General features: G+C 38.4%; 1 protein-coding gene across 1 annotated transcript; it reads right to left on the bottom strand.

The window, feature by feature from the left end:
• Window positions 1–469: 469 nt before the first annotated feature.
• Window positions 470–37,397, bottom strand: PGR (progesterone receptor). The gene is made up of 8 exons (XM_086481750.1): window positions 36,199–37,397; window positions 34,769–34,920; window positions 20,447–20,563; window positions 12,288–12,590; window positions 10,747–10,891; window positions 7,282–7,412; window positions 3,205–3,362; window positions 470–625 (listed from the first exon to the last, which is right to left on the bottom strand). The coding sequence occupies exons 1-8, from the start codon at window positions 37,395–37,397 to the stop codon at window positions 470–472; spliced, it is 2,361 nt and encodes a 786-aa protein (XP_086337876.1).
• Window positions 37,398–72,089: the final 34,692 nt, after the last annotated feature.

Genomic DNA, 72,089 nt, shown 5'->3' on the forward strand with positions numbered 1-72,089 from the left:
GTGAAATATCCATGAGAAAATGTGGGCACTATTTATTTTAATTCCTCCAAAATCTTGTATTATGTACATGCTCACATGTACCCTTGCACATAATGCACTGAAGTAAAAAGTTTACACCATGTCATATCAGAAATTTTAGAGCATGTAATATGTAAGAAAAAATGTGTAACATAACTGTTCTTGGAAATCTGAAAACTCTATTCATTGTCATTCTTAAGCATATCTAAAAAAGCAACCTAGCCGAGTTTACAAAACATTTCTTATGACTGTTGTGATTTTTGCAGTTAAGGAATCAGAAACTCACAATATGTACATCAAGCTGAAACGGCCTGTGTATGTTACAAGTATAAAGCAGTAGGCAGGGTAAGTATGACAAGTATACTGAAGTCCTGACATTTCAAAATCTTGACCAAGATAAACAAACAAAAAATGACCCAGAAATGATCTCTATGATAAGAGAAAAGACATTTCACTTTTTGTGAAAGAGAAGAGGTTTCACCATCCCTGCCAGAATCTTGGGGAGCTGGGCAGCAATCACCTCTGACATCATCTCGGGGAATTCAACACTCAGTGCACGGGACTGGAGAAATGTGTTCAGACAGAAGAGATGGAGCTGTTTCACTAGCTGGATTTAATAAAATACAAACACAATAAATCAGGCTAACAGTAATACAGCCAGATAAGCATGCTGTCAATCATTTATCTCATACATCCATCAGCTGACATCATTATATACCTTCCTCTGTCATTCCTTGAATCAATAATGATGTACTTGTCACTTGCTATTAAAATATCCTCCCATGGCACAAATCACAAACACAGCTAAATGGCACGCCATACAACAACAGTGCCTCACTGATAACGAAACGTAGCATCATCCTCACTCATGGCATCCACCACGAACAACAGCAATTACTAACCAAGTACACAATCTTTCCCTTTATCCTCACACTCAACACGTCTCAATGCCTTGTTCACTACATGCTATTCAGACACTGCTGAAGGACAGCATTTACTATTTCCTTGCCAGCTTTTCCATGGTTCTGATTATGATCGTATCTGGGTACAACACTAATATTAAACTCCATAGGCCCTCGTCCCTTGAAAGCAACTTCTCACTATATGTGATTGTTTCACCTTTTCTATCTTCTCTGAGAAGTTCCAATTCTGTAGAAGTTTTTCTTTAAGACCTGTGACCTTCATGTTGTCAAATATCATACTATTTCTGCTACCCTAGGCGTTAACAACATGTCGTCTCTCCAGTCTCATGGTCTATCTTTTCCTTCTGTCTCCCATCACTTTATCAGCCCAAGCTGAAATAGGGATTTGAAAGAAGATACTCTACGGACCAAACATTATCCTAACCATCACTTTGCTGGGTATTTTGCAGCAAGCCTCACTCACTTGCTACCACTAAGGCTATTTTGCTTTAAGTATTTGAAACTAAGAGGTCGACTCTACAGCCCAGTACTCAGAGTTTTCCTCAGGATGCTGTGACATTCAGATTGAAAATTATTACTCCAGGTAAGGCAGGAAGACTTTTTGTCCCAAGCAAGACGCATCCAAATAGATTCCTTGAGCACAGGGCTAGTATGAGTAGTATACTGGCCAGGACTTGGTTTTGCAAGTAAAAGGTAACTGACTAAACTACAGGGAAGGGTTTAGCACTGACAGTCCCGAGTGATGACTGCAGTCTGACTACCAGTAAACACTTAAAGCTAAGCTCTCTGTCCTCCCTTCAGAATTTTCTACTGTCTACCTTCACCCGTAAGGATGCTTTTTGTACTTGTCTCATTCTCCTTTTGCTGATATCTGAGACACTACAGTAGCTAAATGGTGAATGTGAGTTCTGTGGATAACAGAAGCTGATGGAAAGGTTCGTGCACTGGATCAGAAGACTCCAGACCAGCTGGTGAACCACATAATTATCAATATTGTTACCTCTCTTAACACTCATAAATGAGATCCTCAAAGGGCTTTTTTTGCCCATCAGAAGAGGGAATTAGTGACAATGAAAGGTTCTAGATGAATAAATTTATTCACGAACAATTAAAATAAAAAACACATTTGCTGAGCGCAGAATACAAACATGAAAAGACTCCACCCTTCCCTGAACTCCCTGCAAGCTCCTCACCACAAACACTGAACTCAAAAACACTCTTCCTACACTATCTTAGTGCCACTTCCCCAGTGCTTGCTAAAACCGTCAGGTATGGCCCTGTACCTCTCCTTTTTGCCTCTCTTGCAGAGATACACAAGCCATTACAAAACAATATTCACACGGGCGAAGGTTTATACGAGATGTCATTCCTCAGTTTTAATGGATGTTAAGCCAATAGGATACATGCCAGATTCTCAGAGATGTGGAAAGGATTCAGCTGCATCTTTCAAGACACTTATGAATCTCTATGATATCACCACAAGAGTTCTCAAAGATTACTCAATTCCCAAATACAGACAGAAACCGGAAAAAATGGCATAGAATATACTCTTAAAAGTAGTTGAATTAAGGCTGCAAAACCAATCTCGGTTGTCTTTCTCTTAGTAGCCTGACTTTGCAACATGAATTGCCTAGTCTTGGCATTATTTAAATATTTTCATGAACATGTACACACATGTGGACACACATACACGTGCCCCCTACCAAAAACCATAACTGTACTTGTTACATTACAGAAATAATGAAACAAAACAATAGCATTCAAATGTGTGTTTCTCAAATACTTAAATCTTGTGTTCTCTAATACATATATACAATATGTATTGATGCTGAATATATAGCTATCTATTCACACAAATATATACAGTAAATGAAAAATCATAGAATCATAGAACCATAGAGTGGTTTGGGTTGGAAGGGACCTTAAAGATCACCTAGTTCCAACCCCCTTGCCATGAGCAGAGACACCTTCCACCAGACCAGGTTGCTCAAAGCCCCATCCAGCCTGGCCTTGAACACTGCCAGGGAGGGGGCAGCCACAGCTTCTCTGGGCAACCTGTGCCAGTGCCTCACCACCCTCAGCGTGAAGAACTTCTTCCTAATATGTAATCTAAATCTACCTTCTTTTCAATTTAATGTAAAAATGTAGGTGCTTTATTTTTGCTGTTTAGAAATGCTGACTAGCAACTTTCCATAAAATTACTTTTAAGAAATACTAGTTCCTTCCTACATAAAAAGCAAAACACATTAACAAGTAAACTTACATCATGCATGGAATCCATCAGCTTTGTAAGTTGATAGAAACGTTGCGAGTTGGCCACAACACCTTTCTGGCGCAAACCAATTGCCTTCACCAGTTCTCTAATGTAACTCGTTCTCATCTCATCAAATTGGCTTTGACTTCTTAGACCTTCCAAAGGAACTAAAAAGAAAGTAACATTTGTGTTGCAATTTATTCTGAAGGCAATGAAGGAAATTTAAAGTACAGTAACAATTTATAGTATTTCACACTGTGCAGTGCAATTAATTATTATACGCCAGGTACTTCTTCCCACTCAACAGTCACTCCAGAAACAGTGATACAATCAGTTACAAGGATATACCAGCAACAATCAGTCAATTCTGCGAAGTGCTGATGTCTAGAAATAGCCTTAAGCTTCATCTACACCTATCTGCTGAAAAGAAGATGGACCAAAGAGCCACTCCTGTCCTTGAGGAAAGATGTTATAGATAGGCTCATGTTTACACTGCTGAGGGTCAGCCCACTTCATAGCAGATTTATGTTAAGAGAGATCTAGCTGGAGTGCTTTAAAATGGGGTCAAGGAATGAACTAACTCAAATAAGTGCAGACAGTAAAGCATCGAGGGCTCAGGTCTCCTGTTTGGACCTCTTTCCTTTGACAGAATAGATGCACTACCAGAGTCTTAAATGTGAGCAGCTTTTTAGAGAAATAGGCAAGGAGAAGCAAATGGTTGAACTCACTGCTAATGGTCAGCTGTGAGGCCCAGATGAGGACATGGAGAGAACATTGAGAAATAAACCTGTTAGTGACTGCTAGTGATAACACCATATTTGATCATTGATCATAAGTGTTGCTATTTCATAGGAGACTGCCCGAGAGAGGAAATGATCCCATTTGCCACGGTTGTCTCTTGCTCAGTGTCTCCTCAGACAACTAACTGAATGTTTGGGGGAAGGAGTGAGACACACATACAGAAAATAAGAAGTTTACTTTAAAGGTAAGTGTATAAGCACTGAGCTGGGCTATGGAAGTCAGGGTCTGACTCCTAACTAAAACAGAATTCAAACAAAATTAGAAATTGTGACTGCTTCCACAGAAAGTACATTTATAACACCGTATCTAACAATAGTCCAGCTTTCAGGGATGCTATGTTAGCTTTGTTTTGGAAGATGATGGAGATGAAATGCTGGATGAGGTGGGCTTTTGGTTTCACTCAGTATGGCCTCTCAAGTCCAGACAGACAAAGGAGGTGTCTGAAAGCATGCCTGTAACATCTACATCAAGGGTCTGAATGGAAGGGACAAATTCTGGTTTGTAAAGAATGCAATGTGCTTAGGAGTAATATAGGCAGGAATACTCACAGTGGGGAAAAGTCATGTCATGGAAAAAGAACAGCTTAATATCTAAAGCCTGGACGGTTCTGGGTATGTCTTAACAGGAGATTCACAGACATCTATGACATCTTTTTCATATAAAATGACATTCTGATGGAATTTAGGGTTAGGTGGATGCTATCCTTGACTTCTGTCTCTAAAACAGCAATGAACAGGCGTCTCTTCCAGCAATGAATGGCCTGTTTCCTTAGAATTCGGCAAAAGCACAGTCACATTCTCATCTAAAGTTCCACTAAGCTATTTATTTGAGTGAAGAATTACAGTGTCTTACATGCACAAATGCAACTTAAACATAGGTACCTCAAATGTTCCTTCCCCCTGAACATATGTGAAGAATGCGGATACTTTTACTCAGTGGCAAGAACTCAGCCAAAACCTTACGCAAGAAGATTTTGCAATTCCTCTAAATCAAAAGCCTGGAAAGTGTTAGAGCTATAACTGAACTTGCTATATGCTTTTTTGGCATAGTTCTACTTTCTTAAATCGTATTCTTTCTGAACTATTCATAATATTATTTCCCAGATGTATAGGACCTCTGCAAGATGGAGCCCTATTTAAAACTTACGGGACACTACTACCACACAGCATGTTACATACAGTAAAAAAGGATCTGTAAAATGGAAACAGTTGCAGAAAATAAAAATGTTGGTCCACTTTTTGCAAAGATTAATTCTACTTTCAAGACAGCTTTAAAACTGTCTACAAGTAGAATATAAAGAAAACATCTAAGCCACAGCAAACTCAATGGAAAAACTGTAAAATCAAAAATAATGTTAAAACTTAGGCTGGGGGGTCCATTCAGAATTAGAAATGGATTGAGACTGTCATTTAGTTATGTTTAATACAAATTACTGTTTCTTTGAAATTATATAAAAAGTAAAAACCAGTTCATCTAAATAATAAATCAAAGCGAAGACAGAATGAGGGACTAAAAGTTCAGACTTGATTTACTGTTAGTGTATGAAAGCTTGAAATGGCCATACTTTCACATTTCACAAGGATTAAGATGAATACCATGACTAAAATAAAAGTAGTCTTAAAAAACACTTTAAAGCAACAACGAGGGTATATGGTATTTTGAAAATAGTTTTGCAGAATTATATTTATACAGTACCAAACGTTTACTAAATGTCTCAGCAACAACGGTTAGATGTGTTCCTTTCCCAAACATCTGACAAATTGTTTTTTCCTATAAGACAATAAGTGCAGGAGAGAACAAAAAGCAAAACTCATCAGCACAGGTAGAAATACTTTCTTTTTTTTTCAACTCATTTCTTGCATATATATAAGCATATCATCTTAAATATGAGTTTCTGAGCACAACGCAGTTGATAAAGAATGGTAGCTTGAAGATTACTGTCAAACTGAGGCACTCATAAATGAGAGGCAGTGGACCATTGTACAATTTTTTTTTTAACTTGTTTTGAAATTTCTGGGACAGAAATTGATAGCTGGAATATCACAAATGTATCTAAATTTCATTGAAATATAAAATTTCCCTCGAAGATTCAGATGATAGACAAGTGAGTTCATCTGTGATGAAAACAAGGTGGAAAACATTTAAAATAGGAACGCATTCATATTCCAACAAAGCAACTGGATTTCTCTCAGAAAGGGATTTTTGTCCACATTATATTTATTGCTTTAGAAGAGTGTATGGTATTTTTCTATTATTTTAGTAACTTTTATCTTCATATGAGCTGAATTTACTGTTTACTGCTTATGCTCTGTTAACACCAAGGGTTTTTTAAGCATGAGCTTGTGCAAATATCAGCCAAGTACAGCTTAGCAGGGAATAAATTTTAGTTCCTTATCTTTTACTGAAACTTTGTACAACCAACAAGCAGTTTATACAGGATTTGCACCTCTCCTCCAATCTCGTAAGTGTGCAGAGAACAAAAACAACCACATTTCTCAAAGTGCTTATTCTCATTACTAATAGCCTCTGTACCATTTTAAAAGTTTGTATTTGGGGATTCATAACTAAGAATTATGTTCTCAGGAGATGTAAATTTTTGTATTTTAGAAAAGTTTTTGAGGTTTTGGAAGATAACTTCATCAACTACCACATTTCCCATTTAAAGTGGAATGAAGCTGTATGCTGGATTCTTTAAAAGACGTGTATAATTAAAAGTGATCACAGTTTTGTTCTAGAGAAACAAACCAAAGCAAAATAATTCCATTTGTTTATATCTGTGCTAAACTTGACCTATTTATAACTACAAAAAGTTGAATAAATATTAGCGTTGTTTGCCATGTCCACCTCTAATTCTTCTGAGTAAGCATGCGTGAAGTTCTTGGCCAAGATAAAGCCCTCAGTCCTGGCAATTTATTAAGTATTTTTTAATATATTTCTAATGCTTAAATTATTTTTTTTTAATCTGTGTAGAGTCATTTAAGCTGAAGAGCTCCCAGGCAGAAATACTGGAAACTTGATTTGAAAATGTGTAATACAGTGTAGCTATATATCAAAAGGGATCCAACATTTCCCCGGTGTCTTTATACAGAATAAACCCAAGAATGAATCACAAATTATTTGTTCCTTATAAATACTAGAAAAAATATTTTTAAGTCTCAGAATACTGACATTCCTCCTAAAGAAGTTTCCATTTGTTAAGCCAGATAGCTTAGCAACTGTCAAGTTAAACAACACAGTCAAAACTCTTTTACTAGGGATATGTTACAAAGAAATAAAAGAACCTACTTGTGTTGAGAAGTAACAGTGCTTTCATACATAGGAACTCTTCTTGGCTAACTTGAAGTCTGACAAATTCCTGTGGGAGTTGCCACATGGATAGACACAGGGAATAGAACGATGATTCTTTCATCCTCTGTCTTACACCCAGAAAAGGTAAAAAAAAAATTAAAAAAACCCATGAAAATAAAGAAAAAGAACTGCTCCGGTACTAATTTTTTTGAAGGAAGTGCCTTGTTAGCAGTTTAAATACCACATTACAGAAATTAAAGAGCTTATACACGTAAACTATTTTCTGACTTTTTTGTACCTACACTAGTTTTTCAATTGTAATGAATGCGCTATTATTTTGGATATATAATCTGTTACTGCTGCCCCGAAAAAAACCTTGGAGACTATCAAAGCTGAATGCTAACCACCAAAAAAATCATAGAATCATAGAATGATTTGAATTGGAAGGGATCTTAAATGATTAATGTGAAGTAGGTTTTTTTTTCTTTTAGAGAATCTTTTAGATTTTTACATTGTCTGAAAAGATTTCAAAGCATAAAATTGAAGATAAACCTGTTCTTTTGCAAAAATGTCTTCACCAAAATACTTTGTTGTAAGTCTAACATTATACTGCAAACAGCAATGATATTATTTTGTAGCATTTTATGCCATTAAAGAAACAGTTAGAATGTTACATGTAAACATATACAAAAAGATTTTAAGTAAACTTAGACATTAATAGAGCCTTATACAAACTCCTGCAGAAGGAAACAGGACAAATAACACAAGTAAATATATAAATACCTGAATATATAAATACACTGTTTAGTTTTTTGCAGCACTTCGATCTTACTTTTCTCTTTGAGATTTTGGTATACTGAGTCTATTTTATTGCATATATTTATTGGGAAGGCAGTTTTCAACTGAAATGACTGCAACAATAGCTTTATATAGTTTGTAAGCTAGACTGAATTCATCGTACGTTAACCTGAAGATCCAGTGACTTGGGCTAATTTTACAAAGTTGCATTCCCATCCAGATGAATTAGGTACAACAATGACAAAGTTAATTTTGACCCCCCACTCCACCGCCTATGAAGTTCAGATCAGCATTCCAACATGACTGCAGACAGTACCCTCAACAATGAAAACAGAGGATATTTTCTATTAATTTGCTCAATGCGTTGAGTTTTTTTCTTGTTAAAGTGTTACTGTCATCTTAAATGAAAATTATTTCAGCTTTGTTCAACATCAGGTATCTTGTACCAGCTCTTAAATTACTTAAATACAGAAATTTAATCTGTTAGATCTGAATGGACTGGTTACTTCTGTATCTACTTTAAATCTCCCTTCCTATCCCTTTCTGGTAGTCTCTATTTCTCATTATTATCTATGAAAAGTGAAGAGTGACAGCAGCTTTCAGGGTATGCTTAAATGCTGTTCTTAGTCATGTTCTCAGACACTGCAAAGTACACGTGTCAGTAAATCCTTGTAGGGTTTCAATACTAATTCAGGAAATCTTTGTCAAACTAACACTCCTGGCTTTCCTGATCGGAAATGGATGCTACTAAACAAGCCGTTCACAAGGAGCACTACAATTCGTTTTTTGTTAACTGACAGCTTGGCTGTGAAACAATCTTTGGATTGCGGTTTCATGGTCATTTTGAAACAACTGTATTGCCCCTGTAGAAGGAACTTCCACTCTTTCCACCTCTAGGTGTGCACTCCTGCTAGTCTGGCCTTAGTGTCTGCCCTCCCACGTAGTGAGTCAGACCAGGGACCACCTCCACCTGCTAATTAATGGTTTTTTCTGGGGTATGTCTCAAGCATATAATTTCCTTATCAGCTTGACAATGCAGCCAGATAGTGTTTGATCCAGCTTAGGTGAATCATTGGGACGCACCAGCGGAGCAGGGAGGCAGATGGACTTTTTTGGCAGTGTTCAGCAGTTACCTTTGCTCAAAGTGATCATGAAAGTACAGTCTTAGGCAGCATCATAGCTGATTACATTTTACTGATCTAAAAGCTAACTTATTTCCCAATAAATAGTTGCAGCTACGATTTAGTGTGCCGGTTACTTTTCATGTCTAATTCTTTGTTTATAACATTTCTAATTTGACCTGATAAGATGTTCTACAACCAAGAGAAGGCCGTGTCAGTCCACCTCTTTCTCAATGTAGATGGTCCTGAGCTGCAAATAAGAAGCTATCTCTGAGGGATTATATTCAGGGTTCAACCCTATTCTGGAAGAAAGTACTTAAAGTCTTCTTCACGAGGTGGCAGCAGTGGTCCACATGCAGGGCAATACTTCAAGACATGCCATTACTGCCTAAAGCCCTCTCACTGTGTTTTTTCTGAATATAACCATGGGAAATATCACAGACTATGCTAGGACAGAATACAGTCAGAAGATCTCTCAATCTCATCTCTGCAAAGTATTTCAGTTTGTACAGTATAATTAATACACATGGGAGAGGAAAGAATTCATTACTCTGTAACTTCACAGTGATTTACAGTCATCTGGAAGAGAAAAGGTCAGGGGCCATAGGGCCTGCTCCACTGAATATTTTCTATAAAGAACTTCACTGGCAAGAACTTGCATGTCTATAGATTTTTTTAATTCAGGTGCCTAGATCTTCTGCAAATCTACCTCTTAATCTTTAAACAGATATGTCTTACAAGAAAACCTGTTTAACTTTCATTTCACTTCACAGTAGTTCTTTTAGGATTTAAAGAAAAAATAACTAAGAAAAATGTATTAAAGAAAAATAAATAGGCAGAGTAAATTATGTTTTACTGTTCCTGGAAACATCCTATGTACAATAACTAATGTATCTAAAATTACAGCATAAACAATACTAATTTGCAGAGCTGAAAAACTGACAAAGACTGAAATGAAGATTATCTGAATTAATCAGCATAGTGAAGGAAAATCTAAGCCAACAACCCCCCCTCAAGCCATAAAAGAGCAGTCTCAAATATTTTATCCTTGATACTAACATTCCTTCTTGATAAATTATTACAATTTTCTAACAAGAAATGTACTTCAGAAAAGCAGAGTTTTATAAGAAAGTCTCAAAACTGAGTATTTAAAATATATATAAACTATTTGCAAAAACCACCCAAATACCAATGACCAAAGAAAATCCCACTTAGTTCCATTTATTAAACATTAACTCATGTCTTATTCAGATGAATTCAGGTAAATCTTCTGACAGTATCATTATGTGTTGTTTTTTCTCTTAGATAATTAAAATATTATTTGAACTCCTTTTGTTTGGCCACGTCAACAGAATATTTGGAATTCCCAGAAAACCCTTCCCAAGGTTACGAAACTTCAATATGATCAGAGGACTTTCCTCTGCTGTTAATCTTGAAATGGAACAAGTAATGAAGAAATCTCAGCCTCATTGAAGTCACACTCTCATTGACACAAGTAAGCTCGAAATGTCACTCACGTTATGCAACAGCGGAGTCTACTTACTCATTTAGAATCAGATCTGGTGCAAAATATAACATCTGACCACTGACATGTTTGTATGATCTCCATCCCATTGCAAAAACCATTAGACTCATCCAGGAATACTGGATGAGGGTTATCTGATCATCAATATGCAAATTCCGAAATCCTGGAAATGAAATTAAAAGTTAAAATACTTTGTAATTCTCATTTAGACAACAGCAGAGTAGGTTTTCTGAGATTTCAACTTTGAGCTATACAACTGAGAATACCCAGAAAGGCAAGAGCTTCTGAGGATGTAGCTCTCAGAAGTTTGTATAATAACTGGCTATGTTACTTTGATAGTTAACCTCTTGTCTTTTTGTTCTGATCCAATATTTTGAAATGATGAAACCAAACTTAACTTTAGCAGTCAAAAAGTGCTATTTCAGGAAATAGGAATACATCTCATTTTCCTTTGGTAAAAATATGACAGTTTGCAACGGGATCACTGTAACCAACCCTTATTTAATATAGATAGCTTGGACTTCAGTGTTCTTAACCAGACATACAGCTGTAATACAATAAACATCCACACATTAATATCTTTCTTGCATTTAACTAAAGAAAAGCATATTCAGCTGTGTATTTGCCTCTGATAACTTACAGACTTTGACGACTTCAAAGATTGCTATGAATTATCTGAATCAATCCAACAGCTTCCTGCCACTGAAAGCAGTGCTCCTGTTCTTCATTACCTGGTCCTGTCACCTCCTTCAAGCAAGCTCTGGCATTCATGCTACCCCTCAGTGAACTGGTTCAGCTCATGAAGCCATCAGAAAACTACAGAGGGTAAAAAAAAAATGTTTCTTTTCTTCTCACTAAATGAGATGAATCAGTTCAACCAAGATGTCTGACAAGTGCAAGCTGCAATGGGGTAGAGCAGTGATAGGAACTACCCTTTCCTGCAGCAGTGAAGTATCAAATTGAGCTCACATGAAACCGTATTTTCCAGGCTTTCTGCTCAATATATTGATTTTTTTATATATCCCAGGATCAGGTCCCTATGACCACAGAGCACATGTACATACGTAACATGGATTTTTTTGGGAAACCAGTCTTGGATCTTCATAAATTCCCTTACTTGCCATTACCAGTCTATGAGTTGCTTAGTCCTAACCGGTACTATTTATTACAGCTTTTGTCTGTTGCTTTCAAAAATTCATTTTAATAAGACTAAGAATAAAGAATATGCAGGAATATAAACATATTTTAACACCAAAAGAACGAGTAACAGAGTAGGAGGAGTTGGGGTGGAAAGGCTGCTATAATGATCACATACAGGAACTCTCTGGACTTCTGTTGTTTTTTTGGAGTGAGTCTAAATATTTAGATGCATTCCTTCAAAAATACCCCCCTATTAAAATGTATTTGATCAGACATATTATCTGATGAAGTGGAAGCTTAATAATTTTAGAATTTGTTAAGACTTAAGTAACAGGCAGACAATAATATTCTCTTTTGACTGCTCCTCCTATGATATATTTGCTTAACTAGAATTCACTGCATATAAGAAGTGCTATTACCTGGTAGCAATTTAGACCATTTGACTACGCAAAGTAGTTGCCTCTCACAAAGATGATTTAGACTGGTCAGCAAGGAACTTGGTGTTTCGGGTTTTGTATTGTCATAACCAGCATAGACCACTTCTGGCTCAATGCCTCGTAAAACACTTATCATTGGGGGAACAAACGGTATTTCTTGATTTGGAGAAAAGGACAGCCTTTGAGTTAGAGATTGGTTTTCATCTTGAAGGGTTGCTGGCTGCTGGAGTGCAACATCTAATGTTCTCACAACCTTAACTTTGTTCAACTTTTTAAATTTTCGACCTGAAAAAGAAAATTGTTGATCTGTTAAAAAGATTTCACCAGAAACATTACTATTTTCCAGTAGTGCTGGATTACACTTTTAATCTATAAAAGGAAACTAGACCTGTCTTCGGAATAAGTTTTCTATTTTTTGACTATTTATATAATTAAGAAATAATCACGGAAAATTCTTAAGAGTTTCTCCCTCCATATCCTCCTCCCTTCACTAAGAGATGAACTGCACCCACCCATTAAAATTATTGCCATGAATTCTAGGTTACAGTAACCTCATAAAGCATTTTCTGGTTCGGTTCCCACTGTTCCATCATATGCTGACAGCTGAGCCAGCTGGCTCTAGAATTCAGCTTCTATTCAGTGTTAATTAAGGATACTGTTTCTTTTTTCTCCCCAATATTCAGAAACAAAAATGCTAGTAATTAATTACTACACACAGAAATTCCTTTCCTCCAGTCCCATAAAAGCATTTCAGTCTCATGGCTAAATTCTGTTTTAACAATCTGTAATGTAATATTTTCCTTCTGTTTACCAGAAAGAAAATAGAATTCAGGGGATCAGTGAAATGCCAACAAATACTGTAAAACCACATGTCAACACTTACAAAACTCTTCACTCTCTAAAGAATAATTTTTCTTTCTCAGTATTTGCAATTCTTATTTCCATACTGCAGTGGTTTGAAGAACGCTAACTGAAAAAAAAAATAAATGGCTGAATTGCCTTCTCAAAATAAGCATGGATACTACATCTGGTATAGCTATGGAAATATCCAGAGCTCTAGGTAGCAACTCTTCAAATTTCTTTCACAGAAACAGTCTGGCAGTGTACCATATAGACAGAGAAAATCAAACTTTCAGGGGTTCAAAGAGAATAACCCACAGTGACATATTATCACATTACAAGTTTCAATAAAAAGACAAATCCGCGTAGAGGTGTCTGCTTTAAATAGATCCTCAAAGGTGATGAAACCCCTGTTAGATCATTAGTTCTGCCAAACAAGTTTGGCTTAGTGAAAAAACAGATTAAAAATGCAATGAAGATACTGATACTTATATTCTGATTTAGATGACAGTGGGACAGTAAGAGAGGCAGGTGGATGGGAAAAAAAAAAAAAGGTAAATCACTCTGCTAACAAAGAAAACCAAAAAGTTTACATGTTTCAACCTTAAAGAAAACAATAAGGAAGAAGAGGGTTTTGATCCAAAAAACACCCAGAAATCACATGGATATTTTTACTTGTGGAGGTGTTGCATACTTTAACAGTAGTAGAAAAATATATGCACCAAATTTCACTGGATGAAAAAAAAAAATCCATGCCTATCAAACTGCTGAACCACTGAGAAACTGCATTATAAAATGGCAATATGCAAAACCCACTCTAAAAGTACAGGAGGTGAAAGGTAATAAAAGCATAACAGTATGCATCTATTTGGTTGAACTAAAATCCAGTTTATAACATGCATATCTAATCATCTTTTGAAAAATGGTGCTTTTATTTACAAGTGAAAGATTAGACAAGGGAACTTATCACATCCTAAAGGAAGGGGACAAAGACTTCTCCATCTCTTACTGCCTCCTTTTTATTCTAGCTAAAAGTAGTGCCACATTGTCAGAATGCAACCAGTGCACCAAAGAGGCCCTAGGACACGGGAGTAGGGAAGAACACCTAAACTTTGGCACATGCTCTGAATCCAATCTCAACAACTTAGGGAAGGAATCAAGAGATGCTGGCACAGTCAGACTGATCTATTACTTTCCTCCTTGGAAAGTCCCAGTCTTCCATACAACACTCTAAAACAGAAAGGTTTGACACAAATGGCTTTACTTAGGAATACGTCTATTCCATTTTCTTCAGGTGCTCCCATATCACAGAAGACAGCATATTTTATGAAAATCCAGTGCCTCCACTTTGGAAGACCTAGGATGTACACTTCAGGGAATTAAACTGAGTTTTTCAAACCATTCTTTAGTACATGGGTAGTGTAACTTCAAGCAAGATTAATACATCAAACATGAAAAGATCTTATGACATTTCTAAGTATTTATACAGAACAAATTCTGTTACTTAAATTCATTATTCTTGATGCACACTGGCATAACTGGAGGCAGAATCAATCCTCTTTGTAAACCAGACAGGATTGAGCAGATGAACACAATCTAAAAAGCCAAAATCTGCTTTATAAAAAAAAAAAGTTTGTGTTATCTCATCATTAATATGCACGTTTATGCATTTCACATACAAAAAAGTTGTACACAAAAGTTCAAAATGTCAATTTAAATTAAAACAGTATTTACAATCCAAAGGGAATATACCAAACAAAATTTCCAGAAACACACTTTACTGACAGCACAAATATGAATGATGGGCTCCTCGGTACCACTTATCATTCAATGAATTCAGGGGTCATACTGCCACTAACTTAACTGTGAGCTTAATTACCTTAGTATCAAGTGCCCCATCTTAGGCTCATTTTATCACTTGTGGTAAGAAAGCAAATATTTCTGCTAAGTGACTCCTTAGTAAAGAACCACACAGAAAGTTTCACCTTATGTTACAGCTGAACCAAAAAAAAAGCCTCAAAAGAATAGACAATATATTATGACAAGAGACCTAGGGCCAATTTCTATCATAACAAAGCTATACATAGTCCTAAACATGCTGGGAATTTCCCAGTAATGATTGTTTAGGCATGAAGGAAAACAGAAGGAACAATGCATTTGATAGTTCATAAATAATGATTTCAGGTATTTTCTGAAATAATGGCTTCAGATACTTTTACAGTTCAGAGAACAAGTAAAGAAAGAAACCAAACACAGTGACTATCACATGGAAATGTTAGTAGTTAATAAGTACTGATGTTTCCAAGTGATTAAATGCATCAGAATTAATGTCACACTGGTTTGCAGAATGGCTTATGTGTTTATTTCTAATTCTGTTGCTTAACAGCCACGAGTAAAGCAACTCCACTTGTTACCTGTCTACTGGAGAGGTGACTGCTAATAACTCAGAGTAAACTTTCCAATCTACCACAAGGAGACCATGTCAAATTAATGTGAACTCTTAAGGATATAAGGAAAACAACAGATTTGACAATAGCTCAGTTGTTCAATTGCTGCTTACAAAAATATCCAAGTAAGTTCCTGCTGTAAGATAACCAAATGTCTCCACTCAGTCCTATAATGTGTAAAGAATACTAATCCACTCTGGCAACTATTCATCTTAATCCTAAAACCTGCCTGTGCACATTTAGACAGCACACCTTTTCTTTGTAATTTTTTCAATCATTTTTTTAAGATTGCCAACAACTCAAGCAGTATCTTAGTACTCACAGTTCCCTTACCCTCGATTATTACAAACAGCATGTGTATAGTGTTTGTGTACTACATGTACCTAGAAAAAATAAAGAAATTAAAAAAAAAATCTACTTAATCTCATCATCAAACGTATTACGATTTTCTCCCTAATACATAACTCAGTATTTTAATATTCTTTTAACTAGGTATACAGAACCAAACTGCCAATTAGACATTACTGATAGTAGACATTTCATACTAAAATGTCGGGGATTCTCATAAAAGTCTAACATCTCACCATCCTTCTCCATACCCTGTAATCAGGTGAAAAATGTCAATAATTTATTATTCTTGACAGAACACTATGGCTCTGACTTTGAGGTCACCATGCTTTTGCGTTTTGTGTAGGAGAACAAGATGTCTACACCTTAGGAGGGTGTATACAAAATAAAGGAACAAAACAGCAAAGCAGAAGTAATGCATCTTGATTTTATTAAACCCTTTGATGTTACCTCAGAAAATATTACCTGGAAAATTAATTCAAATTTGTCTGTATGTCACTGTAGTCACTGCAATCCTGACTGACAGCTGACTGAAACAATGAAGAAAGCGACAATTTAGCAATACAGCTGAACAAGGAATCTGTGACAGTCAGCCTGGGAAAATTACAGATTCACTGACAGGAAATAAAAAATTTGGGTATTTGTTTATTCCAGGACCTGACCCAGCTATCTGTTATCCTATTAGGTAGAAGATTAGAAAGGAGATAGATTAACATGTCCAGTTATGAGATTATAAAACTCAAAGACAACTAACACTCCCACAGAGAATGACAATTAAGGAATTATGAACTATATGCTTTCATTGATACTTTCCTTCTATATATTAAGAAAGAAGAAACAGTCTATATAATGAAATTGGTTAGTAAAGCTATTTGTTGCTATTCTATAACTAACTTACAAATTACTACAATTTATTTTAGAAAAATTCAGGTTCATTTTCTTGCTTTAAAATTAGGGTTGGAAAATGGAACTGCTGACAATGTAATATAATCTATTCTCTATCTATATGATTGCCACCCAGTGGAAGTTAAGTCTACTTCTCCCAGCAGTAAGTTTAATTTAATTAACATAGTAAGAATCTTCAGAATCTTATAGTTAACATCCTGTAAAATAGTAGTCTTTCTCACCTTGATTAAGCAGTATTGGAGGCCTGTGTTTAGCAACTGAACGCCAGCATTAAGAAACAAAGTAGCAGGAGTAAAAGAACAAAAGTATATGTATGTAAGTTCTGAATGGTAGAAATCAAGAAAATGCACCAAAAATCTTAAAGAATAGTAGGCTGAAAACACAAGAAAAGATTTAATGTATTGACAATTGTGATCGTTTACAATACTCAAGGACATAGCTACGTATGGAATTTGTTCCATGGCTTGCTAATTTGCTTATGGACACTTTTGTCCTGGGGAAAACTATCAAAGCTGAGTAGCATCCCATGTATGAATCATACAGTGTTGACCAGCACACCAAGTCATGGGTAGGAAATATTGCTCTTGTGATACAGTAAAGGAAGTATCAGAAATGGCAGAAAAGCAAAAGTAAGAAAGATAACAGTAACAGTGGAAAGAGCATTACGGTTAAACAGTCTACCCTGAGACTTTTTTTTGGTTTGAATTTTAAGTCCTCATTTACAAATAATATAATCTCACCCCAGTTTTCCTCATTTTTTTAGCCTAAATTTGTCTATTCTTCTCCTTTCAGTATTAAGAGCTCCAATTCATCCTGCACAGGATAATTAGCTTCCTAATCCCCCCTGAACTGTTGAGATCACTAAAAGCACCTGAAACACTACACTTGATGCAGCTGAGAAGAGAGATGCTACAGTCCTGGGTCCATTCGATATTTCCTTTTTTCCACTGCCCCACTGTTCTACTTCCTATTTGCAGCTAGATGACTTTTTTCCAGAAGATGAGGTAGGCGGGAATATCAGGGCAGAGATCTGATGATATGCCATGAGCCTCTGAGAACTAGAGCAACTACACTGGAACAGTCTCCTCAAAAAACAGAAGACAGCTTTGATTAAGTATGTTTAGAAAAAAGGCTAAAGAACACAACAAACTGCCTACGTAGAACATCCTAGCACTAAATACAAAGAAACTATTCACACTTGCTTAGTAATAGCTGATAAAAAAGGGTGATCCAAAGAGAAAGAGGAGTTTTCACTCTCTTCATACATGACAGTAAAGAACTAAGAGTCAGAGCACTTTTACCCTTAGGTTTCGTTTTCAAGTACAAGGACATAACATCCTCATATGAAGACACACTAATGAGGACACACTATCTCATCAATATTGCGAGCAAAAGCATACTTTTTCTGTTTTAGGTACCTACAGCCAGAGCAAAATGTATATATTAAAAAACTCTAGGAAAACTAGCATCCATGAACACATGCAAAATGTAAAATGAAGTCGAGCCTTCTGACTACTTTTCCTACGTAGAATTACCATGCAGAACAATGCTGAAGCAAAAGGACTAGATGATCCTAATGAGTCATCACACACTCTTCTGCTCGTTGAAACTGTGCTGCCTGTGATGTTAAAATACTTGGGGTTTAGTTATTGGCGTTATCCAGTACATGAAAATTCAGGTTAGATCACCATCAGACTCTTGGCTGTGCAAAACTCACAGCCAGGAATGAATTTTTACCTGTATTAATTTACACCAGTTAGAATCATAGAATGGTTTGGATTAGAAGGGAACTTTAATGATCCTCTAGTCCAGCTCCCCTGCCATGGGCAGGGACACCTTTTATAGACCAAGTTGCTCAAACCTTAAAAGACAATGTTACAAGTTGTACCAAACCTTAAAAGACAGGCATCACACCTGTCACCTCCTCCTATCCTGAGTCTGCATTCCTACCACATATTTTCCATAGCCCACTCTGGACCCTTGCCTCCTTGGCTTTCTCCTCTGCCAAGCCTGGGCAAACAATGCTTCAGGTTCTGCCTTTGTAGTGATATTTTTTCTCTACTGCACTGCTGCCCAGCAATAAAACACCACTTCCCTCTGAGAAGGATCCAAAGGACATGTTTTTGGCCTTTTGTCCCTCTTCCCCCAGCCCAGTGCCACCAATATGCTTGTCAGCTCCATTTTTTTTTTTACTGAGAGGTAGCACTGACTGACCAAGGTGCAGGAAGGATGGAGAGACAGTAACACCAGTTAGACTGATGGATCTCATTACTCTATCTCCAGTGCTGTGGGGTGAGAGGGACGCAGTTCGGAGAAGACAACTCAAAGGAGAGGCAGCGCTGAAGGTGTAGGGAGGTTCAGGGATACAACAGAACACAGTCATACCGCAGCATCGCCTCTCCCTCCCCCCATCCTGCTGGCTGTTCCCTGGAGCTGCAGCACTGTTGCTTACAGAAGGTGAAGTCCAAGACCTAGCAAGAGCTGCTCACTGTTTGAGAGCTACTGATTCACACCACCAAGAATGACACAACGGCCATGTGTGCAGAATACTCCAACTCCATACCGCTGTGCAATCAAAATATCAGTGTGAAAACTACATACACATTTGAACTTGTGAATGAACACAGCAAAATACTGAAATTACACACAGTACATAATGCCAGTTCTTCCTTCAGGGGTAAAAAAACAATACAGACACACAGAGACAGAGAGAGATGTTTGATGCACTAAAATAAATTATATTAGCAAGAAATCAGGTTTTTTGTCCATTTTTTGTTGTTCCCTTTGAGAACATATTCTTTCTCTCATCTTTATAAAGCCATTTTCTTACAACCTTAGACATGTATTTTCAAGCTTTGTGCTGATCCAGAACTTCATATAGCTAAAAAGTTCTCATGAAAAATATGAAAAAACACAGGGAAAATATGCACCATTCCTGCATCTTAGCACAGCAAAACTTGCCGTGGGACTACCTGATCCTACACCATTTTCTCCCCGTAGGTTTTCAAAGGCATAGTGCTCAATTTTGATTAATGTTACATTTAAAAAAAAAGGCAAATCTATTACAATAAGAGCTAACATCTAGTATGCAAAGTCTGTAGGGTTGGAACAACCACTGCCTGGCCCTCTTCAGTGGAACAGAAGTATACAATTTTGCTGACGTGTACCCAAAGCAATCACAGAATGGAGATCATACAATGATAGAGAGCCAAACAGAAAAGAGAAAGGGACAGTACCGATTCCTGATTTTTAGCATCAATCTCAATTTGCGTCTTTATTTTTTACCTAAATCAAATTTTCTGATCCAAAATTATTAATAAAAACATACCGAAGAGAAAATTCCTGCCCTTGCAAGAAAATGAGTATCAGGGTACACAGTAGGAAAGATTCCTACAGAAAGGTGTTTTGGTTTCAGGATTTCCAGACTCATTAAAGAAAAATTATAAGGAATTTTAAAACATCAGGTAATTCTTCCAAAAATAACATTTTAATGTGGTTCTTTCCTTCACAGTACCAAAGTAATGTTGTTTAAACTCAACAGATTGAAGGTGGTGTTCTTGACTGCCTATTTTTCTGAAGCAGATATGAAAAGCAGCTCACCTCCCAGGACCATACCGGCCTGACAGCACTTCCTCAAGCGACATGCTGGACAGTTCTTCCTACGAATTTTATCGACTATGCAGTCATTTCTTCCAGCACATAAATAGTTGTGCTGCCCTGTAGGCAAGAGAAAAACAGGATTAATACTATGTTTTCTAACATGACAAAATTATTTCTGTGTATAAATGTTCCAAAAATAACAGAGGATTAAAAAAAAAAAGTATACTAGAACCATTAAAGGACAGACTCTTTCATTTCATGCTAACTTTCAAATAATCAAGTGTTCCTATTTAAATATAATAACTTATTTGGCCTATTTAAGAGTGAACCTTCCCATCTATGAAATTCTAAATTAATTAGCAGACAGTATGAACTGCTTAAATTATTGTACTATCAATATTTCTTAAGTAAATCAAGCATGACGACAGACCAATTCGTTTCTTCCAAATTTATTTTTAAGTTATTGTTCGTGATTTTAAAGAACTTAACTAAATTTTGCTTGGATTGATGTGGAGTTTCCGAGTGAAAACAGAATGAAGATGTTGTGCAAAAAAGAGCCCTTTAAGCAGAGTAAATTACCTCTGATGGCGAAGCAGTTTTGTACTAGATCTCTTGAAACACCAGCTGAACAGATGCAGCCAACACAGCCAAAAAGGACAAACAGAAAGAGGCTGTAACTTTTTGGTTTAGGTTACCTCTTAGTTTATTGTTTAATTCTGAAGGACTCAGTTAGGAACGGCGTTATTACTGTATTAAAATGGAATCTTTTTCATGAAGTTAGCTTCCAGCAGAGCAAAATATAGAATTCAGCTAATATCCTGACATTCTTTTGAACACAAATTTCAATGATATTCCAAATTTCACTTAAAGAAAATGAAAAAGTATACTTTTATGCTTTAGTGTAATATTGATAATTTCTGCGTTTGATTTTAATTCTGTGTAAGTAAACAAAGCTAAGTAAGTACGTAAGTAAGAAGAAATCAAAGCTAATTTTCACATATCAAATTAAGTCCAGGTTTACCCTATAAGGTTTAACCTCGAAATTCTGCCTGTTTGTGCACATCATCCTCTATTCATGTTGTATTTTCAGTTTCTTGCCAGTATCTAGCATGAAAGCAACAACAAAAAAGTATTTATTTTGACAGCAACAAAATGGATCAGCAAAGTATGGACAAAGTACAGAAGTACCAATATCATGGATAGTTCCTTCATGGCATATTGTGGATGTGGACCTCCAAATATAACAGACATCAATACCAAACCTTTTAAATTTTCATTAATTTCTAGACCAGTATGACTCTGAGTTAGCCATCTGATGTCACCAGTGGCAAACAAATCTGAAATTATCATTCTACTCAGATGCTGTTATTCAGCTTGCTTTATACCCCTATTCTGTCTTGTCTCTGCACACAGTAAAATGAGCAACTGTTCACCAATAACTTTTCTCCACAGGAGAAAAACAAACTGAAAACAAATCCTTAGATGAAAACACAGAAGAAGGAACGTTCTGTTTTAACAAAAGAAAAGAGATAGTGCTAAACCATGTGAAACAACGCAGTTTCTGTGCTAACTTTTTTTTTGATAATTAATTTACTTCTTACACATATCTTTAAGAACAAGTTGGTTTGTTTTAGTGAAAGAAACCTGATGGCCTGAAATTCATTTTTATAACAGTTTCTATTTTTTTTAAGAAAACAACAGGTAAATAACAACAGTTGCCTCACACACTGCCTGGCATTTAAAAAGTATTTAGTAATGCAGTAAATCAAAAGAAATTCTCATTCACTTTCTCCCATGAATTCTAATCCTGGATTCCTTCTTACAGGAAACATTACCAAAAATAACCAAATAAATAAAAACCTGCCTTGCTTTTGGCAGCACACCAGAAGGCAAAACACTTATTTTGAACACATCTTCCTTGGGATTATTTGCAGTTTTTCCATGTCCTGCTTTGCCTTTATTAGTGACAAAAGCATTCAGACTTTTGATAAGAAACAACAGTTTTAAAACTCTGCTAGTTTAACTAAAATCTTCGAAACATCAGATTACCTCTGCACTGCGGCATTCTGATGCTTTATGGTACAGCTAATTTAGAAAGGAATGCTTAAGCATAGGTTAAGTTTTGTTTGTGGGTGTCTTAGCTTGGGGGTTTTCTTTGGTCCCCAGAAAAGCATCTCTGCTGGACCTCTTTCCTAGGGAATCCTTTGAGTCTACACAATATGGTCTGAGTCCATGTAACCCATGTCCATTGCAAGACCAGGAAATGGGACTATGTATTTCCAGTATGGCAGTAAATGCTCACAAGCAGCTCACAATACTACAGGCATTCAAGTATTTTGAATATCATTGTACTTTTCCCCCTACTATGATGCAGAAAAATGCTGATCTACCAAAGCCAATGCCATACTGTGAAATATTACTCTTCAGGCACTCAGCGAACACTGCTTATACTTTTTAGAATGATGTCAGTATTTAGAATTTGCTCAGGATGTGATTTGCGTACTCAACACCCAAGTGGGTGCTCTAACTGCTAAAGGAGGCTAAGGAGCTTGGGTAGAAGCAGTAATGGCAACACTGTTCCTGCTGGAACAGGAAATTATCTGAAAAAAACAAAAGTTAACAGCTTGAGTTATACTGATACAAATTTAAATAGCCTCTATTATTTATATAATAGTGTTTAAATATTATGCATCTAAGATTAAGCATTACAAATCAAACTGTAAAATTTAAAAGTTACACTTCTAAATTTAGCTACAGCTCCTAAAAACCTCTTCATAATTTAGGGATTATCATCAGATCCAACTTCCACTTAACTGAAAATGCATTAATTACTTCATTATTACATAACAACTGACAAACTGCTTATTATAAATCAAAGATTGAACAAAATTTTTCACATTTGAAAAACAAACTGTAAATGAACCACAATTATGAAAACTACTCTTCAATGTTCACAAATTCTAGAGTTTAAGATTAGACAGGATTAAATAATCTCTCTGTGAGAGAGATCTATGTCCAGTGCATACCATGGAAGAAATTAAGTCTGTTACTGGAATTTAGGCACAGTACAAATTTGCTTTGATCTTCAAAAAGCGGGTATTATTTCATTCCTATTTATTTCATAAATTGTATTTACAAATCTAATAACAACCAGCGAACCAACCTTTATTATATCTTCACCTAGTATATTTCTTCTATAAAGCCTCTATGATACTACTATTAAAAATAAAGAAGAAAAAGCCAAAACCCTGCCAACCCAACCTTCCCATGAAGATTATGGTGATAAAATTTCAGGCACTTCTTGATTCTGTCAATCACTTCCTTGTTTTCAAGACTATAAAAAAGCCACAGTCATATCCTGCACTTGAATTACGCCTTCATGTGAGCCTTCCACTCAGCTCGCCTCTATCCAATCTCTCCCCAGCACCTCCCGTCCCAAAGTGTATTTCATTCATTCTAATTCAGCTGCAACTTATCTGGAAAACACAAAAGGTTTAATTATATGGTACTTTTCATAGTCTCATCTGTCAGAGATTTTTTTATTATCTCAGTCATCTGATTGGATCTCATATCTATAGAGAAATCTGAGTAAATGTTCTCATCTGAAACCATCTCTACCATTGTGCACAGCTGGGTTCTGAGAAACTGCTACTTACTTGACACAAATATTTAAGTGGCAGCAACCAGCTGAAGGACAGATTATGTAAGCAATGTAAAACATGCCAGATGTTAATTTCAAAATTATGGGACAATATTTAGTTAGATGAAGCTGTTTGGAATGTTTTAATAGGATGCCAAAACATTTATTTGAAAATACATTTGCTGTATCTCAGTCTTTAGGATCATCTAGATTTTAACTGACTGGCTTCAACATGTGAGCATTGCAGCTACATGAAATGCATGTACTAATAAAGTATCCAAAGACCCCTGTCAAGATAAAATTTCTGTTCAATTGGTAGTGTGTCATTCAGTATCTTTTATATGACTACTGTCATTAAAACCAGGGAAAAAAAAAACAGTAGTAGTCTAAACACTAGAGCACAGGTCAGAAAGTAAAGATTGACATTTGTGTTTCTTACAAAAATATGAATCTGGCAACTGCCACTTTCTCAGAAGTCTTCATCCAATGTAAGTTTCCTACATATGTTTACTTTTCACCTCTTTTTGAAAGTGTATTGTAGCGTGCTCTCGACATACCAACGTATCAGCTTGTGACCTAGATTTAATTGAGAATATGGAGAAAATACAGACATGATTTCATCTGTTACTCGTATTTTCCAGATTCTTGTAGGACAGTATTTTTCTTAACCTCCATCAAAATCCATTTGTGTTACCAAAGTCGGAAGTCCTAATGCAAACAGGCAAATACAATTTTAAGCGCTATAAGGACTATCGCTATACAGGCAGGTTTGAGTGGTCAAAATGGCAATGGTGCACACACAAACACGATCACAGGTTTTATCATTAAAGCTGCACAGATCCTGCTCCAGCAGTGAGACATTTTAATCCAAACACTGCTGGAAGTAGCACGTACAGTATCGTTAAAAACTGCGATATTAACTTAGCTCACTGACATGCTTTAAATCACTTAAAATCCCTCGAGTAAGCTAATGAACTGCAGAGATTTTGCAGATGTGCAAAATATGGACAACATAAGGCCTTATCTGCACCAGGGGTATCACATGCAAGCAATGAGTTATTTGGGTAAGTGCATCTGTGCTGTACTGCTGCCACCCTGCATAGAAGCAAAGCACATTTTTGCAAAGCCTCAGATCCTCCTGTCTTCAAATAAAAGTAGGTTTTCAAATCCTTTTTCTCTCTCCCATATGTGATTCTGCCTGTATCACTCTTAACAGGCAACACTTTTGTATAAAATCATCCTATCCCCACCCCTGGTGGACTGTTCTTTGCAAAAGGTATCATGGTGTTTTATTTAGTCTAGTTTTAGATTTGTGTCTAAAAGCTGAAGGTATCTATGGCATCTCTTTGAAAACTATGTTATTGCCAAATGTCTCCCTATGTCAATTTTTTGCTTCCTGAGAGCAAGTCTCCAAGTTTTGCTCACTAATTTACTACCGATATGCTTTAGCTCTTACAATATTTTTCAAAAATACAAACTAAATCAATAGGTTTAAAAACCCAAAGAAATTACTCTTTTAACATAACTAAATTTGGAACTCCTTGTCAGGGGTTCTTGTGGAAGCTGAAAATAAACATGGTTTCAAACTAAACAAAATGGAAAATAGGTTCACCTGTATACCTATACTAAACATAATAGTGTAGATGTAGCTTTTAAGTAAAACTTTGACTTCTGGAAGCCAAGACAATATACTAGGGTAAGGGTTACTCTGTACCTGCTCTGACAGTCAGGTTTTCTGTAACTAGGAAAACAGTCTTGCCTAGTTCATCATCAGTAATGAAAAAAACAGCTAACTTGACCTGTGCTCTGATCTAAATCTAACACTCTTCTATTTACACTTTTTCAACGTGCAAAACAGCAAATGTGGGTTGAGTTTACCTCTCACTATGTGGGTTTATGAGCTCGGTCTTGGAGAACTAGAAATCTACACTACACAGTTTATAATACTGAAAATACGCCCTTCATGTCCTTGTATGCCATTACAGTCTCCAAAATTCCACACACCTCAAATCGTGGTTTTTTAATCATTTAATACCAATTTTATTTCTGTGCTAACATTTTCTCTAAAAATAAACATGTCCCTTAAATGAGACTTAAGACTCTAACCACAACAAAAATACACACTCCCCACTGACCTTATCGTGCATAATCTTTTTATAAAAAGCCCATTGTTTAGTCGGGGGCTCGCTTTCAATTTCCCTCTTTGCCCATTGAAATAAAATTCTCATTCCCCAACTCTTAAGCAGCTGTCCTGACTACTACTTTGTAGTCTATACTGGTTGAAGAACTTGCTATTGATGCAAATCTGCTTCACAGAAAAGACTTTAGGACTCAACAGACCTAAGAGGGCAAACAGTAAATAGCAGAGTAACTTGTGAATATGTTCCACCCTGGAATCTTCTAGCTGAAATAATGTGGAATTCCTTTCTTCATAACAATATAGTTCAAAGCGAAAATAAAGAATGACTGCATCCCCAGCCTGGCGGCCAGGGCTGCAAGGACAGAAAGGTGTGTTTGAATCCCATGAGGCACTGGAGATGATGAGCATAGCTCTCATATCCTGGGTGACTGTCTTACCTCATCTACGTACTCAGCGATGGGGTTTGTGATTATAACAGGTACTAGTAATTCCTTCACCTTTGTGAAACTTTCACTCCTTTGCCGTAATTACATGTGATGAAAAACAGGGTTGAGTAAAAATGTTTTGTTCTAAAAGAAGGTAAAACCATGAAATGTTCATTCCCAAACCAAATCTAGTAATTTTTATAGTGTATTTTGCTTTGGTGAACAGATTTATAAGTAATTTTTTATGTACTTCTACTTACAACAAACTTTTGGTATTCTTCCACTCCATTGTCTGCTGGTTTTAAGCATATAATCTCACAGTCCTCTGTCAGGCTTTCTTGCTAAATGGACCAAACAAAATTGGCTTCACTAGAAGGGAAGCACATTTTCAAACCACCACATATCTTGCACCCCTTTCCTTCTCTTCAACAAACTACTTCCAATGTTTGCAACATTCTTGACTGACTCTTTCCTTCTCTCATATGCTGAGCTCAAAATCTTCCTCCCTTTTGCCTGTGAATCCTGCAAAACCATCGCCTTTTTCCTTCCAAAATCACTTTTCCAGACAGCAACCTGAGCACATTGTTTTTACAATATCTACAAAACAGAACAAATAAATGTAGCTATCCTGTTTTCATTCATTTCTGGACAGAGCTAAAAGTTACAATCCTGATCATCTTTTTCATTTCCCTGTCAGTTCCATAATTTCCAACATGAAAAAAACCCAAAACGCAACCAAAAAAACCAACAGAAAAATGAAATGAAGCAAACTTAAGTCCTATTTCACAGAAACTATCACAAACTGCAAAATCAGGATTACTGTTTCATATTGATTTTCAGTTGATTTATCTAGATTGTTTAGCACTGCAACATCTTGAAAGTCTTTCAGTCTTAATATGGGAACGGATAAGAGTAAAATTTTTCCACAGCTAACACCTCTCAGAAGGAGATGCTACTACAAGTCAGTGCTTCCAGTTGTTTTTACTGCACTGTATCACAATTGCTCCTTGGTCACCATTTTTAAGTAATTAACTAAATCAGCGGTACAAATATGTAAAATGATGGAACTGTCAGCTTTTTTATCAGTAAGGGGTCTATTTCTCATAAATATAGAACATGGGATTTGAACACAAAACCCACTTGAAAAACACTCCAACTATTTCAGAGGTATATATCATTAAAATACCATTTGTTCTTCTTCTGATCCCTGAGTGTTATATTCTTCTGCCAACATAAGAAGCCTTATATTTGTATGTCAGTCATCCCATCATTCTGATTTTAGTGAAAGTATCACAGCACGTTGCCATGGTAAGTTTTTTCATATATATTTTGCTCGTATTCCTTGACTTGTCTTACAACTGAACCAGTGGGACAGGGTCACTCACTCTAAGAGAAAGAAAGGTAGGAAAAACAGAAACATCAGTGGCAGAAAAAGGCAATGTGCAAAAAAACAGATATTGCTGCCTGTCGATCAAACCACCCAATGGACAATAAACTGCTGAAAAAATGTAATGAGGGGATTCATTTGATTAATTAGATTCTAAAGTATAGACAACCATCAAAACAAGTAGCATACACTCCCTTCTTGGGCATGACAGAAAAAAAGGCACTTTAGGATGCAGCTTATCTTGAGTGGATGTCTAAATTTTGATTCTTTAATAGCCTATTGCTCTCCAAAGGAGACTGATTAGTGCAAATATGGATGTCCACACTGTAAATGCCTACCGCTTGGTGAAGTAAATCTCATAGAAAATATTGTCTTTGAGGATAAGGAAAGATGGTATCATAACAATAGGACAATAATAGGGTAATATTCTCCTGGATCTCAATGTCTGCATGTAAGTCTTTCTATGTTTTAACTGCAAAAGATTCCAGGTTGTTGAAATGTGCTCAGATGTACACTGATATGAAGCAACAGCCACGCGTGAAAATGAAGGAGTTGTGACTAGGTGTAACTAGGAAACCTCTGAAGTGCAGCTATATATCACTACACATAACAGCAGATTGTAACCTGCCATTTGTTAAGTCTTTGCATTCAGTATGTTCTAAAGAACTACCTCTTCCTAGTACATCACCAGTACTGTGGAACAGATACGCAGCTGAAGGAGATAGACAATGTCAAATCTAAACCTATTTTTAGTAGATAACATACAAATAATATCATATGAGACTATAAATACCTACATTTTACATACTTATGTTACTTACATAAGAGTATTTTAATCCTTAAAATAAGTATTATTTATATATATATAATATAATAATAGATATAATACTTGATAGATATACTACTTTAAAATAAGTAATACGAAATAAGTATTTTATATACTTATTATATTTATTTTATATACTACAGAAAGTTATTGGCTACCTTGGTGATATGAGTGGGATTCATATCACCAAATGCAGACAGTGTACATCCTCACCTGACACTCAGGGCTGAGAAATAATTACTGTTAGAGTACTGTTATTTTCATCCCAAGCAGATATTTAAAATAAGCTAGTGAATTACTTCCTAGAAGTTCCTGCTTCTCTCCATTCAACGTAAAGTGAATTTAAGATGAGCAGCTTGGGTTACTCACATTGTGCACATGTGAAGTAGAACAGAGGAGTATCAGCAACACCGAGCAGTCAGTTGCTGTTGCTCTTTAGAGCATGTGGTTTCACACCACCTGAAATAGCTTCTATTCCACCTGAAAAGACGTTTAACATAATACTCGATACCATTTCTAAAATACTACATAAAGTTAAGCCAAAAATTCTAGTAATTCACATTTCTGCAGCTGATTATGTTCTAAGCCACGTCTATCAGGAAACCAGTTGTAAGCCACAATGAGAGCAGTGGGAAGCCCAGTGTTATCACAATAGCCAAAGCACCAGAACGAATGCAATTGTAGCTCACTCAGTTGTGCCTCATATGAATCAATTCATCAAGTTAATGTTTGCCAAATGGTTGAACAACAAATACTTCTGAACTCAACAGTATGATGAAGCTACACAATTACGTATCGGTACAGATTTTCTTCTTTCCCTTTTCATGACGCAAATTCTTTGCTCTCTCTAAAGCATTTCGCACCTGAATTTTAGGACCCTCAATGAATCAACTTTGTATATTCAGTTTGGCAATATATTTAGCTTACTGTACATTAACAAATTTTGGTCATGTGCAAAATAAAAGAGCTTTAATAATATTAAATCTGTTTTGTTAAGTGAAAAATAAAAAGCTTTAGTAATATTAAATGTTTTATTAAGTCAGAAGCATTTTCATCTCCCAACTTGTCATATGTCTGCTTTATATGTTTGTATGTTTTCCACTTCATGAAACTTTCATCACTACTGGGTTTACTGTACAAGCTGTACTAAACTCTGATCCCAAGATTCAGCATGGAAATTTGGATTAAAAATTAAAAATCCCTGCAGAGTTAGGAGAAAAAGGAACTTTTAACATCTGCCTCATCAACTTCACAGATGAAAGGGTCTCTATAGTATTGCACTTCACTATGTTTTCAAAGAGGATTTGCTGTTAGCAGTTGGCATTTTAAAAAATATTTGGCATGCTGTGCCATTTTACATTCTTAACCTTCCGAAAAGCACAACTATTTAGACCAGCAATTTTCCTGATACATAGTATTTCACTGCTTACATAGTGAGTCACACTGTCATCACAAAATGCCTATAGATAACACAAGACAGATAAACTCTATCAGAAAGTTTGGCTGAAGTCATGGCCAGCCTTCTCACTGTGTAGATGTTGCTCATCTATAATTCCCCCGCTGTTTTCCATATACAGACAGTGAAAACTCCGGTGGAAACCCTACTTTCTGTCAGGCAGAGTTCACCAAATTCAGGTCTCAGAGAAAAGAAAAGCTCACACTCTATCAAGTAAATGTTATCTACTAGATATGGTTGCGCTTGTTCCCTGATGCCATTATCTGCACAGAGCTCTTACCCTGAGCTTGAAGCACGTATTAAAACTACACAAATCTGCTATATATATAATTTTGTAATAGGGTCACAGGTATTTAAACAAACCAAGAGTTAGTTTCTGGCCCACCTGCTGTAATATCACTATTTATGTTGGCCTCAAACTCTTCAGGTTTGGGCAACTACTTTTCATTAGATGTTAATAATATAAACAAAGCGTTCATGCAAATGAGAACAAAAATGAAAAGTGGGACTTTTTACAGGAAACAGCACTTGAAATTTTTTTCAGGATTGAAGTAATTTTAATTTTTCATCAATAAAACTACTGCAAAGTAGATGTTTTCAACAAAAGGGCAAGAAGGCAGGTCATCAAGAAACCACGTGTTAGCAACAGTGTAACGCCAGGATCCCAAAACTCTGCATGCTGGGTTCCTGTTCAGGACAGACATCTTACCATGGTGTTACACAAGCATTTTGATCATGGTTGCCCTGCATCATTTTACATGAAGGTATCTTTATAGGACATCACTAATGACCGTTTGACAATCTAGTGCTAAAAAAGTAAGAGTTCATGTCTTAATCTCCATTCCCCTAAAAGCCCCATTAGAAGTACTATATCCTATTTTTGTTACCATGAACGAGATATATTGGTAGCACTTAAATAATGCCTGATCATGAACAGAAAATTACTTTGCAACTATAGTAATTCTACATATTTGAAAGCATTTTCAATATTATTTCTGAATGTTTTTTGATTGCTCACTCCAAACTGCTCTTCAGTCTTACCTCAATGACGAGTGAGACACTACCGCATCAGCATACTGAATCCACCATTGTCTTTTCAAATTTCTTAACTGAATATAGGTAACAGCAGCTTTTGTTATCTTCATTACACCCAAAGGAGATCGTTAAAGCATTTTTTAAAAGCCTTGTGATTTCTTTGCATATTAAGTGAATCAATGGACTAGTAAATGAATTCTTTGTAAGGGACCAACAGAAAATATACAGCCTCTAAATGCAAAAACTGTTACCTAAAAAAAAATCGGTATCTTTGTGCCTTTTCTCCTCCCCACTTCCAGCACTAACTTTTCTTCATATCTGCTATACCACAGTTTCCCCAGAAAAGGACTTGAATTTTTGTTTAACCTACTTCAAGATTCTGCTTAGAGTAAAATACGCTTATTGTATTAACACCATCCTTTTCTATGCATATATAGGCACATGTGGGCAGCCAGGAAGCCAAACAACAGAAAATATCTACCAAATCATACATATTTAAGAATTCATTGCCAACAAACATTCTAAAATAATTTAATTCTAAATCTACACTTTTATCTTAGTGATCTTCACACAGTTTTGACGCCTGCTAAGCTGTATGTGTAGCTACTAGTTACAGTCAGATGTATGATTAAATCATACTTAGTATAGAAACACTTCTAGGTTTGCCTATACAGATTTAAATCATTGTTCAGTCAGAGTATTTTAAATAAGCTCTGGTTTTATTTCAAAAAGGGATGGAAAATGGAGTTTTCTGGATAATGTAACAGCCCATTTTATCCCAAAGGAAGAATTTAACTAATACAGTATTTTCCACATACTAGGTGAAAGTAAAATAAATGGTGTATGAATAGGGCAGTATCTGTGAAAAAAATAGCACAGGCTATTAGATCTGAAACAGCCAACATATCTGAAATTACAGAAATAATTAAAATAGAAAATAGACATTTTCCAACAAATTTCATACCACTATACTACGTGCCTTGTTATCTACACACCTGAAAACCTTTAACACGAAAAAGATCTTAAAATACAGAAATCCACAAAGCAGCAAAAGCCATCTATTTCCAATCATGTTTTAATTTCTCATTTGAAAAGTATAGTTTCGATAGCGAATTTGCACTCACAAAGTTTAGCACCTTATTTTCATGAATTATTATTAAAAAAAAACCCATGTCGGTAGTAATACTAAAGATTTAAAAAGATAAATAATACATTCCTACTCAAAGAAATGATGGGCAGGGGGACATTCGACATAAGAAAAATGTCTCAAATTTATACAATTGATACTATGAATTTTTAAGCACTATTTTCTATTGCATTCACAAAAAAAAAATCTGTTTCTTCTTACAGAAGAGTAATTTGTCACCTTTATTTCTGATAAGAAATAAACAAAAAAGTACGTTAAATGACATCAAGTATCTGCCCTTAAATGGGATTATTTCAATGCTATTAATTATATCCTATGCTTCCATCAAAATAAGAAGTCCATCTCTTTGAGGAATTCTCTGTGCACTTGCACTTTCTACACAAAACTAGGTTTGTTCATCTTGCTCATGCCTGCACGACTCCTGCCTGTCATTCCTTCCCATAAGACTCAATAATCTGTATTTTTTCTTATGACAGGTTTCTGAGGTATTTGTCCATTCTTTGAATATTCTTAATAAAAAACCCAAACACACTTCCTCACCATACTCTTAGTCTTTGACATCATTTAAAAACTGAAAATATGAAGTTGCTATGTAAAACATAAGCCTTTTGTTTGTGTAACACTGTTGACCTCTTATTTCTCTGTATGTCTACATTCTCAGTCTGGTAACATTCTGCAAATACGGGCTTTGACTAAATAATCAGAGAAAACAACTTTAAGATGTTCCTACTATCAAATTATATGCTTTCTCAACACTTATCACTAAAATATTTATGCTGAACAGCAACAAGATACGTTTTTGAGCAGGTTCACCTACTGCACAAACACAACGGCACCAGTTTAGGAAAGCGATGAAATTAAAATGTGATACCATAAAATTCTAATAAAAAATTAAAATATTACTGTACAGGTGAAAAGTGGATAATAAAACTTATTTTAAAATACGGCACTCATAAATTACACTGCACTCATTCTTAGAACTTCAGCTTCCTGACTTATTTTAAAAGTATATCACTGATTTTCCGAAACAAACACAGAAAAAAATGTGAAGCCAAACCAAGAGACCAGTTAGCACAGTCAGTGAAACTGAAATGTATTCCTGCAACAGACTTAGGAGCCAAGTGTTTTCCTTGCAGCCTAATCTGTATGTTTCTAACAGCTCTCTCATGAATCCCTTCAAATGTATCAAAGAAAAGGTGGCACTAGCTTGATAGTTCATCTAGCCCACCTTGTCTAGGGCTATCACTCCGCAAGTATCTAGTATGTTAAAGGAAGAACATGGGCATATGCTTAAAGTAGAAAGCAACAGCACGCTGAAACAAAGAATCTAACTACATTATGTTGCTAAGCTTTTAACTTTGCAATATTGCCCTTTTCGTGTGAGAGCAATAAACTCTTTAAAGCTGAATAAACTGTATATCACAACAAGAAAATGCAGGAATTTATTACTATTATTATTTTAAGGAATCCTATACATTGTAACAATGCTTTAGTTAAGTATACGGAGCAGAAATTTGAATATCCTAGTTTTGTCAGGATCAGCTAAAAATCAGAAAAGGAGACAAAGGACAAAGTGTAGAAGGATTTGTTTCACTGCTTCACCAGTGGAACTACATAAAGCAATCTGCTCTTGTATTCATATTTAAAATCTCTGTGGACAAGGCATATAATATAATCCCAAAAGAAAAAATAAACATAGGTATTGCTACTGACTTACTAAACCTGCAGCTTGACTTTGCAATTTAATGGCTATTTGGAACAAAAGTTAAGCCCAGTTATTATTATTATGACTTGAAATAGTTTACTGAAACTTGAAATACTTCCATAATTCTCAGGAAGCCATATTCTGCATCTTGCAAGCAAGAAAAATTCCATGACTTCAAAAAGAGAATGAAGCAAAAAGAAATTCTTATGTGCCTATCATTAGTTCATACCCACAAAATTTTCCTTTGAATAGCATTTACTCTTTCTAAAACAAGTCGTGTACTACACAAGGTTTTTATGAAACTGCCTACTCAGAAAGACTACTTGATAAACAGTAAATAATAAATAGCAAATAATTAAAGAAAAACAAATAATACTAGCAAAATCAATTAAGAAATAATTTAGTCAGTATTCACCATAATATTTAAACGGAGTCACCAAAACAAAAAACATTAATACAGTGATAATATTTTCACAGACCAGCAATAAGTAAACAGTATGTCCTCAGCAGTGCCTAGAAAGATGTATTTCAGATAATCAGGAACAATGTCATCAACAGTACCTTCCATTGCCCTTTTAAAGAAGACTTTACAACTTCCACAGGTAAGTACTCCATAGTGGCAACCAGAAGCCTCATCACCACAGATGAGACAAATCTTCTGGGGTAGCGATTCAAAACTGTACTGAGAACTTTGGCTGCTTTCCGCATCTGGCCTTCAAAAAAAAAGAATTAAGAAAAAATAAATATCTAGTTTTGCAACAGTTAATTACTTACCTGCCTTAATCAGGTTTATATTAAAAAAATATTTTAAATTTGTAACCAAGCTACAGAAGGAGAAGAAAAAACAAAGTATGACTGTCTTTCTGCTTAAGGGTTTGTCTCTACTAGGGTAAAAGCATGTTTGTAACATCTGGCTAGTCACTAAACAGGAAAGTGTGAGCAAAAAGCATAGCTGTATTTTAATCCATTTTAACTAAAAAGGTAAAATCTAGAAACTCTTTGTTAAAATGTTCATCTTCCCCAGATCAACAACTTCTGTGAGTGAAATCATAGTGGCCAATATTCCTTTTTCCTCTACACAGAATGTTACAGAGACAGAATCAGGTAGCAGTCAATCGAATTTCAAAAGTCTCTTTCAAGTGGGAAATAGCTAAGTTTCATCTCAGGTAGAAAAATCTGTAATAATCAGTTTGTCACCTCCCATTCAGCTGCAGCGTTCTCAGCAGTAACTCATCTGGTGAGCACATCAAGGGTATTTCCGAATTTCACTTCAAGAAAAGAAACAGACTAACCCAGGTAACCATTATGTTTACAAAAATAAAGGATTTCCATTGCAACTGCAGCGTTGCATATAGGTATTTTTGCAGATATTTCTAGGTAATGCACAACGCCTTGGCATGGTACAAGCGGTTTAGTTTTCTTTTTTGTGTGAAATTGACCGTTTTTTCCCAAGGCAGGATTGGTGTTTTGGAGAGTATTTAGGTGTGCATGAACACTGCCTCGCTGTCAGTGAGGACCCTGCGGTGAACGCTCCTCCCTGCAGCCGGTCCCTTGCTCAGGCCTCAGATGGCACCGAACCGCCACCGCGGCAGAGCCACCGCGGCAGAGCCACCGCTTCTCCCCCAGCGCCGCCGCGCCGAGGCGCCCCGCCAGGTGCCAGCCGCAGGGCCGCCGCGGCGCCGGGCGCGCACACCGGGTCACCCGGGCGCGCACACACCGGGACACCCGGGCGCGCACACAGCGGGACACCCGGGCGCGCACAGCCCCTAAAAGGACTGGAAACGCGGCTGCAGTTGCTGCCTAAAAACCCGAACGGGGCTTCGACGGGTAAAACCTGGCCCGCTCGTTGGCTCGGCACCTTCCAGGAGCCCCTCGGGGCGCCCACCCCCTCGCCGCGGCACAGCCGCCCTTCCTGCCGAGAAGGCGCGAAGCCCACGCGGCGCGGCCCCTCCGCCCGTCCCCTCCGCCGAGGGACCCGCCGCCCCCCTTACCGAACGTAGCCGAGGTAGGGCGGGCCGAGCTGGGGAAAGCCCTCCTTCAGCACCGCCGCCGGGAAGCCCATGGGCTGGTGCCCGTTGAGACCCAGGGGCGGGTAGAAGCCCGGCGGCGCGGCCGAGGTGGAGGGGAGGCTGTCGGGCCCCGCCGCCGACCCGTAGGCGCCGGCCAGGAGGGTGGGCTCCGTCTTGTAGAGAACGCACTCCAGCGAGGGCTCCTGCCCGGCCCGCGGGGGCGGCGGGTAGTCGGCGCAGCCCGCCGCGGGGGTGGCCCTGCCGCCCGCGTAGGGGGTGGCGAGACCGAGACCCTCCTCCTTGATCTTCAGAGCGGGATGGAAGTCGCCGTAGGCGAAGGGCCCCTCTTTGGCGTCCGCCGGCGGGTAGACGTAGCCCGCCAGGTCCGGGGCGGGGGGCGAGCAGCGCGGCCCCGCGGCCCCGCCGCCGCCCTCGTACTCCGCCCCGTCCAGCAGCTGCCGCGTACGCGAGGCCAGGTAGGCAGAGTTGAGCGGCAGCAGGGGCACATGCAGGTACTCCTGCCCCGGCTCCCCCGCCCCCGGCCGGCCGCCGCCGCCGCCGAAGCCGCGCTCCCCGCCGGGCAGCGCCACCAGCCCGGGGGTCTCGCCCTTGGGGGCGGCGGCCGGACCCTCCGCGCTGCCCCCCGCCCCCGCCGGCCGCGGTTTAGCGGCCGCGGTCAGGGCGTCGCCGGCCGGCCAGAGGGGGGCGGGCCGCGGCGGGGGCTGCGAGGGGCCGGGAGCCCCCGGGGCGGCTTCGCCCGCCTTCTGCGGGGGGCCGCGGCTCATCGGGGCGTCGGGCGCCTCTGCCGCCTCCGCCCCGAAGAAGGACCAGGATGCGGCGGCCACGGCGGAGCCAGCATGAGCCGCGGGTGCCAGGAAGGTGTCCAGGACGGTGTCCAGGGAGTCCTTGTCCGAGAGGGAGCCGGTCCCCGGTCGGTACGAGAGGGGGTCCCCGTCCTCCTCCGCCGCCCCCGGCTGCTGCTGCCGCTGCGGCTCTTCCTCCTCCTCCTCGTCGTCCTCCTCCTCGTCGCTGCTCTTGGGGTAGAGCAGCCCGTCCAGGGAGATGTCGATGGTCTCCGCTTCCCTGCGGAAGGGGTCTCGGCCGGGCTGGCCCTGCAGCAGGACCGCCCCGTCTCTGGCGGGCGGAGGCGCTCTGGGCTCCTTGGCCTTCACCTCGGTCATGCTGGCCCGGGGGCAGGGCCGGACGCCGGGGAGTCTCCGGCCCGAGGGGCGGCCGGACGGCGGGAGGGCGCAGGCGGCCGGGCGGCTCCTCACATCCTGGAAGTGCCCGCTGAGGCGGCGGAGGGGGTCCCGCTCACATGGCGCTGCCTTCGGGGGGCGGCTCCGCCCCGGCCCCCGCTGCCAGGAGAGGGGTGAAACGGAGCCGCGGGCGGTGCAGCCTAGAGGGGGAAAGGGGGGGAGCGTGTACCGGAGGAGCGGCGGGCGGGAGAGGGGGGCCCCGCCAGGTTCCGGCGGAGGCGTGCGGGCTGTCGCTCACTGCCCCCCGGCTCCGCGCTCCGCTTGTCCCTCGCCTGCTGCCCGCCGTCCCCGCTCGTCCCGGCCGCCGGCTCCACGCCCCCTCGCCCGTCCCTCCCCGCCCCTCCCCGCCGCCAGCCCGTGCCCTTACCGCGGCGCTCGGCCCTCCCGCCCGCCCCCCGCTCTGCGCCTGCCGCCGCCCGCCGCTCCGCTCTGCCTCCGCGGGGCAGCCGGTCCTGGGCACCGCGGCTCCCCCGGCAGCTTTTCCAGCGGCTCCTCCTCCGCTCCGCCTGTCCCGGCCCGGCCCTCCCATCGCTCGCCGTGCCCGCGTCCCTCTCCCACCGCGTCCTCCTCCTTGTGCCTCGGGTCTGCGCTCTCCGGCGTATCCTCGCCGCCTGGCTTTGTCCCTGCCTTCTCACCCCTTGCCCCCCGTCTCTTGTGCGGGTGCCCCGTCCTCACGCTTCCCCATCCCGCGGAGTGCAACCCTGGACTAGGCACAGGCTACAAGCAGGTTGGGTAGGTCGCTATTCCGGACAGCAGAGAGCAAGACAAGCTTTACTTATTTGCCGTGGTGACAGTGTAATCTTCCTTTTGTCTGTTTTTCACCATCCTTTTCAGACGTTTACTGTAATTTTTCAGGATTAAGCTCCGGCCCAATTCCTCTCCTGATACAACATCCAGTAGCAAAGAAACCAAGGCATTGTAAAGCACTTTAAATTACATTCAGGGACCTCAAAGTACCCTCTACACCAAGGGAGCACAACTTTTTTTTCTACAAAATGTTTGGAGAATGGGTCATTCTTTGCTTCCAATGTTTTCCTTTAATTACTTTGCCATGGCAAGTGAGAGGACATTTGAAATGGACCTGTTTTACAGGGGTTGGCTAGCTGGCCTGCATATAACAATCCAGCCCAAGTTAGTTCTGACCGAGAAGTTGTCACCAGCTAATTGCTGCCTGGCATTTTGTGTAAAATGCTGGCTTTGTGGCAGAACCCATTAAGCTCAATAAGAAAATTACTAATTGGAAAAAACCCTCAATCCTTAATATAATTTGCATTATATAGCAGTCTAAGAAAAGAAACTCGTGTTGAAAGATACAAAGAATAAATTAGCATAGGAGCAGCCCTCGTGAATTTGAATAGAATCAGTGTATTTTTGATTCATAGACAAATGTGTGCTGTTACATGCTTGTTTATGCTTTTTAAGTATAACATGCTTTTCAGAAAAGACACCTTTTTTCAAAAACTCTGATCAGCACGAAATAGTAACTTTTGTTATTTTACTTTCAAAATATTTCCAGACTGAAAAAGACACCTTCTTAGGGAGAAAAACATAACTTTTTGAAATTGTTTCAGTGTTCTAAGAGCTCACATTAGAGATCATGCAGGGCAAGTTTATAGCAGTGGCTTCACATAAACCTCATTCAATGTGGTGTGTACTTTCTGTGAGTTATTCTTGGCAAAATACTGCTGTCTGGTAGACTGCTTTGGTATTCTGCCTTTTATTCCTTTAAGAAGTAGGAGATTTTTTTTTTTAAATAATTACGGCATTGTGATAATAACTCACATTTTAAAACTTAGATGTCAGGTAGGCACCTCTATATACATTCAGGAGGTTCAACAGAATGGTACACATCAAAGTATACTTGCTAAGTATAGGAATATCTCTGGAATAGCAGTGCCTCACACTGTTGGTATCGCAGAGGAAAGATCTGTTTGACCAAGTAGCAAGAAAAAGTAAAACCTCCCAGTGGAACCGATGTTAAAAGAATGCTTTTGAATGGCACTATCTAGTTCTGTTATGACATGACATCAAAAAAAAAAAAATTTGAAGGGCTTCTCAGGCTCCCGAGTTTCTGGGTTTCATGCTACAATATTTCTCCCTTCTCTCAAGCCTTACTTTTCCCAGAAGAGACACAAGTTCATCTCCAGAACTGTTCATCTCCATGCTCGTTTCGGTTTTCCCCTGATGTTTTCATGCTTAGTCAGCTAGTTGTCATGCCAGTTTGTTGCCACTGTCTTGCTTTCTCATTTCCACTTCCTCAAATGCACGCAGCATTTGTGGCCTCCATCTTTACAGAAACGTACTCCCAAGACTTGTTTCCTTGCAGTGACTTGCCTCCTTACTACTGCTTCAGATCTAGGAGAGGTGAAGAGCCACAGATGGCAGGAGTAGGGGGTCCTGAAGGGAAAGCAGCACCAAGTTTCCACAAGGCCAACTTGCTGCTGCTAATGACGTGTCTGCTAAAATTCTACACTGACAAGGCCATGTGACTGTAAATACCTGTAAGTTCACCAGCAATATAAGTGTTTACTACTTGCATTATTTGTCTAACTGTTAGCAATTAAATGTTGCCCAGCTTTTCTGTTGTCCTTCCTTGTTTCATTTTTATGACCTGCCAAATATGCTCAGTTCTTTAATGGTAGCGGTAATTATGCTGTATTGTCATTTTAAGGAAAGCATCTGGGCTTCTTTAGGACATTTATTGGACTTTTTTACGTTGGCTTCACATGATTCCTATGAACTTTCACTAGAAACTTTTGTGATTTTCTTCGTACTATTCTGTCCATAACCTTCATGCCCCCTCCCTGGCAGTGTTCAAGGCCAGGTTGGATGGGGCTTTGAGCAACCTGGTCTGGTGGAAGGTGTCTGTGCCCATGGCAGGGGGGTTGGAACTAGATGAGCTTTAAGTTCCCTTCCAACCCAAACCATTCTATGGTTCTGTGATATGTTTCCTTTTGCTGTCAGTTTTTCTCATATCATTTGGATGCTTTCCCTGATATTGCTATGGTATCACAAGGTTTCAATTAAGAACATTTAGAGTTTGCCTTATCGAATTTATCAGCTTTCTACTGTTGTTGTTGTTCTTTATTAGTTTTGATTTATTCATTTTGTTGTTGTGGCAATCATCATTACAGAAAAACAGGTTTTCTTATGGTATTTCCCCATCTAATTCTCATTTACAAACCATTAAAATTCAAACTGACATTTTCAATTCAGATCTAAAAATGACATTTTTTAATATTCAGTAAGCTTTTACTGAATATAAACATTTCAAAAAGCAAAGAGCATGAATAGATTTGTACTTCAGAATAGACCTATTCTGAACCAAACAATAAAACATTGGAGGATTTGATTGTCCCTATTGCATTTTTTAAAAATTCAAACAGAACTTTATAATAATAAAAATATCATTTTTGTGTCTATTTTCTTGCTCTCTTCAAAAACTGTGAAACTGTGGATGAATAAAAGCTGCTCTTAACACAGCTCCTCAGCTGACTTGCTTTGCAGCACAATTCCTGTATAAAATGTCAACAGGAATAGTAATAGAATTGTACTGAGGACTTTCATTGTAATGCTGTAATTTTTTAAGTAGTTCCTGACCATTCAAACATTCAACTGTACACTTTTAAGTAGTAAAAGTTTTTGATAGATCCTTCAAAATATTTCTGATGTTGTTGGTTTAAATAAAATATAAAAATGCTTTATGAGAAATGAGACAAGTACACAGCCTCCTCAAACACTACAAATATCAAAATCCCAAACCTTCTCTATGACCACCTTTTCTTAAAATAATCTTGAAGCATGGCCTGAAGGCTGACAAAAGGTAAGTTGCATTTCTCAGACTGAAGTGTTCCATTTGTGTGTCAAGAGTAGTCTATATAAACAGTGCCGTAAAGTTGGTGACTGACTTAATCTTTAAGTCTGAGAAAGGACAGATTGGTTACACTGGAAAACCTGAATTAGTGTCTTAGTCCGTAGAGACATTTCTTATGGTGACCACAACATCGTTCTGCACAGGCTCTTTGAGAACAGAGCTCAGAAGTTAAAAATAATATTGGTTTTTCTCACAGTTAATCAATGCCTGACAATTTTGTACTATCATTGGTTAGGATATAATACAGCCAAAAATGTGATTCGCTTTTTATAAACAAAGAGGAAGAGAGACTATCTGCCTCAAAGAGCTTATGAACTCATGGCCAAAAATGAAAAAAAAGGCAGCTTGCGTAAGGAGAGACTTAGAGGCTATAGGAGAGGCTTAGAGGCTTTTGCTTCTGTCACAGAAAAAAACATTTTTGTAAAAAAAAAAATTAGACCTCTGTAACTGTATTTTGCATTTCCTACACTACAACCCCCCCACACATTTTCAGCATGTAACATAGAGGATGAAAAAATAGTAGTCATACAAATAACAGCACATTATTGGTGTGTTACAGTTCTTGGAGATGTATACTTCTGTGGTTGCATCCCTATTCTGTAAATATTTAGACCCCTAGTTAGCATGCTAAATTTCACTTCAATTAGGATGCCAGCAGACAGTAAATATGCATTTCTCAGAGAACATAATTTTGAAGTACCAGCTAAGTCATGAAAGCACTTAACACTAGGGATGTGATCTGATCGTAAATGTTCACACCTGAGCCAGGTGATTAGGCTTCTGTAGTCAGGTAAGAGTCATAGATATCTGTGGGGACAGTTCAATTCATCTTCTGGAGCTCTTCAGAGACACTTAATGTCTTCTTATTAAAGATATAAAGGACTTCTTTGATCTGAAGCACTCTGATTAAGAGACATGATTTTTTGGCAGTGCAATGTCTCAGATCAATGCCTAAAGTAAGAGGTCTGAATAGAGTCCTAAACCCTTAAAATACAGTATCAGTGCACTCTATCACAATGATTAAAACATTAAAGGAATCATAGTTTTGGAAACTGCATTGAAAGCATCTTTTCCCCTTAGCAAGAGCATGCCACAATGTAATTAATTTCTGTGGTCTGTTATCAGGTGTTTTGTTAGCTTAAGATAAACCATCAGATTAAAAAAAAAAAAAAGCTATCAAACATGCTGGCTTACTAAATACAAGGGTGTCTTGAAACAAATGTAAATGCAAAAGAGATCTGCAAACAGCAAGGTATGCAGCAAAGAAAGCAAGCAATAGAGTTCTAAAACGAAATGAGGAAAAGGAAGCTAATCACAGTGCACCTTACATTATTTCTTGCTCTGAGGTGCTAAAGTTGCCACAGGGATAATATTAATAGGGGAGGTGAAGTGGGCTCTAAGACATTTTTATCTTTATAAATAGTCTAAAGCAGGGAAATAGATGAGTATTGAGTTATATTCACGGAAGTGATAGCTGGTTCTGGGACAGAAGTCGTATATTTTATTTATTGTCTGTTTATACTTTAGCTAACGCTCACTGAACTGCAGAATATAATACACTTGTAGCTGAGAAAATAAGCAGGAGCATAAGAAGAGAAGAAAAGAGGAGAGAGATGCTTTCTGGTTTTATGCTCTGCAGAAAATGACATTTCTTGCTGGATGACATCCTCAAAAACTTAACTATTTTGTCCTGTGGCTTTCAATGAATGCGTCGCCTTGAGGTGTCTAAGGGCACCCCTCAAGGCCTAGCTAGGGGACCTTTACCCAAACCCACCATCTTCCTCAAAGCGGCTTTGTTGCTATATTGTCTAGCCTCAGGACAACAAAGTAAAGGTTGCTTTATGTAAAATATGGTATTCAATTATCTGTATATATAAAATACCTATTTCATATAAATATGTAAAGTGGCTGTATACAGACAACTGAACCCAGTCCTGCTAGGTGAAATGAGATGACTCCCAGCAGTTTAACATTCATGATAGTTCATGTATTGCAACAAATCTTGTTTGCTGGCTGGACAGTAGGAACTTCAAACCAGTGATACTAAACAGATGTTAGCATCTCTGAAATTCAGAAAGAAGTAGTCGATAATTCTTCAGAAGTGTTAAAACCAATATCCTGATTAACTTGTGAGTCCTAAAATAATAATCGAAAAGAAGATAAAAACTGTATAGAACCTCAGGAAATTTACAAGTAAATTTGGAGATCCAAATTGATGTGAAAATGCTGTTCAACACAAAGATAAAACAAGGGTTGAACCTATGACACTTTTTCAAGAGTTCATGAGCTGGATGAAGTAGAGCTGACCTTGGAGTTGAGCCGCACGGTAAGCAGAAGTAGGAATGATTTTCTTTTACTTTTGTCTAGCCTTTACTGCTAACTTTAATTTCATAAGAGACATTCTTCCTATGCAAACTCAAATTGTGTTAGCAAGGGTTAATCTTGCATCTCCTTACTATATTCCCAAGTTTTTCTTCCTGTCTCTACTCACAGCCTAACTTCCCACCAAGGACTTGGTTATCAAATGAAGTCTCAAAGTTGACTCTTTATCCTTAGAATATTCATAAACTCCTCTGAAATACCAGTTTCTTTTCATAACCTCAGGTTAAAGGCATATATCAATTTTTATATGAAATACAGTATTAATCGGTTGCGTCATACTTAGCTATCACAAAAGTAATTGGAAATGGCTAGATGGCATCATATCAAGCGTGTAAGAGTTTCTTATCTTATTGTGTCCCGTGACTGCTAGATGATGACTAAAACATTGCTTAAAACTCCATCCACTGTGTAACAAATTTCCAGGGAGTTTTGGTTCTTATGGAGTTCCAGGTAATTTTATTTACTCTTTAACTCTTGTTCTACGTGTTGTTCTGGGTCCAGCTCTGTTTACCTCTGCCTGACAAACCATGCAGCTTTCCACAGATGTACTCCAGGAAAGCAGAGAAGCCCAATATACCTTTACCTAGCTGCCTGCTTCTTGCGTAAGCGTTTGTGCAAAAGGAGGCAGGGAATAGTAAACTTTCTGTCCGAAACAGCAGCACAGGCAGGGTTAGGTTATACTCCAGAGTAGGCTGGTCAAAACACTTGCGGAGACTTGAGTGCCAACACTTGCCTGTGTGGAATTTTTCAGTGATCTGGGTGCCCATGTGTGGGTATATTGCTTTTTCACGTTTCTGTAGATGAACTGACTTCAATTATATTACTCTTGGGTGACAAAAGGGGGATCAAAACAAAAAGCTCAGTTAAATTTTTATGCTAGAAAAATCATGTGAAGTCAATAGCCATAACGCTACTTACAGCAAAAAAGGGCGCTGTTTTGCATTGATGTCACCTGAGATCCAAAACTTCCTTTTTATTCTTCTTTCGTTTTTGTTTGAATCAGGAAATTCTTGCATTCTTCTCTTAACTATGTCCTTTATAATTTTATTTTCTAATTAGAGCTCAGCAATAAAATTATTCAAAGCTTCCAAAATATAACTTTACTTTTCCAAAATACATATGCGCATTTGACACGGTATAACCTATATAATCAATAGAATAAATCTCAAAAATTGTTCTAGCATTCTGCAAAATCCAATTTTGTAATAAAATAATAGTCTGCCATATAATCTGGGAGAGAAGCACAAATATGTCTTTCAAGGCATTCTTCATTATTAAGTTACACCATATCATATCTCTGCTGTGAGACTGTTGCATTACATGTGAGCCTGCTCAGTCTTCTAAATGAGAGAAAGGTTCTACATGAATGTAAATTTTAAAATGGCATAAATAATTTCCACCTTTAACAGCTTCTGTAACAAAATTGCTTAGTTTAAAAAATTAGAGATTCTTGTTTGTCATCCTGGCTACCTAAAAGTCAGACCAAGCTACTTTCTGTACATGAATGAACTGCATGAATAAAACTTCCGCTGTGAGAACATGGGGCTACATCGACAATAGGAGTTCGGCTCTGGACTCTGCATCAAATCTGTCATGCTTGCTGTGTATATAGGCTCTCCTTGGCACACGTCAGATCTTAGTATGGTACTTATTTGAACCTCCTGTTGGAACACTAATCTCCATTTAGCTTTTATTTGCTTTTTCTATGACATATTGTTATCTTAAATTTGAGCTCAGAATGTAAAGACTAACTCTTAAGTCTTACTGAATTATTCATCATCATTAAATTCTTTTAAATCAAAAATTATTCAGTTTTTCTTGATGACTCCTTCACAAGCAGATGCTGATGTCTCACAGTATTTTCTCTGATGAATTCACCACTTTATTTGGTTAAAATACACTGAATTAAGCAGCAGCTAAATCGAACTGTGCTGTAGTTTCTCATTACTATGAGAACTTAAGTTTGTTAAGATAGAATATAAGGAATTTGTACTGTGTAATAGTTACTATCTTATCTATGCACGAATGGTTTGCTTGTTGCAAACAGGTATGTCTGTGACAAATCCCATTTTCCTAAAAGTTTATTAAAAACTATGATTGTGCAAATATGGATTCTCCTGTGGGTGGATGGTAATTTTCTAGTTTCAACCAGGTATATAACTTTACATTGCTACCAGGCTTTCATCTAAACATTCTTTTGGTCTTTTTGTGTGATCATAAAATATATTTCTATAGCAAAACAGTTCTTCAATTTTTTGTCAGTGTTGAAACAACTCTTTTCTTTCCTTCTGGTGTGTGTTGACATTCTTGGCTGGGCTTTGCAGATCATGTCTTACAGTGTTCTTTGTCTTTATAATTAATGGATCCAATTTTCTCACTGGATAAGATAATTTTCATAGAATCATAGAATCATTAGGTTGGAATAGACCTCTGAAATCATCAAGTCCAACCATTGTCCTAATAGCACTATGCCAAATAAACCATGTCCCAAAGTGGCACATTTACACATTTTTTGAACACTTCCAGGGATGGTGACTCAACCACTTCCCTGGGCAGCCTGTTCCAATGTTTGACCACTCTTCTGGTAAAGAAATTTTCCCTAATGTCCAGTCTAAATGTCCTCTGGCACAACTTGAGGCCATTCCCTCTTGTCTGATCGCTTGTTACTTGAGAGAAGAGACCAACCCCCACCTCGCTACAACCTCCTTTCAGGTAGTTGTAGAGAGCGATCAGGTCTCCCCTCAGTCTTTTCTTCTCCAGGCTAAACCCTCCTCAATCTTCATCGCTGGGCATGTGATATAAGGGGAATATAAGGAGGAAGACAGGAGGCCTGCATTATTGCTGCACAGCAGAGTGAAAGTGTACTGTTGAAAATGGCCAAGTTACTTTGTTAAATTAAATGTAAATTGTTATGTCATGGTGTGGCAAGGTAGCCATATTTGTCCATAATTGGTAGAAAACAAAACAGATATGTGTGTAACAAATTTAGCTGTGTGGTGAAGAATGTGGTGCAATGTATGATGAATAGCTAGGAAGTTGTCCATGAGTTAGGCAATTCTGCAGTGGGAATGCTGAGATGCGAAGGAAGGTGCCCTGTGATATTGAAATTCAGCAAAGACCAAGGTAGAAATCCTTCACCTTTTGAAAGGTGCAGTTCTATCCAGATGATGTATAACAATAAAATCCACTCAAAGTATTACCAATTGTTTCTGAATTGGCCAAGCATTAAAGAACTGAAATATTAAACTCTGCATTTTGCATCAGATACTGGAATGCCATAAATCAGCATGGCTGAATTAGATCCAGTGAAGGAATTCAACTTAAACACTGTCAAGGGATCAATACTTTCATTCTCCCAGTTCTAAAGTTTCCTTAAAACATGTCATTTAAGGATAGTAAATGCCAGGTCATTGCTTCCCAAGAAGCCTAGAAGACTCTCACATTTGTACTTTTGAGTCTGGATCCAATAGTAAACTGCTCTCTGTCAGACAAAACCAGTGTTTCACATTTGCCTGATCAAAAAGGACTGTTATTCCAAATTCTCAGGAAAGGGAGCATGACTACAAATTAGGAGCAAAAAGATGGTCAAGGAACCCAGAAGTGGAGATTTGCCGTGCAAACACTCAATTTAAACCTCAGTAGATTTTAATTTATTACTCACTATTCAACAGGAAAAAAAGAGCCAGAGTTAAGCCACGAGCCTGCTAGGCACTGATTTGGATGTGGGATATTAAAAAACAGGGGTGAAGGGAAGATATACCCCTGAGACCTGATGGTTCCTGAGCTTCTTAAGTGAATGAGAGCAAATTAGATTTTATCACTGAAATTTAACATTACTACATGGCCTTTATAAATTAAATCAATAGTGAAACTTGTATAGAATATGAAAAATAAGAGGTCACAACTTTAATTAGATGAGTTCTTCTAAAAGATGAGAAGGCTGCCTAAACTAAAGTGGTATAAATTCTGGGCTGTTTCTAGTTGCTGGTGTCATGTTCATCCCTGGAGGTGACTGTCATTGATCAGAGCCCCCAGTTCTATGTTAAGTTTTTAACAGAACAAAAAGTGTCCTGAAAACCTCTCACAGAACAAGAGATTCAGTTAATCTCATATAAACCAAAAAATAAATGCTAAGATGATGGTGTAGTTTGTTGTAGAAATACAGATACACATGAGGAAGATGTTAATTTAATCACAACCCCAGACACCTGTTACAGCTGTTAATCACTCTGCCCTAAAATTAACCTTCAGATATGCTGGCTTTGAAATTCCAGCCATAAAGCATTTTTACAGGGATATTGTAAGGTGTGATTTTCTCATTACTACTAGGCTGAAAAATAATAGCTGCATTTTCTCTTTGTGGGGCCAGTGCACTCACAGGGAAATGTAACAACAAAAAAAATTGCAAAGTGAGGTGCTATCTGTAGTGCTGTTTGCAATAAAATTAAAAAAAAAAGATTATCACTGGTCATGGAAAAATAGACTAGTGAGGTAGGAACTAGGTTACCAGAGGTGTCCCTTGGAATGGTGGCAGCAGGTGAGAGGAGGGGTGAAGGAGGCGATGAACAGGAAGGAGAAGGCCTGGCAATGACACCAGTGCCATGATTACTTTTTGGGCACCAATGGGAGCCTCTGCTGCAGAGACAGAAGCCTGGCTGTCTTCGCTTTGTCATGGTCTGTTCGTCCTATTCTTCTTCATGACGAATCTCACGAACTGCTAGATTTCTGCAACATTTACAACAAATAGATCACCAAAGATCTGCTAACAGTAGCATACAAATCTGAATAAATGGATTAGGTACAAATTCTGTCTGGGACAGAGTGAAAGCTTGATTCCTAATAGAACAGAATCGATAAATGAATAGGACACTTGTCCTGAGTTATTAGAACTCACCAGAAAAAAGTAGAGGGGGATGAATAATTTTAATAGAAAAATATTCTTAAATGTTATATATTTTAATAAATTACATATTATAAAATATATATATTATATGTTTTATATAGCATTTTATATAAATGTATTAATCCCCCACAAATTATCACTTTGGATTTAAGGAATGTTACAACTACCTTGACTCTACCCAATGATGTCCAAACTATATCATCCCTCTCTGAGCTAGGAGAAAATTTCCCTCGTAGTCCCAAATCCAAAATTCTGAATATGTGAGCAGTACAGACCAACCAGGTGTGTTAAAATCTACTAGAGAAACAGGGATCATTTAAAGTTAAAAAATATAAACCGAGCTGCATTTAGTTGACTTCATATCTGTTCTTACATTTTTATATTTTTCTTGTCAGTAAATGGCATATTTTCCTTTAGTCTTTAACCTTAGGCTGTATTGCATGACCATTCGGCCATGAGTTATATTCGCTCAGTCTTTTTAGCATATTTACTTTCTGAGCTCAATCCTCTTTCACTGGTCTTTCAAAACACAATGTTCAGTCCTGACTTTTAAGTAATGAAAACCGATCAACAGTGTATTTGAGTGAAGATGCTCTATCACAATGGATGGAAAATAAAAAGCATGATGAGAAGCTGATATGTTTGATATGACAGTTATCTAAAAGTCAGCTATACTCCAGAAAATGAAATGCCGCACTTTCCAGGATAATAGATGATGTTGTTTACAAAACACTTTAATTGTCCTGTGTCTAGTTGTATTCACCCTTTTACAAGCAAATGGGGAAAATTAACATGACCAAAGCTTCCATGTTTGATCCAAAAGGAAATCTGAATCAGAGCTACAGCTCTGTGCTTTGGGCATAATTATGAAACCAAAGTAAAAGCAGTTTTTGAGTAAACAAAGCATAAATACAAAATCAATCTTAAAACAGAAAAAGATACCATCTTATATTTAGATACCTCTTGTAGACCAGTACATTTAACATGCTTTCTGCAGGACTGTTCCTAATGCAGGACTTTGCTCGAAAGGTTTCCTTCTCTGGTAAGTAAAGTACTGACTTCTCAGTCAGTAAATGTTCCAAAGCATTAGCAGACGTTCAGAACGGATATGAAGAATGTTCCATTTCACCAGAACATTAAAAAGCTTTCAAATAGTACAGAATGCAATTACCCAAACAAGAACCAGGTCACAGCACTAGCAATGCTGTCCTGACCCATGCGAAAGCAGCAGTTAGTTTTTTCTTTAGATGGTGACTGATATTAAAGATGTGACACAGGGACTCAGTAGATGTGTACACTGTGCAGGAGGGAGCTGGACAGGAGAATCAAAAGTCATTTTTAGGGAGAAAATGAAAAATGTGAATTAAGGCTTGCAGTTGTTTTTTCATATATTTATCACTCTCAGGGCCTATACAATCAAGAATGCAAGAATTATGAGGATAAGAAGCAAGTAATCAAGAGGTAATTTAGTCTGTCATAACAGTAAAGAAATGCAACAATGAGAGCAGACTTGGAAGTTATTCCTTGTTTTCCTTTCAGTTAGTGATGGCTCAGTGTAGATCATAGCCTGAGTTTTGGATTTGTGGCAGTTCATGGCAATTGTGAAATGACAATAGTTTTTTTCTTAGACTGACTTTGTCACTTTAAAAAGACAAGAAACTAATCTCACTAGAAACTGCACTTCTTTATCCAAAGTGATTGTCTGCAAGTTGATCTGAACAAAACCACCCAAACCTTTGCGGATGCCGTAGTTTCCTTTTCATTTTAAATGTTTCATGGTGTAAAGCCTTTGTTACAGCTCACCCACTTTGAGCTGTGGGAAAGCAGCCTACTGGTTACAGAAACATAACTCAGAGACCAGTGATATTGTGTCAGGGGTCACAATACATGTTGAAAATATACATGTTCTGTAATGGAAATTATTCTTCTTCCTTTTTGAGTGATTGAGTGGATTATTCCAATCTTAAAGATTCCTGTATGCTTTATTCATCAAGAGTAAAATACAGAAGGAAAAAAGGAAAAAGGAGAGCTCTCCAAACTGGTAGCATGTCTGAAATCTTTTAACAAAATATACTGGGAGTTGAGGGTGTAGACTGAGCTTAAAAATCACAGAACTAGGGATATTCATTAAGTAAGATCTATTTTTCAAAATAATGACTAGAAATATATTCTCTTTGTCTGCCAGTGTCCCAAACAAGCTGGAAAAATTTCTAAATGTCTTTACTTTCTTCATACAAAGGATAAATGCCCCATTAGAACTTCTGTACGATTTCATTTCACCTGGGGTGGGTTAAATAGTTTATGAAATAATGGGAAGATGCCTTGCTTAATTAAAACCAAAACCAAGGCTACCTCGTGGGAGATACTGCCTTTGAAGCAAAGAAGGCCAACATCATCTTGGGCTGTATAAGAGTGTAGCCAGCACATATAGGGAAGTGGTCCTTCCCCTTGCCCTGGTGAGACACATCTGGAGTGCTGTGCCTAGTTTCAGCCTCTCCAGTAGATGGAAGACATGGATGGGCTACAATGAGTCTAGTGGAGGCCACAAACTGGTCAGGGGGCTGGAGTGCAGAACATACAAGCAGAGACTGAGCAAGCTGGCTTTGTTCAGCGTGGAGAAGAGAAAGCAAAGGGGAAACTTTATTGCTGGCTACAGTTACCTGATCAAAGGATATCAACAAGACAGAGTTAGGCTCTTCTTGGAGGTGCACAGCAATAGGAAGGGAGGGCTATGGACACAAACTAGAACATGAAAAATTCCAGTTAGTGTTTTTATTATTTAAATACCAAAAGAGTGTGCTCTGAGAGGCTGTAGGTTCTCCATCCTTGGAGGTGTTCAAAACTCAAGTGGACAAGTTGAGGGGCTTGCATAAGGTGGCTTCCAGATATGCCTGCCAACCTCAATTATTCTATGATTCTGTGGTTCTGTGACTGCCCTAGCACCTAACAGTGAGGATGACTACTAGGTACACTTGAATGGAGGTAAATGAAAGCTTGTATTTCTTCATAGAGGTTATATTGTGTGTATATATAACATATTTAGACAGCTTATATATATGACCATATAATACATATATTTAGGCTACAAATACAGCTATATATATTCTAGGATAGGTAGAATTGCAATACATTACAAAAGCAATTGCCACAGTACCACTCTGATGGAGAATTTCTTGCTCTTTGCTATGTAAAACAAGTCTAATATCATCAGATTTTTGTTATTTCCGCTGAAGTGTTTCTGTGTGAAGTCCGCAGCGCAAAGTACAGCATCCAAATTATCAGTTAGAGGAAAATGCCTCAGGCTATGGTGAAAGATTGATCAGCTGATCAGCCAAGATACACCTAACCTGTGGGGTCCAGAACAATTGTCCAGGCTCTTTTGTGCTCCCTAAATACATCTAGAGTTCATGTCAGGGTAAGACTGTGTACTGTGACTGACCTGTACCCTTTTTTCTATCAGAAAGAGAATGTGGGCAGAGAGGAAGCCACAGTATGATTCAGAAACTAGAGCTGAGAGGCATACCATGGCATGTTTCAATACAATGCGGGGAACATGAGTGCAAGTGCCAGAAATGTGAGGTCTAAATCATCACTAATAAACTTTTCTTACTGAAGTCATGCCTGGGCTTCCTGGTGATTTTGGAACTTAAGGAAATTGTCAGATGAGGTAAGATCACCCCAGAAACTTTATTTCACTTCAAAGTTTTATTAGGGTGCTTATGTTAAGTTTAATAATGGGGCAGAGTTCTAAAGTAGAAATCTATTCCTGGTATTTTCACATTAGTATTTGCTGGTCCAGACTGATTATTTGTCATTCTGTATGTCCTGAATTAGCCTAGTGCCTTCTTCATTGAGTCTCTACTCAATGATTATCACCTAGGTATGTCTCCAAAATGTGCACAGCATTTATGTACAGTTGACATTTGTAGATGCTAAATTATTATTTGCTTTTGTGTCTTTGAAGCTAGCCAGTGACTATAGGAGTTTTTGACTGCTCCTTTGATTCTCTTGTCCCCCAAAAAAATATGAAATACTGAGTGCTGGTTTTGATTTTAAAAAACATCTCCAAGTAAAGAATTGAATGAGAAATTGATTTTCAACATTTTACTAGGGGCAAGTCCTGCCTGACCAACCTAGTGGCTTTCTACAATAGAGTGACTGTATCAGTGGACAAAGGAAGAGCTATGGATCTCATTTGCAAGGCCTTTGACACGGTCCCCCACAACACCCTTCTCTCTAAGTTGGAGAGATAGAGGTTCAATGGGTGGACTGTTCAGTGGATAAGGAATTGGCTGGATGGTCACGTCCAGAGGGTAATGGTCAATGGCTCGATGTCCAGATGGAAAATGGTGACAAGTGATGTCCCTCTGTGGTCTATACTGGGACCAGTGTTGTTAAATATCTTCTTTAATGATATTGACAGTGGCATTGAGTGCACCCTCAGCAAGTTTGCTGATGACACCAAGCTGGGTGGTAAAGTAGATATGCCAGAAGGATGGGATGCCATCCAGAGGGACCTGGACAGGCTGGAGAGGTAGGCCCAGGTGAACCTCATGAGGTTCAACAAGGCCAAGTGTAGGGTCATGCACCTTGGCCAGGGCAACTGCTGGTGTCTATGCAGGCTGGGAGAAGACATGCTAGAGAGCAGCCCTGTGGAAAAAGACTTGGGGGTACTGGTGGGTGAAAAGCTGGACATGAGCCACCAGTGCGCAATTGCAGCCCAGAAGGCAAATTGCATCCTGGTCTGCATCAAAAGAATTGTGGCCAGCAGATTGACAGAGGTGGTCCTGGCCCTCTACTCTGCCCTGGTGAGACCTCACCTGGAGTACTGCGTCCAGCTCTGGAGCCCCCAACACAAGAAGGACGTGGACCTGTTGGAGCGTGTCCAGAGGAGGGCCACAAAAATGATCAGAGGGCTGGAGCACCTCTCCTATGAGGACAGGCTGAGAGAGTTGGTGTTGTTCAGCCTGGAGAAGAGAAGGCTCCAAGGAGACCTTCTAGCGACCTTCCAATACCTGAAAGGGGCTTATAAGAAGGCAGGGGAAGAACTGTTCTCAAGGGTTTGTGGTGATTGGACGAGGGGTAATGGTTTTAAGCTAGAAAAGGGTAGATTTAGGTTGGACATTAGGAAAAAGTTTTTTAATGTGAGGGTGGTGGATCACTGGAACAGGTTGCCCAGAGAGGTAGTGAAAGCCCCATCCCTGGAGACATTCAGTGTCAGGCTTGATGGGGCTCTGAGCAACCTGACCTAGTTAGAGATGTCCCTGATTATTGTAGGGGGTTGGACTAGGTGACCTTTAGAGGTCACTTCCAACCCAATACATTCTATGATTCTGTGAACAATGTGTTGTATACAGTTTGCTAGAAAAAGCAATATTCTGTTTTCTGTCCAGAAACAAAATATAAGGGTAGAGGTATATCTAACAGAGAACCACAAAGGAGAGAGAAGATGGAACTCAAGATATCAAAGGGAAACAAATCTGTTGATGCAACCCAGAAAGATCCTATTCTTTCTGACATCAAAATGAACAGTGCCCAGTTAAATTCTGCTGGCTGTGTCTAGTTATGCAGGTGAAACCCAACAGCCTGGTTTCACTCTGTATTGTTCAGAATCTGTGAGCCATCCAAACGCTAAAGATCCTTGTTCTGGGAGAGTTAGGCCTAATGATAATATAAGTGGAGCTGTTTTTTCTCTCTTGTTGAATAAGAAAAAGACCACCAACCTTTGACATGGGCTGGGATGAAAGTTCACACTTCTTCCCTTTTCCAGAATAGAAAAGTGCTGGGAAAGTAAGAAATTAAATTCTGTAATCAAGCTCCTGGGAAGAATTAAGCCACCAAATTAATTAACGACAATTGTGATAGATGAACCTGGGAGTTTGCAGAATTATTTATGACTACAGATCATACAGGGTGTTCTTTCTCATATTAATATTTCATTATTGTTTTTCTTTTTAAAAAGTGACACAGACAATTCCAAGAAAGATCCACTAAAAAGGTGTCTCAAATATTATATTGAGATATTAGACTGAGAAATAGATGTTTGGGCAAAGAATTGAATACTATTGCTAAATAATAAGACTTTTTCAGAAATAGGTTCTCTGACAATTTTATGATTATTTGTTTTCATTTGATTTTTTATAAGTTACTTCCCAAAGCAAAGAAATATTACATGCATCTTTTCTTTTTTTAGTGCTTATATTAAAGAGCCTTTTGTGGCTTAACAGGCAGTTTAGTTCTTCTTTCCCTTCTTTTGCCAAAGGAAATAGTCAGAATTTTTTTCTACTTTTGCTTCTCCTTCATACAGATGACCTGGTTTTGCTGTTGCACACTTCTCTAAGTCAAATCATGCATTAGATAACTGAGATTCTTTTAGCTTGCAAGAGCACATGACAGAAGCCACCAGAAAAATCTTTTTTTTTTCACAGCCTGAGACTGCATGTAGAGAAAATCAGTAGACATATTACTGAACAGGATATGTTTTCCCTTTTATAAAATCTGGACTTATCTGTAAGGACTTAAATGTTGACAGTAAAGAAAAGGTAAGGGGAGTATTAAGTGAAGCAAACCGCTTCACTTTAGTTGTGTCCACAAGACGGCTTACTTTTGAGAACTACCATCTATGCCTCGGCTCCTGTGTAGCCAAAAAGATCATCTTTTGCTGGAGATTTGCACAAAATATACTCTAAAGTGATGTGCCAAATTCCGCCTTCTCTTCAAGATTCCAGAACATGCAATATCAGCTAATGCACATCATCTTCCAAAAGACCTTCCAAAGCTTAGAGAATAAATGCTTTTGCAGTCTGCTATTTCCTTCATTCTGTTAGCCACTTGAAAAATAACCTGGTTGGAACTGTATGTAGGCAAAAATAATAAGAAACACAAACAAAGTTATGCTCACAGTGGAAGCTGTGGAAATAATCAGTTCAACAGATACCAACCATAGCTGGTTTTGCAGTCCGTCTGCATGTGTGTAATTATGAAAATATGTAGGTGTTTTGAACACTGAGAAGGTAAAATAAGACTGTCAGGTTTTCCAGTTTTGAATCAGAAAGCTAGGTTGGGAGTCATTAAAAGTTTTTTCCACTTGTACATTTGACCAAATTACGGATCTGCTGTTTTCAGCATCTTTTCCATAAGCCTCATCTGACTCATATCCTCTCATATGATAAGTGACGTGATCCTCAGTAGGTCTCTTATTACATGGGCTCAAATCTTAAAAAGACTGCCGTGTGACAAAACAGTTATATGTGCTCTTGCCCTCATGTCTCATTAGTCATAAAAGTAAGATTCAAGTATGCCAAAGATAGAGTTTTAGGATGAAAATAATATGTCCCTGCTTTGCTATTTCTTTTTCTTTATATTGCTTTAGGTTGGTTATTTAAGGTTGATCTTATGCTTTCACTTTCTTAATTTTTAAATACATCATTATTCTTTGCATATGGTACAGTGTGCTGCAAGCTACAGCTAAAATGCTATAGAGTCGTCTGTCAGATCTTCTAAGGATGGGATATTCGGCTCATTTGTTATCCTTATCCATGGACAAGGGCAGAGGTGCAATACCAAGTGAATGCAATTCTCTGCCTCCTGGAGCAGCCTGGTTCTGCCTGTGGCCCCACACAGGAACTGCAGTTTTGGCAACTGAGTAGAAAAGATTGGAGACTGTCAGAGCCAAGGGGGAGAGACTTAGGGTTTTGGGACACATAGACAATCCTCTCTCCTGGGTGTCAGTAGCATTAACTGGAAAAGCTCTGGCCTGTCTGCTCCTGTGTTTTAATCCCTCAGACCTCTGCCAGGCTGTATGTGAGTCCACACAGCAATTAGTACTACACTGTTAAAAACCCAGGCTTCATCTAATTCTCTTGAGTGTAAACAACATACTAACACTGTAGTAAAGATCTAGCATGCTCAACAGCACCTAGTGACTAATTTTGCCTGTCTTGGCAGCCGTCACTGTCTTGTCTTCAGTATTATTGGCATGAGCTGGATAAGTTGTGCTATTTTGATTATACCTGCATAAGCTGTAATGATGCCTCCATAAGCATACACACAGTATGAACATATACACAAAGCATGGGTAGGTGCCCTTGTTCATTCTGTTCATATATGAGGGGAAATAAACGTTTAAATGTGATTAAGTTTATGATTTGGAGAGCTTGGCAGGATGTATTTTGTGATTTTGGAGACTGGACTTTTCGGGGGAACCCTTATTCACTGAAATGTGTGAGGTACTTTAAAGGTTAAAAGATACAGTGTGTTTTCAGTTGCTGTATTAGAGCTGCTGTTTTCCTGTTTCTTGATAACAATTCAGTCTGCCAAACTCTTTGGATCTGATAACACTAACTGAGAGATTGAATAAGACAGCTAGGTAGGAAACGAAGTTATAAATATTTGCAAGGTACATATTTGCGAGTAAGAGCAATTCTGACTGCTTTGGAAGCGGGGTAGGCAATACACATACAATGAAGCATTCTGTTTTCTTAATGGAGCGTTGTACAGATAGAAATCAAATCACCCATCCCCACTTTACTATTTTTGCACCAATCAGTCCGGGTCACTTATATTTTCGCTCCATTTCGAGAAGCAGGATGAAATAAAACAATGTGATTGCTGTTAACCAGGTCATGCCTTCATCTCTGTGTCTGCCAGAACATCAGTATCATTCAGATGCTCCGTTCAGACCCATACGATCAAAATGCTTAGTAGCATCAGAATGTATTTTTCAAATGTATGTAGTGCTTTTAGCTGAAAGTGTTCCAAAAAGCGTACTATAAGCCCAAACAGCTACAAACATTTTAAGTCCATGTGCAGACTCCATCATCATATACTGCTATGCAACATCCCTGTTTTGTGAATATCCCCATATCAGACTGCCTCCATAATTCCTATAGTATTTGCTTATTTATTTATTTAAGAGTTGCCCTAATATCCCAATTTGAGCTGTTCGGATGTTATGTACTTGTTTTCTTTTCTTTCTGGTCATAAAATCATGGAATAGAATCATAGAATCATTAAGGTTGGAAAAGACCTCTAAGATCATCAAGTCCGATTGTCAACCCAACACCACCATGCCCACTAAACCACATCCCAAAGTGCCATATCTAAACGTTTTTTGAACACCTCTAGGAATGGTGACTCCACCACTTCCCTAGGCAGCCTGTTCCAATGTCTGACCACTCTTTCATTAAAGAAATTTTCAGTAAAGAAATTTTAGTGCTGGCCTGAGCAGGGGATCTGATCCTGAAAGGGACCAAGCTGTCTGTGCTTATAACTGATTAGGCCCCATTTTGGACAAATTTGCCTTCAGGTATCTCTTTGCAACTGAGAAAGGCTTCCTCATATTAGTCATATTCTTACTTAGCACGGTGCATTTATTGGTTTGTGTATTGTTTTCCAGTAACAAATGAGTCCTATGCCATCTGCCATCTCTTGTGGACAAACAATTGGATTTTATTTATTGTTACTCATTCTTTGTTTCACTGTTCAGACTTCGTGTGACCATAGAAAAAGTTTTTCCATCCTCATTAACTGCTTCAATAAAAATACTGCTCCCATAAAGAATAGTAGTAACAATTAACACTTTTGCATATTAGTTTCCATAAACTGATATTTCACATTCGGAAAATGTGAAAACGTCACTGAATTTTGTAGAAAGGAAAATAGGGACAGGAGAGGTTTATGAGTAGCTTTTTGCCACTAATGGTAGTACCTGCCAAAGACAGAAAACTCCTGGTATAGGCAAGTTTGTTGTGGTCACTATAATTTTTGCCTCCTGCTACCTTCTTCTGAGTGGCTGAAAAAGTCTTTTTTTTTCCCTTTCCTTCTTTCTCTTTTACCTGATCTTCTGGCTGGTGCTTTCCCCACCCACCCAGCCAGCCCTTCACAGCAGTAATTAGCAGCTATCCCTGACTCCCTTTGGATTTAGTGGAATTTTTCAGGCACTAATAGCGATTTCCAAACCTCAGGTATTCTGAGCAGGAAATGATAAAGAAAGTATGTGGGAAAAGTGTTTGAGTAGGTGGATCATAAATCTGACTGGGCTCTGGATTCTCTTAAAGACAGGGAACATTCTTTTTTTTCCCTTCTTTTTCAAACAGAGACATGAAAGAGAAATGGTAGAGATGAAGGTGAAAACTGCAAGGTTTGTCTTGCCTAATATTAGTAGGTATGTTGCTATCTGCCTCTTCTGTATATCTTTTTCCTTTCAGGTCAGTCCTTGGCATATGTCAGCTTAGGGTTGTGTCTGCACATAAACATGAAGGTTATACACACTGCTCACATTTCACTAGTTTTTCCATTTCGTAACTGCAATCACGTATTATTTCAACTAATGTTGTAAAAAAAGCAGATGGCGAAAGCATGGATGTTACTTGTTAACATGGAATCAAAGAATCATAGAATAGTTTGGGCTGGAAGTGACCTTTAAAGGTCATCTAGTCCAATCCCCCTGCAATGAGCAGGGACATCTTCAGCTAGATCAGGTTCCTCAGAGGCCCATCCAACCTGGCCTTGAATGTTTCCGGGGCTGGGGCATCTACCATCTCTCTGGGCAGCCTGTGCCAGTGTTTCACCACCCTTGATGTAAAAAATTTCTTCCTTATATCTAGTCTGAACATATGTACTACTATTTTATCAATAAAAAGAAACGCCACATAAAGGACATCCCTATAGCTGACTACTGAGATGAATGGGACTGTCTCCTGTACACACACTGGAGCAACACCACCTAACGTAGCCTGGCTCCTGGCACGCACCAGGAATGGAGAAAAAGCTGACAGCTGTTACCACCTACACAGCACAAAAATATCTGATCCCTTTTTACAGAAATTAATGTTATTCTAAGCAGTCTTTTCCTGCTTTTTGTCATCCTCCTTGTCCATGGATCGATGCTAACAGGCATCTTGCAATGCACTGAATATAAACCTGTTGTTTATATTTGTGCCATCAAGATGGTATCATTTGCCTAGCTGATGCTGTCATTTTTCAGAGGGCGAGGAGATTCCAAAACAATACCCAGAATAAAGATAAATGCAGACTCTACACTGACACTGTCCCCATGGCCAGCAGTACTCTGCTGTCTGCTCAGAAGCCTGAATGTAACATTTGGGCTCTATCACTTGTGTACTTTTCCACTTGGCAGAGGAGTGAGCTGAAGTACTGGCCAAGCTGGCTTTGTTTCAGTTGTGGGCTTGTTCATGCACTAGCAACGTTGATAATGTCAACACGGCTTTAAGAATAGTGTTTGCTAACTTGTTCTGGCTCTAAACAACATATTATAAAATACTGCGGCATTTTCATAAACTTGTATTTCCTCATTCAGCAATAGAGCGGGTATAGTGCTAACACTTTAAAAACAACAGGGACACTCCTCGCTAAACCATAACAGTGTTGAAGAACACTTGGTTAGTTGTCAAAAGTAAATTTTGGATCTATTGGAATCTTTGAATCTATGACTAGCTGATATGTTGACTATTTTTTGTGAGCTAGATATAGTTAACATCACATTTGTTCACTCATTGCAGGATGCAAAAAATACTTGTCCAAAGAGGACTTCAGGTAGGGAAAATGTATGTTTTCATTTGCAAGAGTTTGTGGAAAAAGGTGCTATTGAGTTGCAAGATATGATTAATATTTAATTCTTATCTGTGAAAAGTGCAATATATATATTTAATTATATATTTTAATTATTTTTAATTATGGATATAATTAACCCAGGCCTCTACTGATAGTTGTCTTCTTTATGTTTTCACAGAACAATAAATCTACATACCTACTTTCATTACCTTGACCTTGGCTGTTTATTACTTATATAACAATAGTGTAGTAAAACAGTCTTCAGCCAGCAAGGTAGGGAAACATTCTGTAAATTTGAGCACACAAAGCAACACTGAAATCTGTTAACCTCATTTTTTTGCCATTATCAGACTAAAGCAGGACCCTAGGAAGAATTCGTAATACACTAATTTTTGCTGTTGTTGTTGTTTTAAAATTTTGAGTGTTCTACATTTATGCAGTCATTGTATGTGCTTTGCTTTACAGCGGTTGTACACATATGTCACAAAACTTACCAAGTGTCCTGATCAGTTTTGTGAATCAATGCCATGAATTAAACCAAAGGACGATGTTACTTCTATAAAGCAAAGAAGATCTCAAGGCTAGTAAGCTAAAAGCATGTTTAAGAGTGTTCAAAACTGCCAATTCCTTTTCCTTATTTTTTCTGATTAATATCCTAGAATTTTGGTATGATTTATAAGTAGAAAAACAAAACCAAACCCAAACAAACCAAACCAAAACAAAAAGAGAAGGACATTCCCTTATGGGGTTTTTTTTGGAAAACACCTAGTCAATTTAAAATAGTTTGTTGATAAGTGTCACCAGCCTATTCAAACTGGACATTTTGAGGTAGAGTCTGATTAACAGAGGCTGCAGGAAATTTTAGGTAAACACGTATGCTCTGCATAAATTCTTACTGGCTGATGTGTATTTGCACAAGTAGGAACATGATGAGCTAGCGGGAGATAATCAGTAAAATAATTTAATAATGTTACTCTAATTTCTTCATCCAACAAGACTATAGAAATTCTAACAAACCTTTCAAAAAGGTAACTTCCTAAATGGACAGTAATTTTATGGATGCGTTTATTTTAAATGAGCAGTCACTGCTCTATATATGTTAATTTTCTCATGCATCACACTCAATGTGAGTATAAATGCTTCATTTCTGTGGTAGAATGAGTGTTCAGAACTTCTTCTTTCGCACTAATATAATTTGTAATCTTCCAATATTCAGTATCGAGTCTTTGAGCACCATTGCCAATCAGAATTTTAATAAATCAAAAAGAAGTGACCGTCTGTACTTCTGTACGGTACTCTGAATGAGAGTCTACAAACGCTTCACAGAGAAGTGTAAAACAGTCTAGGTTGTTACCAGAAGAGGTCAGTAAAACAGCTAGGAGAGCGGTTGGGCAGAAGTGGTGATGGCACCGGTGAGCTAGGTGAACCATGGCCTGGAGGCATCAGAGGGACGTCCTAGTCTTATAAGAGACCTGGTGGTGGGGACAAGCCTAGTGCAGAGGGGGAGGTGCAATGTCTAGCTTTCATTTGCTATTTGGCTGACCTTTAGAGACTGCAGCAATCTAGAGGACTGCAAACAGGGACCTGGCAGACAGTGTGGCAGTTCACATGGCAGGGCATGTGCAGGGGGACTGAGACACTGCTCGGGCTGCTGTTTGCTGTTGGAGCTTGCAGTCAGGGCACTGCTTCTATATCTTCTTGGTTTTCTGGGAACTTTGGGGGGCTTCTGGGAACAGTTCTAGGAACTTTGGGGTGTTCAGGGAAGGCCACCTAGATGGTGGGACTGAAGCACCTGCCTGATGAGAAGACACTGGGGGAGCTGGACTCGGTCAGCCTGGAGCAGAGGACACCTAACAGCAGCCTGACAATACCAAGGAAGAGATTCCCATGAAGACAGAGCCAGTCTCTTTACTCAGGTGCAGAGTGGGGGAACAAGAGACAGTGTTCTTGATGCAGACAAGAGAGGTACAGACTGGGCATAAAGAAAACCTTTCAACAATGAGAATGAATAATTAAGCACTGGAACAGGTTGCCCAGCAAGGCTGTAGTCTGCATCCTCAAATGTTTTCAAGACCTCACTAGAAAAAGCCCTGAGGAACCTGGTTTGAATACAGTGTTAAACCAGCCTTGAGCAGCAGGTTGGACTAGAGACCTCCTAAGGCCCTTTCCAACTTGAATTATCCTATGGTCTTAAGAACACCTCTCTTCCAAAAATCTCACCAATACTGTTGCAAGTTTTCATGTATGCGTGGACACAGTTGTATTTCAAATGAGACGGTACCACACCTCGTGTCTTCCAGGCCTAATCAGGGGGGAAAAACCAAAATGGAACGGCTTTGCAGCTGAAAGGGGCAGTAGCTTCAAAAGGATGAAGCCAACAAAAGATTTGTTTTCCGTTCAGAACAAGACAATTTCAGAAATACAGATGCTCAAGTAGTATAATAGATGTAACGTGGAAATCTGAATAAAGGTAGTCTGAAAAGACAGAACTCAGTTAAACTGGTTCAGACCATATCCTCTTATCCAGACTGCAAAGGGAGTCTTGCAAGCTCAGCCCTGCAGCATTTCGAAAGAATTTCTGTTTCCATCTCAGAGCTGTAGCTATTGTCACATATGGGATTCTGAACTCGATGAACAGGTAATCTGGTCTCTGAGGCAATTACTGAACGGGGTGTCAGAAACCTGATGCGAAATACTTGAGTAAGTATAAATGATTTTGCTAGACCATGCTATCCTTGTATCATCTCAGCATGTTTGGATCAGTGGATGCCATTATAGTGAATAGCAAGCAACAAAGAATATTGTAAAAATGTATAAATATGCCTCACAATCACATAAACTGCATTGGTTGGATTTTCTTTTGGTGAAAACTAACATAATCTACTGAACTCTTGAAATGACTCCAGTTTGCATTCATGGCTTAATCTTGGGTTTCCACATACTCATCCTGTGCTTTATCCAATTGCCTCCAAATCTGGCCACATTTCTAACATCTTTACACCCTCCCTGTGACCTCCCCAGTTGTGTACTTGATGGATACTCCTCCTCTTTTTCCAGGTCACTACTCAAAACTAGGTTTTTCCATGATGCCTTTTCACAAACCGAGAAACATTAATATACTTGGAAGAAACTCCATGCATTGTTTAAATACTATGCCTTTGATCTCTGGACCTTGTGTTTTAGTAGTCTTCTGGGAGCTTAAACACACTACATGTTGACAGCATTTAGTAAATAATTCAGGTGGAAAGCTTCCAATTAATTATTTTACTCAGTGAAATATCAACCTTGAATTACAATCAATTTGGTTAGGAAAAAAGATAGACCGCATATTAGTAATTTTCTGACATCAGCTATTTTACTCCAGTGTCTAAATGTCGTATTTCAACTACGGCCTTGTATTTGTTTAAGCATATATGTGAAGGACTGCACAGTACATGCTTATGGAAGGATTAGGATAGGAAATTTTTAGTGTGCGAAGGGAACCTTTAAGTTTTATATTGAATCCTGATTAGGAAGAATATTTACGTTGCTTGTGAAGTGACTCCAACTCATTTGCTACATAAAAGCTATCTTGAAAGAGTGTGAACAAGATATAAAACACTGAAAAAAAGCAACTTCTATTTGTTTTCTTGTTCATAGGAATACACATGAAATCACCCTCAGATTTCAGGTGGACATTTAGTTATCAACATGTTTTCTATAAACAGAATTAATGACAGTGATAAAATTACAGGGTTTTTTCACTCAAGAAAATGAATAATCTTCATCAAGCATGATTCAAATGCAAATTTCCTAGTACTATGTAATCTTCTGGCACACTATCTTGTACTAAAGAATCCTGCTTGTCTAACCTTGATTTAATTGTGCTGTGTGCATAAGCAATGACCTCACTTGGGTCATGAATCGCTGAATCAATGGAGCAAAAAGTACCACGTTTGACCTTGCCATTAATGGCAAAGCCTTAAAGAGTGCCGTATTATGTTCTTTTATGTAATATGTATATTTTCCTGACAACATTAGTCAGTTTTCTTTTTTGAAAAATAATTTTAAAAAATACAAGTGATATTCTAGGTCCTGCCCTCTCCCTCCCCTTTAACCCAACATGCAGTTCCTGAAAAAAAAATTCCATTTAATAAAAGCTAGGAATTATAATATTAGCAAATATATTTTTTTGCATTTTGATTGCAAAACTGCATGTAATAGGAGCTGTATTAAAAGCAGAAGATACTGGCCATACAGCATATATGAAATTGTAGTTAAAATTTTCAGTCTCTTCAGCAGTTTTACTAGAGTAGGATTATACAGGCTTAATGGTACTGTAAAATCCAGCCAGCTGACAATGAGAAAACTGGGGACTATTGCTGCTGCTGTGTTTGTCTCTGCAGAAATAAAATTATGCTTTAATGTGTAATATATCTTACTTACACACAGAATGCCACTTTACCTTCATCACTAGCATACCATGGAGTCTAAGACATCGTTTTTACTTTACTTGTTTTTTACAGTTTACAGTAGTTAACACTAACATGAGAGTGGTTGCTTTGTATAATCTGACCCTGAGAGCACATCTTGTGCCTTGGGATATGGCATGAGAGCACACTGAGGTGTCTGGTGTGTTTGGATAAGGCTGGAGGACTTTGTAGGGGCAGCCAGTGTCAAATCTGGAGTCTATGCTATTGATAGGGAACAGGTGTCGTAGAGAAGTGCCCCTAAAACCACCCCTGGATTTTGCACTGTAGGGAGCTAGGGGTTCACCCTAAAAGAGATCCCACAGTGTGCATGGTCAGGAGATCCAGGCCCAGAAAGCAGCATGGCAGTTAAGTTATTGATGCTGTACAGGCACCTAACATCCATCCTGCATCATGCTGTGGTATATTTTGCTTCAATTACCAGAGTCAGATGCAGGGCTGAATGTAATAAAACATAGTGTGTTGTTATTGGTTTACACTTATCTGATTACTTCAAATTGTGTTTGTTATGTTGTTTTTGGATGACCCAGCAGTGCGTTCGGGAGCTGTGAGGACATTCAGGCTAATGTGACAGTGACACAGCTGGTAGGAAGACGTGCTGTGGAAGCACGCCATTTCCTATCAGGTATGCAGTTGGTCAAAATTAATTCCCCTCCAGGTGTGAGTGGACATGTTTTTCTTTGACAGGACACAGAGAATGAAACTGTATGGATTTCCATTTTGCAGGTGGACGATGTCAGTGTCAAGTGACCCCCAAATGGATACTCAGCCAAGCAGCTTCAGAGACCTGCTCTGATTCTTTCTTATGCTGAAGCCCAGTGGGGAAAGTAGATTTAGAGGCTTTCAATCATTGAGGGAACTCAAAGAAGATCTCTTTTCCTCTTGCAAGACTTTGGTCTGTAGGCACAGCCTTCCACAGATGTGCCGAACAGCAAAGTTCTCAGCTCTGGTCATCCCGTGGGCTTCCTGCATATCATGACTTGAAGAATGATATTACATTGCTATTCTGTCAAGTCAAACGGTGGTGTCTTCTCCTGGTCTTTGCTTCCTTGTTACACAGTTGTTTCTAGTATCATTCCTCCCTGCCAATTTTATTAGATGAAGCAGGTGTGTTAAAATATTTGAAGAAAAAATGGTAATGAAATAGCTCTCTGACTATTTTTCAGGAGTTTTAGTCGGAATGAGATGCCATGTTCTTTTACGATGGTCCTCTTGCAGGACTTGGCTGGCACTCTGGTGAGCAGCCCATCTGAGAGAAGATGCTGTCTCAGAATAACGTTTTTGTGCCACACCAAGAAAATGCATAGTTGTGACCAAATCAAAACCTACCAAGCTGAAAATGTACTGCTGAGAGGCAAGAAACAAAAAAGGTTTTCTTCCCCTCTTATTATTACAGAATATTAGCTGTTACAAAGGGTTCTTTGTAAGCGTAATGCCCCCAGCCCCTCTCTATTCCATCTTATCACTTTAGAAGAGTAGAAATGAGTAGAATTTTTCTCCAGTAGTTAGAGAGAATGGTTCTATTTTGAGGATTTTTACTGCATTGTAGAGGTCATGCTGGCATTTCTAAGAGCTACTTCAGACTTCTCCAAAAATTTTTCATTATGTTGTTTTCTGTTGGGAACTATAATTCTTTAAGCTAAAAGCAGGCTGACATTAGTGCTCAAGAAATAAAATTATGGGCACAAATTTCATATACTTATGATAGCTCCCTGAAATATACCACAGGAGTGCTCCACTGTTATCATCTGAAATATCATTTAAAAGAAGTTTACTGTCATTCAATTCAACTTTTGCAAAGGTAGCTGTCTTTACTGTCATTTTGTTGTGAAGTTCTTGTGAAGTTCTTCTACAAAGTTTATTGTAATTATCACTAACTACTTGCATCACTGAAACAGAATTGATTGATAATGGCATTTTTACATTGAGCTGTACATAATATTTGGACAATTATGCTGTGAAGATGGAACATTAAATTCACTGGGAACTGTTTCTTTTTAGATGAGACCAAAAATGAAACTTCAGAAATTGCTAAAAAAAATCATTAAAAATTTACAGACAGTCTGAAACTCTAACACGGTTTTCTACAAAAGGATTGAGTCTTTTTCTCTCACCTTCAGCCTCTTTTTATTTAAGAGACTCTGCTATTTCATCTGTGCTGCCGGGTAAGTAGGAAGTTAAGGCTTCAGGACTGAACAGAATTCAGCAACACTGTGTAGGTTACAGTTGCTGGTATATATTTCACTAGGAGCAGAACAGAGGAGCAGAGGGACTTTTTCAGGTCACCCAGTCATCATAAGCACTTGATGATCACAAGCTAATAGTTCACACAATGTAGTGCTACTGATATATACATCAGTTTCCCTCTTTGCTTTAGTTGTGCTTGTGTTGAAAAGTTTTACAGCATCCCACTTACAGCTCCTCCATGTTTACCTAGCCATTTGCAGCAGTGATAGCAAATATACATCAATCCAGTTATAGTTTTATTCTTTATATACTTACTATATCTAAGCTGTATTTAGATATTACTGTGAGGGTGGCGAGGCACTGGCACAGGTTGCCCAGAGAAGCTGTGGCTGCCCCCTCTCTGGCAGTGTTCAAGGCCAGGCTGGATGGGGCTTTGAGCAACCTGGTCTGGTGGAAGGTGTCCCTGCCCATGGCAGGGGGGTTGGACTAGATGATCACTAAGGTTCCTTCAACCCAAACCATTCTATGGTTCTGTGATTTACCTATTGTATATTTTTCTCCTTCAGGAGCTTATGTAGTATCCTTTTGAATCTGTATCAACTTTAATGATCTGCTGTCTCTTCTGACATAAGTTCTACAGGCGTGTTACTCCTTGCATAGAGAACTGCTTCTGTGCGTTTTGAATGGGGGTCCTTCTAGCTTCATTTGATGCCCCCCTTATTCTTGTACTGTGAGAAAAAAATGACAAGTGAATCTCTGTCCCCTTTCCATGACACTCATTGTTTAATAGACATTTGCTATATACCTCTCTTCCTAGGTCATATTTTTCTCAGTTTTAGTAATTCCTTCGATGCAGCTGTAGGATCCCTTCACAGGAACATCTGTGGTAATAGTTATCCAGTCATATTTTCTATACTGCTCATTTTTTTCCCTTGTTAGCCTGACAAAAACTGAATTCTAAATTCCTACATTCCAGGCTCCGTTGTGCTTACCAGGTTCTGATAATTTCAGTATTTGTATTTATTATTCTGACTTATTCTGTTCATAAAAAGAAAGCAAACAGTCAATGCTACATATATTTTTTAACCATTGATTAAACCTGAAATAAACAATAAATCAAAATGAAACCAAACCATGAAACTCAAAATCCAAACAAACTTTCTCATATGCCCACCTCCATTTCAAAATACCAGTCCGTTCTTGTGTACTTTCCCTATAAGCATCAGAAGATACAAGGAATAGTAGCTACTAAGAAGACCAACAAATTCAAAAGTGTTCAAACTCAAGAGACATGAAATTCATAGCTATTGCCAGGGCACTCTCCATTTCCAAAACTGCCGTTTAGCTAAACCAATATAAAGGAGAAAGAGGAGGATTCATTCTGAGAGGTTTTCTGACCCAAACCCTGCCCTTGCATTCAGAAGTGTAATTTCAGCGTCAGTGAATAATCTCTCCCTTTTGTGAACTAGAAATCATCATTAAGAATCATTATCAGTGAGTGCTTAAAACAAGTATAACAGAAGGAAAGACTTATTTCTTATTTGCCCTTTGTTATTTCAGAACTGAATCCGAGCTCTTGAGCAAGTGACCCCCTTGGAAGAGCCAGCAGCTGCTGAGCTTGGAGCTGAATTGCAGGCCCAACGTTTTGGGGTAATTTCCTGTGGCTTTCGCAGAAGCTGCGTTCTAGTTCTGCATTAGACGTGCAACCTTGCGTTGCCTGAACTCTAGCCTACTCTGCAGAGCCTAAATAAAGAACTTGGAAAACACTGGATGATTCAACGTCGGTTTCCACAGGCTCGTTTATACTTCAGATTCACTGGCTGGAGGGTGGGTTTAATAAGTGTCTGTAAAAGTCACATCCTGGCCCAGGGCTGTCTTTGGCATTTGTACTGCAGCAGAGCTGTTACATCACTGCATCACTGAAAATGTCCTTGACCTCTGGGATTTACAGCACACTGAAGTGTGCTTTTTAATCTTATTTGATTAGTCTTTTTAGATAATGTCTCTATTCTCCCCACCTTTTCTTAGAAAGGAGAATTCAGTGTGATAATTTAAGTGCTGCATCTGTGAACTCTCTATTACAGGAAAAAATAGGCATTGCCAAGAGGCAACAATAGAGAATCAGAAAAGAAATGTTGTCGCAGAGAAAAATAATAACGCAGAGTTACACATTTTTGCTTTTTATTTGGGCCTCTTCCAAAAAACTGCCTTGGTCCTGTCACACAAAACTTACTGCCAGGGCTTTAAGGAAGCAGTGCATATCTCACTGATGAACCACCACAGTTCTCGGTGACAATGATGTTACGGACCCAAGATACTGTTGTTGCTAATAGGTTACGATTAGCAGTGATAGTAATATTACTAGTAATAATTATGAATAGATTTTGCCCTGTGAAATCATGAAATGGACCTAAACCAGGATTGATTTTATTGCTTATGCCTGTACGTAGAGGGGTTTTCTATTGCCTGAACACTGAACTGTTTGGTGTCTGGCCCTGAAGAAGAGTTCCGTGTCCATGAGAAAACCAACTCTGTGTTCAGTGTCAGGAGAAGAGAGAGGTACCTTGGAAAGGCTATCCAAAAAAACTCACACACTAAAGTGTCTGCTGTGGTTGACTTTGCTGGGTGTAAATCTACCTGACACAACATACACTAATAGGAGGAAAATCTTGGCTGCTTCTTCATATTAGAATAGAACAACAAAACAGGCACTTGGATGTACTCAGGTTAAAGTGTCACTCAGGACAGAATATACAAGATTAAATAAATAGCCATAAAAATAAGAAAATGGAGTGACATTACAGTTTTCTTATATCTGTTTTCATTTTTTTTCTTTTTCATATTAATATGTTTTCTCTAAGCATTAAAATTTTATCACAATTAAATTGTGCCCCGTTAATTTCATGTTCTTGACATGGTGATGATAAAAGATCCATTTTGTCCAAAAGAGCATCTACTCAAATTAATAATGATTGGGCAGAAAGAATTAGTATATGATTACTTTCCTCTAAATTAATCATTAAAGCTAATTAGAGTTGATTAAATCATGACTTCCTGTTTAGAGTGAGTTTGCTTTTAAAACCTGCCAATTAACACTTGTAAGAACAACTGGCAGCTCCTGTAACAGTCTGATTACATGCAGTACATTAAATTGTAATAATAGCCGAATAATGAGTAGCTCTTTGGGCAAAATCTGTTCTAGGTTTGTATGGTATCCAACAAGGAAAGTCTTATTTTATCTGACATGTCCAGCCATTACTACAATAAACCGATAAAATACAGTCAATGTTGCATTATTTTAATGTATCCACATAGAGGTGAGAAAGTACAAATGTAGTATGCTATTGCCCTTGAGGAATGCTACATAATTGTAAGTGTATACTCACCTACCTTGGAGGCAGTCAGAATCAATGACATAATGGAGTTTTTCTGCAATACAAGCCCACATTTTTATATCTTAAGAGATAATACAAGTGATTTTATTCTCTTATACCAGCTTGTTTGTTGTACCACTCCATCATCTGTTCACTGACAAGAAAAGTAAAAAAAGCTGTTTTGCACTTTGAGGCTGCGGACTTTCCGGCACCATACAGACTGTCAGTCAGTTTTTCAGTATGCAACGAGTTCAATTATAACATGCAGTAAATTCCAAATTTACGGATGTTACCATCCTGTTTTGCTTGTAACTGGCAATGCCAGACTCTGGTAAGGCTGTTTGTGAGGCCTGCAGGCTTCGTCAGGACTGTGGGATGGTTACAGCTCTATGCAGCAGGATGATGGTGATCCTTTACTGAATCCTTAATTGGGTAGTCTAGCTGTATAAAGTATTGATTGCTGCTTATATGACTTCCAGCATTTTATGTGTGTACTGTAGGCTGCTGAGGTCTCAGCCAAATTAAATTACTTTCTGCCCAGCTGTCCTTATCCTACTCAGAAATCTGGGGTTTTGCCATTCTCTCTCTGTGACAAAAACCTATGAACTAGATCTGAATCTCTTCGGAAATATCCAACTGAATAAAATAAAACATCACTGACATATTTTGGCAATCTGTAGTGGCAGCATTTACTGCATCATCTGCTGGGAATCATAATCCAAGTCTAAACATTCATCAAAATCATATATCGATAGTGCAGTTGATCTAGATATGAAACCCATATATACTAATGATTATTTTTGTTCTGCATGACAGCCTGTAGCAAAAACACTGAGATGTATAAATGGTTGCTCTTAACAAGTCACTAACCCTTTCTGTGATTTATAACTGCGGATTATTTGTGCTGAAGTTGGAATATTCTTCTGAGATTCTTGGTGCAGATGTGAATGTAGGGATGGAGTTTTTTGCTTCAAATGATTCCTAGCTAAAAGTGGAAAAGTAGTTTGAATACAAGGACAGTCATATTTGTGGATAAAAGAATAGGAGCATAGAGAGAGTGTGTATATGAGAAAGCTTGAAACTTGCAAAAATATTTTCTTTTTCATTGAAAGTTTAAATAATGTATACCTTATGCTTCAGGGCTACAGGAGATGTTCCATTAGTCAGGAGGAAATTGATAACAAACTGATTATGTATATTTTCAATATGAAATACATTCTGAATTCCTGAATCATATTACAAAATAACAATTATATTTAACAACAAATCCAGCTGAATACCACCACCAGTAATCTTGCAACATGCAGCTGTAATATCAGACAGACCATTTTTTGTTTGAATAATTACTGGAAGTAAATAATCCAAGCTACAGAGAAAGCCATAGGCCAAAGGTAAGAGAAATTTACATCTGCCTGTCTGTCTGTTCTGATGTAGAACTGCAGCTTCACTGGCTGAAAGTTGTTCAGACCATCAGTCTTACAATTTCTCTCCTTAGCTATTTCTCAGACATTTAATTGCATGTATTCTGGAATTAGGTTACAAAGCCAGGTCCCCTTTTCCTCCCTCCCCATCTCAGACCCTTATTCGTATCTGAGTATTACCAGGGTTATTCCTTTTTAACAAAATTTTCATTCTTGAAGAGATTTAAAGTATTTTCACTCCTGTTTTGTCACCTGCATCTGGTTTGTGAGATGAGATCCTTCTGCCACACAGTCTGATGAGTACAAAGAGGTAACCAATTCAGAAACCCATTTATTTTTTGGTACTCTCCCATCCATCAAAAAACTGTCCTCTAAGATTTGGTCAGCACAATTTTTGCTGCCAGATGTTTTTAGAGATTTAATTTAGACC

Source organism: Leptosomus discolor, chromosome 1 (genome assembly GCF_034619465.1).
Source record: "Leptosomus discolor isolate bLepDis1 chromosome 1, bLepDis1.hap2, whole genome shotgun sequence".
NCBI lineage: Eukaryota > Metazoa > Chordata > Aves > Leptosomiformes > Leptosomidae > Leptosomus > Leptosomus discolor.

Coding starts and splice junctions, on each gene's coding strand:
- PGR (XM_086481750.1), bottom strand. CDS start 37,397: ATGACCGAGGTGAAGGCCAAGGAGCCCAGAGCGCCTCCGCCCGCCAGA. Junction 10,892..12,287: donor ATGGTCTAAATTGCTACCAG/GTAATAGCACTT, acceptor TTTCATTTCCAG/GATTTCGGAATTTGCATATT. Junction 7,413..10,746: donor CCAGATCTGATTCTAAATGA/GTAAGTAGACTC, acceptor TCTGGGTGTAAG/ACAGAGGATGAAAGAATCAT.